Genomic DNA, 72,089 nt, shown 5'->3' on the forward strand with positions numbered 1-72,089 from the left:
AGAGGTTTTTTCATATGGTCTTGGAAGTTTGAAAACCTTTTAAATCCTTGCACAGCACTTGGTACAAGAGGGCTTTTAAAATGCAGATCATTATTGTCTGTGTTGAGCTCTGGGTATTGAATAGGGGTGTATTTACTCTTCAGAAAATTCTATTTATATTGCAATGATGCTTCAGGCCAATTTCTGTATAATTTCTGTGCATTTATCTTTGTTGATGATGGTTTATTTGAAGAAGTCTGTCTTTATATTGTCAGTGACTTAATGATGAGAATCAGAGCTTGAGGATTTGCAGAAGAAAGGAAGTGCTTGACAGGCACTACTGAAATTGTTTAGCCAATCTTTCATTTTAACAATAGGGAAATAAAATAACCCAAGTGCAGAAATAGATATTTCTGAAGCAGAGCATAATGCTCATCAGCATAGATAAACAGAGAGAGAATTGATGAGTTTTAAAACTGTGTCAAAAACTCCTGTTCAAAAGCTATGGTAAAAACAAGTGGAGCAGTCCTGCACCTCTTCTCTTCCAGGGTGAATTAAAAAGGGTTTATTGAAAAAGGAGTTTCGCCTGGAAATGGGAGTCTGAAGTGGCTTTTCTTTGCCTGTTCCCTGCTCTGCCAGCTCTGTTCCCTTTGGTTCAGGCTCCTGTGAATGAAGAGAATTTGCTGGCTGTGATGAATTTAGCTTCCAAACTGTGAACTGTGGGAGTCTCAGGAGACAGGAGTGTCACCTCTGCCAGATCAGAGCTCTCAGATGCTGGGATGAGGGCTGTGGCACTGAACTGAGCGTCATTCCTCTGGGGTGAGCCACAGCTTCAGGGGGAAGCCCCTGGTGACAATCCCAAAGGGGAGAAGCCCATCTGTGCCTTGGCGGTCCTGTCTGATTGCAACAAATATTTTGCCATTTGCGGGTATTTCCCTGCAGGGCCTAATGCTATGATCAGGCCTCCAAAGCTCCTCTCAGAGCTCCAGCAAAGGCATAAATAGGTGTTTAATATTAGTACAATAACCCATTCCTGTTGCCTTGGTTTGAAAGACAGGCATCTGCTAGGGAAGGCCAGAGTCTCCCTTGCCATGGAGAATGGAAACCCCCTCCCTCTGAATTACTGTAATTGTGAAATTGAGGGGCTCTCAGGCAAAGATATGGGAATAGAAATAACAGTTCTTTTCTAGCATGTATAATAAAGCAAATAAACAACAAAACCTATGGAATTAACAACAAACAGAACCAGGAACCCCATGAGAGCCCTTCATGAAGTTTTGCCCCGGGCTGTCCTTGTTTACAAACAAGCCTTTTTGGGGCTGCTCTGCCAGCTTAAAATGGCAAAGTCACGACTTGGCTATCCTTGACCTTCCTGCTTTCTAGGATATCTGCAAATGTGGACATTTCTCTGGTTGTGCTTCACAGCAGCTTTCCTGAAGTTAATAATTTAGTTGTAAATTGCGGAATCTGCAATAACTGAATATAACTGAATCACTGAATATCTGAATAACTGCAGAATCATTCCTGCTGAATTCTGGAGTGTTCCCCTTGAAGCTGTTAAGTGTAGTGGATATAATTCATGCCATTCCTAGTATGATATATGTGATATTGAATATTTGTTGGAGTATACACGTTTGTATTCGGAGTGCCCCAACCCTTGCAGGAGAAACCTGGTGTATGTTGAAACCCAATTTACAAGTAAAAGGATGTGGCTCTCTGGAGATGGCCATACTTGCCCAGCTTTCAAAAACTGCTAGAGATGATGTTTTATGTTATGGTAGACAGAAAGTTGAGTCCATAATAATATTAATTAAAATTAAAGCTTTGAGGACCTGACTTTCTCCCAGTATAAAAGAGTGTTCAGTGATAAAGTCCAGACACTTGCTAAGTTCTCCCAGTAGCTGTGATAGGAGAAATCAGCCAAAACCTGAAATGTGATTACAACGAGCAGCAAAACCTTTTGCAGCAAGAAAATTGGCATTTACATCTCTGACTTGAAGGATAACTTGGAAGGCACTAAAGGCCAGCTGTGATCCTGCAGATCTCCAGGATGAAGCTCATGATCTTCCACAACCTAGCTGAAGTTTGTCTGGCAACGTAAATATTGCCCACTTGAATCCTTATTGCCTGTATTCCAGATGCCATCCCAGTGCATCAGCCTGGCACAGAGAGTTTTGCCTGGCACAGAGAATTTTACCTGGCAGAATAAGTCAGCTCAGCTGTCAGTGGGAAGTGTTTTTCCTAGTGGGGTTACACACATGGTGGAAATGTACCCCTGGATTCTGGAAATGCCAACCCCAAATTGTAATAAATATTTCCAAGAACTTCTGTTGACTTGTAGAGTCCTGACCAATGAATCCTGTGAAGGTGCTGGCAGCTGGGTCCCCCAAATCAGTCACACAGTTCTACCACTTCCTCAAGCAATCCATCCTTACATAACATATTGATGTTCTTCACCAAGAAAGGCAGCTTTCAAAAAGCTTTTCTTGCTGTTTAAAACCAAAAATAACAGCTCTGCTAATTTGCTGAAGGTCAGTGTACAACAGCATGACATTGGATATGACACCACTGCTAATCTAATCAGAGGAAAACAGATGTGGGAAGCTCCCATGATTTCCTGCTTATTAGGATTAGATTTGTCCTGTGATTATGAGGTTTTTTTGCCTTCTGGAGAAATGGATGTTCACACAATACTCTTAAAGATGCATTTGAGAATTATTAAGAGCTGGTTTGTCAGAGTGTCTTCCCTATCTGCTGTTGGCATAAATTTATTAATGAGATAAATGTTATCCCTTTCAGAAGTAATTAGGACAACTAAGACAATCAGGACAACAAGAGGTTTTTATGTGTGTGTGCATGCTAGACAAGCATGAAAATTCTACAGATTCCATAATCTTTGCCATTTTTTCCTGAAGACAATTAACTAGGTTAAGCAAACTCTCCCTGTGAGGGACCAGGGAGGCCAGACCTTCAAACACTGCCTGGTTTTATTATTTAGTACTCAACATCAGTCATGTGTTTCTATTTCCAATGCCTTCTTTTTCACACTTGATTGGATTTATGTTGGAATATTTTCCAGGATGTGAGAAATAACTCTCACTTTTATAATTTTAAAAGGTTTAGTAAACTTTATCAAAGATACAACAAAAGCCTGAATAAGGAAAAAAACATCCACATAATAGGTATTACTTAATTGTGAGAGCCAACTAGTACATGACTCATCTATAAGAGAGGACTAAACTCCTCCTTAAGCCTCTCCACTTAGCAGAGCTGATATTTCTTGTAGTGCAAGACTGCAGAGCTCTGTTTAATTAGTACTCGTGGGGTGGTTACAAATCGTAAACCTCAGTTGCATCTTTGAACGGATTTAAAATCTTATTTTTCCTGTGAATTTATGTTGTGCAATCGCACATTCCTTCCCTAGAGCTGTACCAGGCAGGGTATTTATCCTCTCTTGGTGTCTAATCATTACCATCAACCTGTAAACAAGAGGCACGAAAGGTTTGTTAATTTTTAAACCCAAGTGCAGACTTGGTCAGGGGTGCAAAAGCTGCCAGGAGGAGTGGCCAGGTTAGCGTGGAGGCACATCAGGGGTTGTTATCAGAATCTCCAGGACTCCCATCTGGCCAGATGAACTCTCCAGGAGCAGATGTTTTACTGCCTTCTCCTAGTGCAGCCCAGCTGCTGCTCCAGCCTCGGCAGGGCTGGCTCCTTGGATTAACAGGGAAACCCAAGGTTGAAGGCAATGAGGTCTGAAAATAAACTCCAAACAGCAGCCTGGTGGAAATTAGGCAGGGTTGATTAAAAAGAGCAGAATGATCTCTGGTAGTGCTTAAATGCACCTGCTGCTGTGACACCATCCCAAACCTGTGTTCCTTTGATCCAACTTGCATCTGACCCATGTCCTTCCCTGGGAATAGAGGTGATGTGTGTGGGGTGGAGCCAGGAGGGAAGATTAATTTTAATTTATTTCTGTAGCCTAAATCCGCATTTTCTTTGCTGATCCCTTGTGATGCAACTCCAATATCCGTCAAACCTTCCCCTGATGGAAGGCTGGAACCAAAAGATGGAGCTGCTTAAAGTTGGACCCAAAAATGATGGAGCTGTTCAAGGTCTGTCAAGTTTGAAATAAAAAGGATGGAGCTGTTCAACATCTGCCAAGGTTGTGCCCATCAGGACAGAGCTGGTCAAGGTCTGCCTGGATGATCACAAGGGATCAGCAAAGAAAATGGGGATTTAGGCTATGGAAGTAACTACAGAAGGGCTGTGTTCACTGAAATGGCAGCACAAAACACTTTGTCAGCCTCTGACTCCTTTAATCAGATCAGGACAGGGCACAGATGGCAAAAAAATGCTGCAGTCCCTTCTCATTCCAGTTCTGGCTCTTATGGAAGAGGGCTACAGGGTCAGACCCATGCACTTTGCTAAGATTGAATCCTCAGCAGGAATTGCAACTGCTGCACTCCATTGGTTTTACTTTTGTTTAACAGACCACAAACAATTTGTTTATATAGACAGCTTTTCATCTTCCACAGTGAATCATCAGTGAGTTCTCCTGGGATCAGTCCCTGCTCTGGTTGCTGCTTTGCCTTTCATACCAGGCTTGGATGATTTAGATCATCAGTGTTTCCATATCAATTCTGAGGCAGCTGCTTTATGGCCTTTTCCTTACTAAAAATCTACATTATGGGTCTGGCAGATTAAGCTTTGCTTTGAAATACTTTGATGTAAAGTAGAAATGAGATGTTATGACCTATTTGCCAGAGAGAGGAGAACCCCAGTGCATCAATGCTCCGAGCACTCCTGCTTTAATGGGGATAATGATGAGCTCTCCCTCTGTGCTGAAAGAAAATGTGTGGGACAGGGCACTGTGTCCTACACACAGACTTGGAAATGACCAAATGGGCTGAGGTGATGCCCTGAAGGTGGCCAAGTGGCCATGAAAGCACAGCCAAGTGTTTTTAGCTAGGAACTGGAATTTTCAGCATCTGGGATGAGGCACAGCCCAGAGCTCCTGAGAAGGGCAGCCTGGGCTTTAGGAGTGGCTGGAACCAGAGAGAACTGCAGAAAAACCTTCTTTGACTTGCAGTTTCATTTTTAGTCCATATTATCCTACAGGGCGAGTGTGGCACAGGATATTCTGGTCAGAATTGCAGGCTGTGGTTCAAGGAGTTTGTCTTTAGTTTTAATTCTTAGATCTTTTAAATTAACTTTTTAGTTTCATATCTTGAGTTGGATGCACTAAGTGTGGTTACACCTTCAGTGGCTGAAAGTAACCATCTCTCTTCATATTTTCATCAATTTTTTAGGGAGGAACCTCTCTTTCTGAAGCCCAAATAATGTATGAATTTTGATGGATAGCATTTCCTCTGAAGTGTCACTGAACTCCTGGGGTGATTTCACTTTCTGAGCTGCAGAAATAACTCATATTAACAGCCCCTATGTTTGGTTTTAACCTTAGAGAGAAGGAGATGCTGCTGCTGTTTTGTTGTGAAAAATCCTGGAAATCATAGTGAGATTACTCCTTGAAATTGCACCAAATGTACTTAAATTAAGGCTTGGAAAAGACTGCTTTTTCCTGTCGAGGTGTTTATTTTAAAAAGTACTTTGGAGCAAATACTTCATTATCCTCTCACCTTGCACTTGGTGATTGCTTTTAGTAGGAGTCCACTTGGAGAAGCAGTTGCCTTTTCCCTTCATTATATATACATAGACCCAAAGAATTTTTTATACTCCAGTAAACATAATTTGTAGTTCATGATGTGTTATGAGTTTCTTGTTGTATGAATGTCTTAAAATGAATTTATAAATAATTTTTATGGTTCAGTGAGAAAAGCCATTAAGGTGTTTTAAATGTTTGGAAGTGCAGGAGTTGAAAGAGTGGCTTGATATATGGGGCGCAATGGGAGTTGGGAGCTCTGCAGGAATGCTGTAGAGGAAATCTAGAAGGCTTCAACTAAAAATTATTAAAATTACTACTGGTAGGTAGAGTACAGAAGAGAATTTAAAGGTGAAAGGAAATGAAAAACATTCAAGTAATAATATCACAGTGTTCACTCATTGTGATCTATTTAGATCAAGGTAAATGTTAGATTCATTTTAAATGTTTAAATAAATCTGTGAAAGTCTGCAAATAATTTGTCTGCTAAGGCACTGACCCTCCCCCACACCTTGGAACTGTTTAGTGTAAGAAATGCCACTTGTGACCCTGCAAAAATATGGTGGTAGGGCTCCAGGCTTGTCCTGAATTTCTTAATTATTCTGGAGAACAGAATGCATAAGAAAACAACTGCATTGTGTGACTCCTGGAATCCTGGAGATGAATTGCTGTCCATGGATTTCCCTTTTCTCCTCTAGCATGAAAAGCATGGTGCAGAATCCATGGGAATGAGTGGAAGTTGAGTGTGGCACCATCTCTGCTGAACTGTGGAAACTTTCTGCAATGAATTGCACCATCACTTCATTTGGAAGAACAACTGCTATCAGCTCTAAATGGCTCCCACATCCCAGGGTAAGGTCTCTTAACTATTTTTCTGTGTTACTTTTAATTAACTTGGAACAAGCATTTGTGCATAGAAATCTCAGTGCAAACGTGTACAAGCGTTTTTATACCTCCCTCCAGCTGCCACACTCCGCAGGCAGGGATTTCCCTTCTGGCTGTTCTTGCCAAATTTCCTGGGGTCAGCCAAGGGGGCATTGGACACATCATCCTCTTCAGGGATCTGAAACCTTTCTTGTCACTTTTTCAAACCCAGGACAAGATCCTTGGCTGTTGCAAATTGTGACAGTGTTGTTTCTCCTGGGGACTGATGAGTTTGCTCATCCAGAGGGACTACATAGATCTCCAGTACAGACAATATTCATTATGTCCAGGAACTTTTAGGTCCTTAGGACACATTAGGATTTCTGCAACATTTTAAAACATTTTTTTATTAAAGGCAGCATAAAGAAAAAGAAAATCTCTGACTGAATTTAGCAGTTTCTGTGCTTCAATAAATAAAGCAGGGCCAGACCAATTACTGCCCCACCTTCGATTGATCACATTAAACATTAAGAGTGAAGTTTTCATGGCTTAAAGGGAGAAAACTCTGATTTGAATTCAAATAAATCAGAAACATTAATGTGTTTGAGAAATGAGTTTAATGATGTATTTAAGAGCTATTAAATTAATGTTTCTCATTAGAGGCACAGCTTAATCATTCTTTGCAAGCAGAGGGAAGAAAGTAAAGCAATATCGTAAAAGATCAAATAGTGATTCAAAATTAATTAATCCAGCATTGTATAAATCAGGTAGCTTCAATAAAAATACTAGTTCAGTATTCAGTTCTTACAGGCAAAATTAAAAATAAAAAATGCCTTAATTAGTACCTTTTCATGCAATCCACCTGGCCTATTTATTTTTAATTGAACTACAGGGTGCTAGGCATACTGTGAAAGTGCTTATTGCAGTAGTAAACTTTTTAACATTTCCCCCTTGTTTTGTGGGAGAATATCTCAGAGCAATGGAGAAAATTGGTACCTTGCTGTGCTGGGAGCTGCTGTTGTGTTTCCTCTCTGGCTTCTGACCTGTTTCATGTTGTGCAAACAGCTCATGGCTCTTGCTACCACAGATTTGCTTTGATTGTGTCCAGATTCATCTTGCAATTTGTGCTTTGTGAACTTTTTAGAAGCACTGTTTGAGTGACAGCAGTGGAAGAGCTTGTGTTATTAACTTGAAAGATCTGTGAAGTTCAAACTGCCTGACCAGGCTTTTAATGAATGATTACTTTTATATTATGTTTGTGCCAATGTAGTTTTTTTTGCACTGAAGGTTTCTTGTAATCCTACAAGCAGGTGTGTTGTCCTGACTCAGGTTTACTCCTACTAGGAAAATGAAAGGAAAATCAGAGCAGAGGCTGAGGTCTTCCCCCAAACTTCACCATTTGCACTGGGTGATGTGGTGAGCAGAGCTATGAACTGGACCTGAACCACTGCTATTGCTTCAAACTGATATTTCTCATTGCTGCCAAGGAGAAGACCTAGATAAAGGAGCTCCTCTGTCTCCAAGCTGACCAAAATCAACAGATGTACTCAGATAAGCATATAAGTAAAGTCGAGTTTTCACCAGTTTAAAGATTGTGCAAAGAGTTTGAACTGTTTATTAATATAATTATTGTATTTTAATAGATAAGAATTACAAGCCTCTGTTGAGGGAAGGTACACAAAGAACCCTAAGGAGTACTGAAACAGTTTCCTTAAGAACCAACAAGTAAGATAAAACAAACAAAAATACATAGGGCAAAGATTGGTTTGGCTTCTGTGTTAGCCACTGAAAAGATTTTAGCCCTGCTGTGGGTACAACCCCATAGGCAGAGTAAAGTGAGAACAAGAAAGCCATACCGGATCTCTGTCATTCCTCAGTTGTCTCTTAACCCAAAGGGCAAGACCAAATGGGCCTCTGTAATCCCATTTTGTCCATTTCCAAATAAATTTTTTCCTGTTCCCACCGTCCTCGCCCACAGATGCTAGTATTTCTTTTTTTTTTTGAGAAGTAAGGGTAGATTTTCCGAATCAAAAACAAGAGTTAATTGTTCGAGCCGAATGACTTACAGAAAAGGAAAAGGGGGATTTGTTACAGATAAGTAATGTAATAGTTTGCTCTCACAATTAAGAGATTGATATTATATAGATAATATAATCGATATAGATAGATATTATATGGTAATATAGTGGCAAAACAACACCTGACCTCCAATTGAGATGTAAATATAATCTCCATCAATGGATGGCAGAGAAGGAGATTACTCACAAAACTTGAAGAGGGACTAAGGGCACAAAAAGCAGAGCATCCTTTTTGTAGATGAGCCATGTGGCTGGTGGTCGTGGGGGGCTCCCAGCACTGTAATTTTCCCTTATTTAGTCCTTTGTTGTAGTTTTGTTAAATTTTAATACACTTTTAAAGAGTTAGCAGTGGTTTCTCACACACACCCTCTGCTTGAAGTGACAGGGCTCAGCCATGGAGGCAGTAAAGTAAAATGTTGGTGTTCCAAATCACAGTAAATCATTGCAGATTTTGGGATTTAGCCTTTCAGCCTTTGAATTTAACATAAAGCAGAGGCTAGAGAGGAGTTCAGTGGGGTTTTAGCCATGGATGTGAGTGCAAGCACAGCAAGACACAGCATTAGGAGCAGCTGCAGATGCCAATTTTACAGAGTGACCCCATGAAATCACTTAATCCCCACTGGTTTTATACAAGAGCTGCTGTGTGGCTCTGGTTTTCTGCTTGGGGAAGCCAGGGGGTGGCAGCTCTGCAGCTCAGTGGCACAGCAGGGCCTTAGGATGTTGTAACAAAAGGAGGGGAAGGAAGTCCTACCTGCTTATCATTTATTCTAATCAGCCTTTCCTCTGATTTTCTGCATTACAATAGCACTGAGCAGTGTGATGTTGGCAGCAGAGAGGTGAAACCTTCTCTCAACACAGGCAAATATTTCTGGGCATCAGCAGCTCTGCAGCAAAGGTACACAGGTGAGGGGAGGAGCATCACAGTAGAGAGGGATGGGGAGGCTGGGTTTGGAATCCTCATTAACAAGTCAGGGAAGTGAAAATGGCATTGAATTTGCCAGCGAAATCCTTAATCCTGGAGCACAGCAAGCTTTTCTACATGCACTTCAGGTGTGTGGAATCCTCGTGTGAAGAATCCCATATAGAAAAGGCAAAAAGTCAGTGTTAAATATTTCTCCTTTGATGTGATGAAAGCAAAGCAAAAGAGCTGCTGGTGTCTCTGTTAACATTTTGGTTTGGTCTTAGTCAAATACATCAAAGTCATCAAATAGACAAGAGTGTGAAAGTCAGAGGGAAAAAAACAGCAACTCTGAGTGGGCCCTGATCAGCTCGGGGTAACTCAGTGCTGAAAGCTTGAGGCAGGGTAAGCTTGGCCCATTATTCTTGCCTTTTTTTACTTTACTATTCACAGGTCCACAAATGCCACTTAAGAGAGGCATTAAAATCCAGTTAAAATCCAGTTCAGCCCAGCAACTGCTGGGGGAGCACACAGATGAGCAGAGCCACTTGTGAGGTTAAAAATCGAGTGGATGTCTCTTTTTCCATTTGTGCAGGGAGCTGCTTCAAGTGCAGCTCATGGCAAAAAATAATCAAGCTCCTGAAGTGGCTCTTGGGTTAATTTGGCTGCTGCTGGTTCTGCCCATTGTGTTCTGTACCCACCTGGAGTCAAACATGCTGCAGCAATATTTGTTAAGTGCCTGGTTCCATTTCACCTCCAATTTAAATTTTATGGGGCAGTTAATTGTTAGTTAAAAGGCCTTTTGAAATGACTGAAAAGATCAGGTGAATTTTAAAATACTGGATGTTTAAAGCCTCATTGCTATTTTAATTGAAGTGAATTTTAATATCTGAAAGACATCTTTGTTAATATGTTAAATAAGTTTAATGCTATTAATTGATATGGAACAGAATAGCACTGAATTTATTATGTGGTTTAAAATACCAACTGGTGTTAAAGCTATTTCTGCTTTGCATTTCTATTAAATGCCAACTATAACTTGATATAGAGGCTGCTGGAGACCTGACTATTGATTAAATTACTTTCCAATGAGGGTTCACTGTCAGGCAGTGAACAGTCCTTTTAAAATGTGTAGGAAATCTCTGGTTTGGGAGCATCAGGGAAGGCTGAAATTCTGCTTTATCAAGTGGCAGTTCAAGAGCTGGTTTGGCTGAGAGATGAAATAAGGTTACTGATGAACATTAAAAATAACACTGTGAGAATAAAGGGTTTTAATTAACCTAGTGCTGATTTTTAAAGGTTTTTTTTATTTATTCTGCCCACCATGAAACATCCCAGCAGCTGTGTGTCCCTGGCTAAAAAAGGCTGGGACAGGAGATAAGGGGGGGGTAAGTGGAAGAGATCAGGGTTAGATGAGGATCTCAGCTGTGACCCCCTCTTTAAAATTAAGGGAATTTGCCTTCTGTTCTCTCTGCTTTTACCTTCTTGTTCATTTAAATACAAGTTTTTCAAGGAAAGTTATATAAAAATCTTGACAGCTCCTTATGGCAGCTCCATGTAATGAGAAGATCAATCGTTCTTCAGTTTTTTCCCATTTCCTGTGCTAGCTTCCGAGCCAGAGTTTGCTTTTTTCCCCCCAAGCAAATTGTTTCCTCCTCAGGCCTCTGCTATGGAAATTCACTTTGGGTAGTCTGAACATGCTGACAGTGACAAAAACCTGGTCAGAGTGTGGAGAAATGGGTGAATGTTCCCAGAATGTTCTCAGAAAGACTCTGGTCACTTGTTTCTGATGGGATTCAGGTGCAGAGCCAGGGACAAGGGATGTCTCTGCCTCTCTGGATCCAGAGGCAGATGAAAAAGCAGATTGTTCCCAAAACACTCAAGGGTGTTAAAAACCAAATTTTATTGACTCTTTTTTTCTAGACCCTAGGCTGGGGCCTAAGGTGGTTTGTTAGAACCAGTAAGGAAATCTGAGAAAGCTTCAGGGAGCAATTTTTTTTTTTTCCATAAAAACCAACAAAATTTTCACCTTTCCATCTTTCAAATGTGGTTTAAAATCCTCTTATTCACCTCTGTCCTGGCTTTGGAGGTGATGACATCCCTTGGGTGAGATACGTGGTACCCCCAACCACCCTCTCAGATCCCACCCTCCCTTTGCAGCTCTGGGACTATGTTGGGATTTAGGATCTCCCACAAATAAAATTTGTAGGAATGAGCCACAGAGTGGACATTGGTCAACCAAGCTCCCCTGGATCCCCAGGCTTGGAATGGTTTGCTTTGGGTGAAAGTTGTCCCTGCTGGAGTTCTGCTGGGGCTGTGTCACCCTGGGGTTGAGCTGAGCTTTGGGGGAACGTTTTGAGAAGATTCCCAACTCTGCACTGCAGAAATGTTGCCTCTCTTTGCCCCTGGGCTTCATTGGGCCTCCTGCCAGTTGTGAACCACATTCTAATTCCCATTTCAAGGTGCCAGAGCAGAAAGGCACATGAGGAATTTTTAAAGGTTCATTAAGTCACTGAACCTTTAATCCCAATGTGAGATTTCTTTGCTGGTGTAATTCGTGGAAGAAGCAGAGCCCAAAGGAAAGGACTCTAATAAACCCCTGAACTTCAGAGGGCATAACACACTGAAGGATATTTCTCTAAATTATTTAAGGACAGTCTTTGCTCTGCACTTCTAACATTCCTTAGGTGGGGATTTATCACTTTTTAATTCACTCAAATACCTCAAATATATTTGATTTGGGAGGAGAAAGCTGACAGGTAGGGAAGGCTTTGGTGCCTTTATGGAAATTTAAGTGATGCTACTGGAGCTCCCTTTCAGTAGAGGACTCAAGTGAGATCATTTATTGCAGCAGTTACATCCTGGTATAACCAAGATTTTAATGTGAATATATTCCATGGTGCAAGAGGAATTGGAATAAAACCTGTGTGGGCTGCCTCGCAGTGAAAACATCCAAAGTTAAAAATGTATTAATGCAGCCCTGTTAAAACCAAGTTTTAAGGGCATTATAGGTATGAAGGTGTTTTTTAAATAAACAAAATAAATGTAGGTATGGCCTGAAACAAAGCTTTCACTTGTGTATCTTTATGGACGGAAATATATCACTTGGCTTCTCAACTCGATGCTTAGAAATATAAATTATTTTTGATTCATTACTTCACATCTATGTAACAACATCAGTTTCTAGAGGCAGCAGAAGATTGTATCTAAACTTTGAGGGCCCGTTTTTGCATCAAATCCTGAGCAACTTCCAAGGAAATGGCTTGTCCCATGATAGTGAAGAATGAATTTAGTCTTAAAGCTGATGTTCTCAAACACGGAAGGAAATTAAGAAATAAGGAGCAGCTTCCCTGAGTTTCATGGCTGTCACTTTGCAGACAAACTTCTCTAAACTTTAAAAAAATGCAGAAAAACAGAAGTCTTTACTTTGGAACTTTTCATTAAAGCACATTTTATATTCTCATCCAGATTCAGAGTAGCCTTAGGTCAACTTGTTGCCTTCCATTTCTGCAGAATATTAAAGTGCACTGAACAAATAGTCTTTCTGGAGATTTAATACAGTTTAATAAATCCATTTTAGGCCCCGATGCAGATTAGTTTTATTGTGTTCATTTGTAAAAACAAAGGTTCCTGAGTGTGGGGGGAGGAATTTTCAGCAAATTTAGTTTCAGCAACACCAACATCATCTTTTTGTTGCTCTTCGGGGCTGTTTGACAAACTGGGGAACAATACAACGTGCAAGTTGCAGCAAATTAATCCGCCCATTATTTGTCAGGCAGTGTGGCCAGGCTGAAATCCCTTCTGCAGAGGATAACATTCAGCAGGGTTTAATCCTCTCCCATCTACCACCAAATGACTTTAGACTTGCATAAATTTTTGCATTATTTGACCAGCTCTTCCAGGGCTTGGAGTGTAATGCTTGGTCTGATAAGCCTCTTTTGTCCCATGCTGCTGGAAACTGCTTAGTATATTTTTATATGGGTTTTTCCCAACTATTTATTTCCAAGCACCACCAGCCTGCCTTTGCCTCATTGGTTTTTTTTGTTTGTTTGGGGTTGTTTTTTTTTTTTGTGTTTTTTTTTGGTGGGGTTTTTTTTGTTTTTTTGTTTTTTTTTTGGTTGTTTTTTTTTTTTTTTTGTTTGGTTTTTGTTTGTTTGTTTGGTTGGTTTTTTTGAGGTTTTTTGTGAATTTTTTTTTTTTTGAGGTGCAACGGCTTTTGTAAATGTTTGAATAACTTTATGGAGGGCTGGGTTAGTTGCAGGAATTAGGGAAGAAGGTTTCCAAATGAAGTTCAGGGCAATTTGGGTTAATTCTGGGTTAATGAAGTACAATAGCAGCATGCTTGGACCTGAAATGGGGAGACAGAAGAGATGTCACCCTGCCATTGTCCCAAATCCCATCAGTTTGCCAGCCCTGAACCAATTTGCATCTTTTCTCCATCCCAAAAATACTCTGCATGGAATTAATAGGTGCTTCCTGATTTGAAACTCAGTTGAATTAATAGGTGCTTGCTGTGTTTGTCATTTTACTGCTGCTCTGTGACTCTGCTCCGGGCCTGTAATGCACGTCACTGAAAGAAGGAAGGAATACTTAAAAATTTACAGGCACATTCTTCCTTTTTTCCCCCTCCACTTCATCCTGTCATTAAACTCATATAATAGCTCAGGTGAGAGGTGGCTCCTTCCCCAGAGAATTCAGGAAAAAGATGATGCCTCTACCTGCACAAGCCCACTTTGAAGAAGTTCATCTTTTAAGCAATTTCCACCTGCTGGAAATGTGGATCTTTGCTCTCTGAAGCAGGAGCAAGGCAGGAAAGCTGCAGTACAAGACAAGATGATGCCATCCCTTATTTTATCACCTTCTGGCAATGCTGCTCAGCCAACACTGCCCGAGGGCAGGCTGGCTTCGGGTGCAGAAAGTTCCTCATCCACCAGGGAGTTACTCACCTCACTTTAATGGAGTCACAATAAAGGGAAATTGGGCCCACTCAGCTCAGCCCCAAACAATTTTAATTCAAACTTTCCCATTGACTTCACAAGGAGTTGAGACTTTTGGGTATTGTGCTTGGTTTGGGATAGTTTTGAGTTTAATAAGGTGAACATTCAAGGAAAATACCTCATCTGGTCCTAAGTTTCCCTTTTGAGAATACTGCTGCAGGTTTATTTTTATTATTTTATAAAATAAAAAATTTATTTTAAATTCAAATTTATTTTGAATGGGAATTTAAAATAAAATCTTGACACTGCACCGCTGAGCATGCTTTTCCTGCATTTCTTCACTGATGGGGCCTTGAGAGAGGACAAATATGATGGGAGGTTCTATGAAAGCTGAAATAACCCTTCAAGTTTCCTGAGGCTTTGGAGGGAACTCAGTTTAAGTACTGCCTGCGTTATGTTTAAATTAAATTTAGGATCTGACAAGCAAGGCTGAAATGCATTTAACAGAAAGCACTGACAATTTCAAAGCTCTGGCTCAGGATCCTAGTTAATGGATGAATTTAAGCTGCCAACACCCTCCTCCAGGAGAGCATTACAGACACAGCCTTTTCTTTCCACGAAGCAAAAAGCATCACAGAGCTTTTTTCATCCTCGCCTCCCCCTCCCCCCTGCCCAAAAAGGGATGTTTGACTAAACTGAAATGATTCAGGCTGCTGAATGAGTGCTCTGGATTTTGCAGGGGCACACAATATCCTTTGCCCTTGTGGCAAGAGCCTCCGTGAATGATATACCTGCTGCTTCTGTATTTGAAATTGCTGGGATTAAAGGCTGAGAGGGATTCCTTTGGTGTTTTATCTGGATGTTTTCTATTTGAGTTCATTTCAACTGGGGGTCTATTCCACCCAGACCTTCTGCAAAGCGCATGGCTGTCAGAATCTGAGGTATTGATGATTCTGAGATTGTAAAAGTCTCTGTCTGTCAGCCCCCTGCCAAAGCAGAAGCCATAATTGGTCTGTGCTGGTTTCCAGGTTGTTTATTCTGTTGATCTCTCACATGTTCTGCTGCCCTGCCCAGCTCTGTCCTGCAGGGCAGCGTGTGGGGCTCTGCCCTCAGTGGGATGTGACAAACATTAAATACCAGAAACTCCCTGGGCTGCATTTACAAGAACGTGCCAATATCTGTCACCTCCGTTGGACAGTGTGTCCCCAGCCTGAACCAACAGAAAAATGCCAACACCACAGTGAGACATGGAGGGCATGAAGGAGGAGAAAAAGGACAAGGCACACCCAATTTCCTCCAGCTTGTCCCCTTTGGACCCCTCATCTAGAATCCTAAAATTTTATTTTTGCATCCGTGCCACACTTAATTATTACTGATATCAAACCCTCAGAGCTGGTAATTGATCCTGTAAGATTGAAAACTCTTTTCCATGGACAGAGATCACAGCCAGTGTCTCTGGGGGCTCTGTCCAGGGGGTTCCTGAGCCCTGCCAGGGTCCCAGGGCAGCCAGAGGGAAGCCCTGGATTCCCACACATGGCTGATTTTCTTATGGTCCCTCTGACTTTAATGAGAGGCATTTTTTCTAGGAGGCACCCATGGAAAAGCCAAAGGAAAGAGGCAAAGGAGCAAAGGAACCGTTAGTACGTGTGATGGTAGAGAAGAGCATTTGTGTTGACTTGATAAATGCCATCACTACAAGGGCGTGATAAAGCACCTAAAACCAGGATGTGTGAGACTCTGCCTAATCTCTAGTTTTATGTAATTGTACCATGACAAATTGAAGCACTAGACCTGATAAGGTTTTAATAAAAATGCAAATGCAGAAATCCTGCACTAGGAATGCTGGATGTTCATTCTTAAAAGTAAAAGAATCTACTTGTTGTGGCTGGGATGATGATGAATATGCATATGTTATTTTTGGGGCACTTTTTTCCCAAATATTGTGGAAATGTGGTTGTGGGGAAATTGCATTTGGACTTTGAAGGTTGTCCAGTCTCAAGAGGAACCAAGTTAAATGAAGGCTCCCTTTTCTGACCTGCAAAAATTTACAGTCCAGATATTTAATGTGGAATAAAGCATGGGAGAGACATCAGTGGGTTCAGGGGGATGAGAGGACTTGCTAAAGGAGCAGCAGGGCAGTGGCTAGGCTGAGGTTAGCTCACAGCCTGGTGTCTTTTCCCAGCTATCTCTAATGGCTTGTAAATCCCAGCATTTCAGCAGTGATTCCAGAGGTATCACATCCACCCAGCGCCTGACTTCAGCACAGACACTGAGTGAGTGACAACCTATTGCTCACTCGGGAAATAAAAACTCCCCTTTCCTCAGACCCTCATAATTTATAATAATGATAATAAATTATAATAAATATCCTCATATTTATAATAAATTCCTGAGACTCAGATCCCCATAAAACAAAGCTGTGGCCATGAGCATAGGGCTAAAAACCTGATTCCTGGAGTCCCCCAGACGTGCCAAGCCCAAAAGATGTTGTGCAAAAGTGCCAGAAGCTGAGGGTACACATGGGTTGTCCTCAGCCAGGGAAGAAAATGTGAGTTACAAGCTCAGCAAGGATGATGGGTTTGTGTCCTTGCTCTGGATGGAAGAGATGAAGAATTCCGCAGAATTTCAAACTCCCTCTGCCACAAATTCTATTGGAAATGCAGCATGTGGAAATGAAGTTTGATGGTTTGGAAGTGAGTGGGGTGACTTGGGAAGGAGACAATCCCATTGTTCTGGCAGAGGACAATGTTGGAATTATCCAGCTCGTCAGGGTTTAAATTAGCACCTTGTTTGATTAATGAAATATCCAATGATTAACTGTTCCTGCCCTCCCTCACTGCCCCTCAAAGCATGACAAGGTTTTGTGCTGCCACAAGAATTGTTCTCTCCACGGTTCCCCTGCAATTACTTGGCTTTAGAAATTATATAGATTATCTATATTAGATGAAGGTATGTAAATACACATACGTGCACTTTTCTCCTTCTGGGTTTCTCCCTTGTCCCTGATGCTGCATTTTATCAGTGATGGCTCACCACTGTCCTTGGAAGGACCCTTGATTTTGGAATTTTCCTTTTATTTCCTGTTGTCAGTATGACTGGTGCACTTGACTGCCCCTAGAAAACCTCTGGATTCCTGGCCAGGCCAGCTCTGGTATTCCTGCTGCTTGATCAGAACAAAATCCCATCTAACAAGTCAGGGATGAGGAGAGAATCTACATAGAGAAGAATTTAATGAGCGACAGTAGGAATCACTCTGCAAAATTGCAGTGCCTGTGTGATCCAGAGGAGAATTTGGCAGGCAGGAAAACCATTTATTTTGATCAGATGAAGACAACATTTCTGCAGAGACAGGAATTTCTGCATGGGTAATTAATAGATGATCCCCATCCTGAATAACTCAGTCCTGTTGTGGATGAGGACATTGCATCCCATTTCCAAGGGTCACAATGCAAGGTCCAGGCATTTTCTATTAACAGAAAAAATAAATCCCTGCTGCTGTTTATATTCCTTTGCCAAGTGTGGGGAAACAGAGCTAGGGAAGAGGCTGCTAAGATTATGTTTTAAATGATCAAGGTGAGTAGAAATCAAGAGTCTGGGAGATAGTTTGCATATTAAGCAAAATTAAAAAGCATGGAAAGCCAAAGCAACTGCATCAATAAATCATGAAACACTCAAGACTACTTTGTAGGTGCACAAAGCCCATTGCTGAATTCCCCCTGGAGATAATTTTGCTGTTCTGTGAATTAAATGAATCCTTTCACTTCATAATACATCCCCAGCCAGTGCAGTGCAAAAGTCTGATCATTAACAGAGCCTGGGTGGAGGAAGGAAATATAATAAGAGGAGAAGCCAGTTTCAGAATATTAGGAACTTCATCTGAAGTGGAGAAATATAAAGAAATTGGAAAACTTTGATAATCAAGTCTTTCCTTAACTTGAAGTAGGGATCCCTGTGAAATCTTGGTGCTCCAGATGAATTCCTAATTGATACTGCTCAGCTCAAAAGCATTTCCACACAAGGAATTTTATCTCTTTATTTTTGCAGCAGGAGAGGGACAGACTGGGACAGAATGGAACTTGCAATGGCCCCAGGATTCTGGATTTGCAGATTCTGTTTGGATACTGAAAAACAAATGGTTTGTTTGATTTTTATCTGCTTCTGGTTATTACATTTCTTCCTTCTGCTCTCTCACCTTCCCTTGCTTAAGACTATTCTGACGTTATCTACTCCAGGAATTACTGAAACAAGCACTGGATTTAGGTCACATGACTCTCTAATTCAGCAGCATTTTCAAAAATTCTTTTGCCTTTTTCGGTTTAAGGTTTTGAGGTCCACACTGGTTCATCTTCCATCCCACACAAGAGAAGCAAACATCCCATTTTAAAATAAACTTCAGATTTTCATTGTCTTTTCAAGTTGCTTTATGAGCTGGGGGTTGAAAAGAAAAAACAAAATCATATATTAGGAGAGTCATAAAAATACATTAATTAGCTGTTTTGCACCCAGGATACAGCGTTTAATGCATTTAAAACTAAACTATCCTGCCCAAACTCAATGTTTTGTGGAAATCTCTCAAGCATTCCTGTATATCCTTCACATATAAGTGGAGCACAAGGCGTTTACACTGAATTTCATAGAAAAAAATGGGAATGTAACTTTTTAAAAGGTGTTTGATTATGCCCAGCCTGAGATTATTGAAAAAAATCCATCTTTTTCAAAGCAGCATGTAGCTGATACTTCAGCAAAACCTTGCAGTATCTCAGGATGGGCATACAAAGATGCTAAGTCTTCTTTCAAACTCTGCCTGGCTTTTATTACATAAGAAAAGCCAATTTTTATTGTTTTAGGACTTAAAATTTCTGTTAATAGTCACACACCATCTGTGAGAGTGACGTCTGGTCTTTGAGGTGAATAAAGAACTAAGAGGGGTCAGACTGAGTCTGGTCCTCTGCCATCTTGTTTGAGGCTATTGTAATATATTTTGGAGATTAATTTATATTATGGAGAAGGGAAAGAGGGAAGGAAAGGCCACCTTGTACAAAGGATCTGCAGGAAGATGCAGCAAACCAAGGCAGCGAGGGAATAGCCATGATTGAGTGGAACAGTTGATCAAACATTTTAATTTCCAAGTTCCAGGAGGCCACAATAGATTTTGTTTAAGTTTCTACTGCTGTGATGTTCCTGTCAGCAAGAGAAATCAACTTCCTATGTCTCCATCTTCTATGAAGCTTTGTGTTTTGCCTACTGAGCCTTTGAGTTTTCTTATGAAAATCCAAACTCAGTATCCAGCATCTCTGGGAATCAGGTTTCAGTTCAGTTCTGGGTGGTGGAAACTTCAGGCAACACCCTAAGAATTTTCAGGATCACATCCCACTCCCACCAGGAAATATGAATATGTTATTTAATTTTCTCAGTTATTTCCCAATGTTAAGCTAATGGATATTTTGTGACTTTCCTATTTAGTCCTGAAAATACTTTGACTGTGGGGGTTGGTTTTGCTTCTCGTACTCCAAACACCAAGATTTTCCTCTTGATGTTGACAGGAGAGATTGAGTTATTTTCCTTCTGAATGGATTTTGTTGGCAGGATGGATTTAGGCTGTTGACAAAACACCCCCTGCGAGCGTGGTGGCCCAAAGCATTGATGGAATGTGTTTTATGGGCAGGACAGATTGAGATGGTGGTGACAAAAATGCAAACACCCCAATCCATTCCACTGATAAAACACCTTTATCGAGCGATCAAATCCATCCAGTTGACAAAGCCATTTTTGTTTGAAACTGAAAAGCATCTTTCTGAGAGGAAGGAATAAATTCCTGCAGGGAAGCAGCTCAGGGTATTGAGAAGCTGGGCTGGAGCCTCTCTGGCTGTGGAAAACAGAGATGTGGACCTCTGCAGTAATGGCATCAGAAATCACAGGAAAAACTATTTTTAATTGAAGTAGCCACATTTCCACAGCACGAAACAGCCCTGCACTAAAATGTACACAATTCAGGCTTTGTGAGTCCTCTGCATCTCAGAGCACCCTAACAGAGCTTCAAGAGAGACTTAGAAGTTGTTTTTAATATTGACCCTGCAAACTAATATCTCAATTTAAAAAAAGCAATTTATCAACATCTGTGGTGGGGTTTGGTATCTAAAAAAACATTTTGAGCAGAAATTGCTGCCTGTTGTTGGTTTATCCCCATGTCCAAAGGCAAGAAAGGCTTGGATCTCTTTCCTTTCTACCAGACCTGTCTCTTTTCAAGGAGTAACTCTTCCTTTCTCAGGCTGTCCCATTGGTTAGTTTAATTTAGCTCCAACTTTGTCCATTCTCTGCCTCAATCTCAATTTCTTTCTCCCTCCTCCAACTTCAGCTATCCTGTTCCAGGCTGAGAGACAGCAAAATTCAGAGCTGTCTCTTCAGTTTTTCACATTCCACAGGTTTTTTCCTCGATCATCCAAAGCAGGCATTCCCCTCCCCTGGCAGGGACAGTTTCTGAGGCACAGGAAGGGAATTTCTTGGCTCTCCTTGACATAAGAGCAGATCCAGCCTTTTGATCATATTGACATTTAAAGGAATCCAATATGCCATTTTCCACTCCATCAATGGCATTACTTCGTTCCTGTGTCAGAGGATGTGAGAATCAATACAGTGACACCACAAAGCAAGCATGTTGACATTTGATGTTCTTTCCTTTACAGTTTCTATTTAAAAATACCAGATTTGATTGGAGGACACGAGAGTAAAGTATTTCAAACTCCACTGTCACTACAGGACATGTGAAAGCACAACGTGAATCACTGCAATTTCAAAGGTGAAAAAGAGGGAGTTTATTTTCTGACTCCATCATTTATACTTTTCCAAAGGTGACAGTGGATTGCAGGGTGAACGTGCCACCTCTCCAATGACATTGGACAAACCACCAGTACATCAAATTTCTCTGCCTCTATGGAGGAATGCAAAACAATGGATTGTTACAGAAAGTTGTGTGACAAAATTCTCTAACAGAATGTAAACTCAGAAGGCTTTAGAAAATCTTAAGAATCAGGGCAACACTCCACCTTCCCCCCACCTTCTCTTTCTCCTCTGCCAGCACATGATATTAAATTTCTAGGTGGCCCAAGCTCTGTTTCTCTCCCTCTAGAAGAGGAGGGAACAAAGACATCTCACTTTTCTCCACCATTCTGTTATGTGCGGTAGAATAATTCACACCATTTCTAGTATGATAGATGTGATATTGAATATTTGTTGGAGTGTTCACATTTTAGGAGTCCCCCCACCCTTGCAGGCGAGACCTGGTGTATGTTGGAACCCAATTTAGGTAAAAGGATGTGGCTGGGCCAGGAGATGGGAGATGGGACATGGCTGGAGAGATACGGGGACCCCAGGAGCATAAACAACCCGAGATGGATCTCATGGAAATGGAAATCATGGAAATCCTCGGGCAGATCCATGTGAATGCAGCGTTCCCGTAAACTTCATCAAGGGATTCAACAACTCCGCACACTGAATTGTTCTTCCTCATCACCAAAAAAAGAAAATCTTATTAACCTATGGACTCTGAATAGAATAAAAGCCTGACTGCTGAAATCTTGGCCTCAGGTGGAATTTTTCCTATAAAAACCGCTGGTGCCAGGATGGAGGTGTGGGCATGGAGGAAAACCTCTGCTGAGGCTGACTCCTGGTGCCAACCCCGGGCTCGGCTCTGTTCTTCCCTTGTGTCTGTCTAGCTAGAATTTGAATGCAAAATAAATATTTTATGGTTTTCATTTTAATCTGGCTGGACAATAATAACAATTCTGTCCAGCCCAGTTCCAACACTTTCACTCTTGGCCTACCTCTCTTGGCTGCATGGCTTCCCCTCCCCTAGCCAGCCTTGAACTCTTTACTGACTAAATTTGAAAGAGAGAATTCCCCTGAGAGTTCTCTGCTTTTAACCCCCTGTATTCCCAGAGGGGTGCCCATGTCTTCAGTGGTCACACCAAGTGTTAATATTCAAATCTGACCACTGATAGGTTTGATTCCAACTTCTTGAAAAAACTCACGTCCTTATCAAACCAAAACAACCATGGGCTGCCTTTCAGCCATTGCTTGGTGCACGTGGCTCTATAACAAAAAATGGCAATAAATCCTTGTTAAGGATAGCAATAAAAAAAGCAGCAGTCACTTTTCCCTCTGCTGATGCACCCCATGCTCAGTGCCGAGGAGATAAAATGTGTGTATCTGTATCTATCAGGATAGGCTGGTGTGAACAATGAATACAGGTTTTTTTTTCAAAGATTTATTGTGAAAGAAAGTGAATCAGGATCAGGGAAAAGCAGCAGTGGTGAAACCACTGGGGAGATGTTTCTTTTGGGAACAACTGGATTATCTTTGAACAGAGCACTCAGTGTCCTGGAGGGGGAAACGGAGCAGGGAAAAACAGGGTACAGGAAGTAAACTCTGAAGGAAATTTTGCTGAGCTGAAGGATCAGGAATGATTTGTGACTGCTGGACATCAGCCAGTATTGCAGAGGGAACAGCAAGGTTCTGCCTGGACCTCCTTGCAATTCCCAGATGGCTTTTGGGGACAGATGCTCTTTCCTTGGAGAGGGTGGGGAGGCAGAAGGATGCAGCTGGGAAGTTTTTATCCCCAGCTCCAAGTCAGCTGGCAGATGAGGCAGAAAATGCTGCCAGCACTGGTGAAATACCAGCCACAACATCTCCCTGCCTACAACAACAGGACAACCCATCTCCCTGAGCTAGGAGGAATTAAAGGAATTACCCATTGGAATTACAGCAGAACACACACAGGAGCCTCGGGAAGCAGAAACCTGCAGGCTGGCAGTGATATTTATTCAAATCTACTTCACCACAACATGTGGTGTATAATCAAAGTAATTAAGGAAACGAGAGGTATAGTAATATGCAAGGGTGTTTTTTCTCTTTTTAAGCATATTTTAACAAAATTAATGTAGGGCATCTGTGATAATTATTTTTTTTCCCAGGTTTCAGCAGTAGCTCTGTTGATTAATCTAACCAGAAATACATTTCAGTTTCAATTTCACTGTTTGTTTTAGAAGGGAAAAGCTTTTCTGTCCCCAGAGCCTGGCCTGCTTGGTCAAATTGTCTATGGGCTGTTAACACTTCACAGAATTATGGAATGATTTGGGTTGGAAGGACCTTAAAGTTCAGGTAGTCATGGGCAGGGACACCCTCACTTCCAGTTGTAGTCACAGACCCAAGAGATGATGGATTTGTTGAGCTGTTTGGCTGTTATTTATATGGGTATGATTGAAACAATTCCTTTATTTCACTAATTTCCCCAAATTCCCCCTTCTCAGTGCTGCTGTGGGTCTCTAGCTGTGCTGGTAAAGTGGCAGGGAAAATATTCCTGCTTCCCCAGGAAACACAATTGTGTTTAATTCCTCTGGGTTTCAGATCCAGTACTTTTATTACCTGCTGTGCCTTGCAGAGCCTGCTCCAGGACTGGAGCAGAAAATGGAGCTGCTGGATATTCAGAATGAAAAACCAGGAGGGAAGTCTCCAAGGAGAGTTGCCACTGATGCCCAGGAAACTATTGGAGTTGCAGAGGGGATAAAAAGCTCACTTGGAGGATTATTATCACTCTTGATTGCACTGATGAAGATGGCAGGAGGCTGCATGCTGCTAAAACACAAAAAAAGCAGCTGCAGGGATGCCAAGTGCTCTGTCCCACCCTGTGTGACTGCCACTGCCATGGGCCAGTATCCAGGGGAAATGCAGTGCCTGTGAGTTATTTGGAAAACCACAGCAGCCAACGCATTACTTCATAAAATTTCTAATTTTTGTAGCTCAATAATTGCAGGGAGCAGTTCCCAAAATGCACAGACCAAAGCGAGCAGAGTGTCACAGCCAGAGAGGATCCTTTTTTTCCCATCTCTTGCAGACATCTGCAAACACTTGAGTTTGTAGGGACTGATCCAGGACAAGCTGGTGGTAATGGAAAGGTATCCATTATCTTTAGGAGCTGCTGGAATAACACCAGAGTTATTAAAACTTCCAGCCAGGGCCCTGTTGGCTGTTGGAAGTTAAAAGAAACTTGTTTGAGTGTCTTAAATATAAATTATCTGGGCTGGCTGTCACATGCTCAGTATTTCTACAGGTTCTGTCAGTCCCTTAGTAGCTAAAAAGGGGCCAAATATTGAACTGGACTCTCTGGCAGGGCTGTGAAATGCTCTGCTTTCAAACTGAGGAAATACCTGACATATTTTTGTATTTTTTTGTTCTCTAGGAAAGCATAATCTCCAGCATTTCAACCTAAGTGTGTAGAGCAGGAGTTTTTCCCACAAAATGAGGGAAGCTTTGGCCATCCAGGCTCTGATCCTGACTCTGGCCCTGCACTTGGCTAAGTCATAAAATCTAAACTGTACCTCTGTCTGCCAAGTGTGTATATTAATAATTCCCTATACAGGAGGAAGATTATAAAGCCTTTTATTATTTTAAGATCCTTGACTGCTAAATGTGATATTGAAAGGCTGGATGGGAAACGGAAATATATCAGACACTCCCTGATGTTTTCAAAAACCCCTTTGCAGAACATAACCTACAGGCTAGCTCACCATGAAATGTATTATTTAGTTAAATACTGCACTGCAAGATTGTGTTCCAGCTGAACAATGTTTCCTAGTGCTCCCTATCAGAGGAACAGGCTGCTGCAACTACTCCATAATTGTTCTACTAATGTACACTTTATTAAACTCCTGCTGTTTCCTTGACTGGTTTATCTACTAAAAATAGTCTGATTAATAAAACGGATGTCAGATGTATCCATCTTTATGTAATTCTCCCATGGAATTAGACAGTGCTAAACAGTAATTTGATTGGGGATTTTTTTTGTGGATTTTTTCCTTTTTTTTTTGGTTAGTATTAAGCAATGTCAACTATTCTCCGCAGCAGTGCTGGTGGACGGGTGAGAGGATTTGATAAATTTCTCTTCAATTCAGGTTTGCAGCCAGGAGAATCCAGGTGTTCACGGGATCTGTTGTGCCATGACAACCTGGAGCAGGTGAGGACACCAACAGCCCAGAGAGCCTGGATGAAGGCCTTTCCTTAGATTTTAACCTCACAAAATCTGAAAATAAACATGGCTGGGGACACCTCATTAAAATCTCATCTGCATCATGAATCACAGGATCACAGAATTCACAGAATCACAAGGTTGGGAGAAACCTTCAAGATCATCGAGTCCAACCCAGCCCCAACAGCTCAACTCAACCCTGGCACCCAGTGCCACATCCAGGCTTGTTAAACACACCCAGGGCTGCTTCCCAAGGAATTCTCCAAGCAAGACTCCTAAACAGGCCGAAGTCTGCCCTCGGGAAGTCCAGTGTAAAAGTTTGTCCAGTGTGACACCTGAGAGTTGCTGTGATGGGTTGGCTGTGGTCAGTACAGGTGTGTGACACTTGAGAGTTGTTATGATGGGCTTTGGTCACTGCAGGTGTGTGACACCTGAATGTTTCTGTGATGGGCTGTGGTCAGAGCTGGGTGTGACACCTGAGGGTTGTTATGATGGACTGTGGTCAGCGCAGTGTCTATACAGGTGTGTGACACCTGAGTGTTGCTGTGATGGGCTGTGGTCAGAGCTGGGTGTGACATCTGAGGGTTGTTATGATGAGTGTGGTCAGTGCAGTGTGAAGGTGTGTGACACCTGAGGGTTGCTGTGATGGGCTGTTCTCAGTGCAGTCTGTGTCTCAGGACACCCGAGGGTTGCTGTGATGGGCTGTGCTCAGTGCAGTCTGTGTCTCAGGACACCCGAGGGTTGCTGTGATGGGCTGTGCTCAGTGCAGTCTGTGTCTCAGGACACCTGAGGAAATGACAATTCACACAGCTGCTGTCCCCAGTTTAACTGGCAGCCTGGGAGGATGCAGCTCTTCAGTGAGAAGCCTGAGCTGCCTGGTTTCCCTGCCCTCCTGAACTTGTTTTTCTGCTACTGAACCACTTTGTCTCTCATTTCTGTGCCCTGGAACTGTTGGGTCACAGATATTTCAAAGTGATGAGCAGAAGCTGCTCGATCCCCAGCCCTATTTCCAGCACCTCAGTGTGACAAGCTGATTTAACTGTCCGGGTCAAAGAATTCTTTTCAGCTGGCTGCACCAACCATCCTGGGCACAGTTGTTACCTCGTGTCAAGGCTTCATCTTGCTGCTGCCTTTTGTTTGTTAGGCAGGGCTGGCAGGGAGGACGTGGCCCCACCAGGTTGTGACTAATGTGTGTCACATTTATTTGCTGTCACAAAGGGACACCGAGGTGCTCAAACTCTCCCAGTACAGTGCTGTTAATACAGCCAGGTGGGATGTGATGTGCCCAGGGGGAAAGGCTGCAGGAACAATCACTTCATGGAGCTGCTTCTGGAGAAGAGAGGACTGAGAAAATGCTCTGGAAGCTTAAAAAAGGAAAAGAAAAAAAAAGCAAAGAGCCAAATATAAATATTTATTAGAGGAGAGCAAAGATTTCTTCTGGACTTAAAATAATTGGCGCAGTGCAGCCAGGTATCAACCAAGATTCTGAATTGCAAATATGGATAGCACTGGCTTTACTGGCAGGAAAACCAGTATAAACCCAGTTACTATTGCTTCCATGGTACCTCAGTCTAAACAGCATTCCCTGGTTTCTGTACAAGCTTAATAATATCCCTGTTTATTAAAAATGGAAAAATATTGTGTTCTGCTGCCTTTTCCCGGAAAACTTAACATGCATTTAAAAATCCAGCACTCTCCAAATCTCTGGAATGCTTGTAGAGGCCTTTCTTAATATCTCAGTAACGGGCCCAGACCTGATGAAGAGATGCAGTTGCTGCTGTTTCTCTGTCACCAGGAGAATTAAGAGTGTTTCAGGCTTTCCTGGCTCATGAGCTGCTTCAGCTGGGAGGGGGTGGTGGCTGGATTTTGGGGTTTGCTTGGCATGCTCTGTGCAGTCCTGCTGCTTACAGGAACCCATGGGGAAAAAAGCAGGTCTTTACTGCACTGTTGCTCTGAGAATTATTTCCTTTTTAATTTGTGTCTTGTCCCTGGGTTTTCTGTAAAGAGGGGACTGAGCCAAGCCTCCCTCCACTTTTTTAGTTTTTCTCCTAGTAAAGAACTGTTGTTCCCATTCCCATCTCTTTGCCTGAGAGCCTTTTAATTTTGAAATTGTGGTAATTCGGAGGGAGGGGGTTTTACCTTTTCCATTTCACAGGAGGCTTTTGCCTTCCTTCACAGACTCCTGTCTTTTCAAACCAAGACAAGAGCCTTGGTGACACCAAGAGGATTTCCTGCTGCAATCTCTGTTGCTTGAGGGGAAGCAAAGGAATTGAGCAGGAAAGCCTTGGGATCCGTGGTGTGTATATCCCTGGAAACACCACCAATCTCCTTTAATGTTTCAGCTTGTTTGGATTGGTTTGTACAATCCACCTATTCCTAATTCTGAGGTCCCAAGGTGAAAATCTGACACAGTGGCAGCAGTTGGGTGTAGGTGGAAGACAGGTTGGAGGAAATCAGGAATTTTTCACCACTGCAGTGGCATAAACCCTATAAGCTTTACAATTGGTGTAACTCTGGGGAAACAGCTTAAGGCATTAGACAAATGTAGCAGCTATTTAATGAGTGAGATAAGAATCAGGCTATCATTTTATCTCTGTGTATGCATGGAATCTTGGAGCCTTCTGCAGCTATAAACCAGCAGCTCTGGCTATTAGCTTATTCCAGATATATTTTAAAAATCAGCCTGTGAAATGCAAGCCAATAAACTCCAAGTGGCTGTCAGTGGTGACTGAGTTATCTCCCAGGACGGGGGCATGGAGCAGGTGATGGATTTTCCAAGAAAACTCAGGCATTGTAATTCCATTACCGTGCCAAGCACTGTAATTGTTCAGGGCACTACAACCATGTCCCATTTCCCCTCTGTGCTTGTTCCCACATCCCAAAATTAATCCTGGTTGTGGCCAAAGTGCAGCTCTGGTGGCACCCTTGCAATTTTCCTGCCAGCGTGCCTCCAGTGGATAATCTATGGCTGGGATCCATCACTTATGTGCTGTTGTTTGGGTGACATATGGAAGCAATGCATCACTGAAGGACTGCTTTTGAAAAATATCCCAGAGGCTGCTGAGCTTTGTGAGAGGGGGAAAAGAATTAAAATCCTTTTTAAATGGGAGAAAGTTTAGTTATTTATAGGAGCTGGAAAGAAATGAGGGAAGGGGGGAGTGGGGTGAGAAAGGGGAATATGATATAGGGGTGTTTTGACTTTGAGAAGTACCTAAACCAGCAGGAGCTGCAGGTGTTTATGAAATCTGAAAATTAGGGAAGGGAATTTCCGTATTTCCATCATTGTGCCCTTCCCTCTGCTGGAACTGCTGGAAGAGTGATTAAAGCATTATTTGGAGCCAGGGGACTCAAAATCTCTACTTTCACTTGTCCTGTGTCAGCTCCTGCAGGAAGAACAGACACTTTGTCCTCTGACCTGCTCATGCCTTGTCCCATCAGAGCTCTGGGAGTGCTGCTGCCACGCACAAAAATATTGCCTGTGCTTGATTTTCCTCCATACTCATCTCCCTTCCTTTGCCTCTGCCCTCCTTTGTGTCCTTCCCTTCTCCCTTTTCTTATCCAACAGGACAGAAATGAATGGAGGATGAGCAAATCCTCACCTTGCACCAGCCACAGGAAGGATTTGTCCAGCATCCACCTCTTCCCAATATTTCTGGTGACATGGCAATTCTGCAGGGCTCCTGGAGGATGTCACTGTGAGAAGGAGCAGGTTTAGAAGCTTAAGTGGAAATTTTGGTGGCTGTTCCTTGTGGTTGAATTGTCCTGTAGGTATGAGGGGTGTTTAAGGGATAGCTCAGTTGAATACTAAATTCTCTGAGTGCAGGAACTCGAGTGACTGAGAAGGAACTCTTTAAATCCACAGCACTTATGTCACTCTGCATTACCTACAGGAGAAAATAAGGCTGGTTTTTTTTTGGTTTTTTGGGTTTTTTTGGGGTTTTTTTTGTTTGTTTGTTTGTTTGTTTTTTGTTTGTTTGTTTGTTTGTTTTTTTGGGTTTTTTTAAATGATTCAATACAAGATTCCAGTTTCTTTCTGTTGATTTTCCTTGCAGAAATTATTTCCATGAAAAAACTGGGATTTCCAGGGTATTTAGCATGTCCTTAAACTGGAGTCTGGTCACATATTTTCATCCTAGGCAACTGTTTTGTGAAAATTATCTTAACATGCTCCCAGTTTTGCAGGACTTTTTTTATAAGTCATTCAGGAAAGCTTTTTAAAAGGATGAGACACATATTTTGTGGATATGGAGTTAGGCTGGCTCAGGATAGGCTGGAGTTAACCAGGTTCATGTATGGGTGTAGCTGAAAAATCCCTCCTGTGAATTTTCCTTGTGAAAAATCCCTCTCCAACCTCCCTGTAAACCCATTTATGTGCCAGGACCTGCTTGGTCATGGTCTCAACCACCCAGACATCCACAGCACCTCTCACTGCTGTCCCTGGGTACTGAGGAGTGAAATGTTCTTCCCACCCTTCTTCAATGAACCCAGAGCGAGACTGGGGCATCCAAGAGTTAGGGAAAATAAATGTCTTTTTGGCATGGAAGGGAAGGAGGTTTTATCACAGGGAAATCTGAGCCAGCTCCTAAAAAATCAGCCCAAATTGGCATTGAACCTAGGCAGGATGTTTCAGTGAAATGTGAATTTTAATCTCAGTGAGAGAAGATAGTCAAAGGCTTAAGATTCAAAGAAAAAAAAAAAGGCAAACAAACTGTTACATAATAATTTCTTCTGCCGTCAAGAAAACACTGGGGTTTTTTAATGTCTGTGTTTGACTTTTGGAGAGAACTTGTGCATAATGAACGTTTTTGAAGGCACAGGACAAGTGGTTCTCGTTTCATGCAAGTTTCCGATGGTAATTAAGCACCTTTAAAGAACTGCTCACAATTAAAGTGTCAGAGCTTTCTTGAATAGTCTTAATTTCAGCAAGATTTTCATGCTGGATTCATGGGGAATATTAAAAGGCACTTCATCATCCCTGGAAATTTATGCACAGGATAGAAGGCCAGAATCAAAAGGGAAGATGAGGAACTGCAGTCATAGGAGCCAGAAGAAGAGATTGAACAACTTCTCAAGAGTTACCTCAAAAGCAGCAAAATATGCACATGTTAATAGAAGTTTGGATCATTATCTGCCTTTAGCTAATTTGGAGTTCAGTAACGACGTAACTAAAAGTGCAAAAACTCTGTAGGTATTTTATGGGAGCCAAACTTAGCGACAGAATATTTTAAAATGGTTTTTCTTTGTGCCAAGGCAAGTGTTCTCATTTGTTTTGGAGGTACCTCAGTGTCTGCTTTGTGTTTTTTTTTCTCTAGGTGTGGGATTTGTTTTTTATTTGGTGCTTTCCCTTTGTATTTTTAGTTCACTTCCTCCCTGAAATGTTAAACAGATGTTGATGTGAATGGTAGCCTGGTATATTAATTACTGCACATAATGAATCTCAGAAAATGTGATAAAGGCCTAATTGGTGTCAATAAAAGTAACACTGACAAATGCTTGTGTGTGTAATGTAGGCAATGTTCACACAAGCAGGAGAACAAACAACCCCCTCCCCTGGGGAATACCAACTCTGCCTTTGGATTTCCTCGGGAAGCAATGAATGCTAAATCAGCCAGGGAACAGCAGAAATGTCAGAACTCAAAAATGTCCCTCAGACATTTTTGGAGGTTCCGGGCCCAGGTCAGAAGCATTTGAGACCCTGGCAGGCAGCTGCAAACAGCTGTGATTTTGGGTTTGAGCCATGGAATGATTTACCAACCTTGCAGGAAGAACAAGAAGTCACAAAAGTTTAGATATTAGAGTAGAAGTAGTCACAAAGTAGAGGGAAGAATTTCTGAGTGCTGTACAGGGGGTTTTGGTTTTGTACATGGGGGTCAGAGGGTTTAATATGGATTTGGGATTTGGGCGTGCCCTGTCCTCCCTCTTTCTCCTTCCTCACCTCCATGTTCTTGGAGATGTTGGCACTCACAGATTGGTTTAGAGTAGAAAATCACCATTTAATATAGGTAATAGGCATTGGGGAAAACTGTGAACATGTAACACATAATGTACCATATAAAAGATAGAAAAGCACCATTTAACATAGGTAATAGCATTGGGGAAAACTGTAACCATGTAACACGCAATGTACCATATAAAAGATAGAAAATAACCATTTAATATAGGTAATAGGCATTGGGAGGAGGATCCAAGAGTGAGAAAATATGGGAAAACACAGCTTTGGGTTATTTTATAGATTTCCTCTTTCCTGCTCTCCAGATCCTCATTTGCTGACAGGTTCTATTTCCATTGCTTTGCCAAAAAGCCCTTTTTTTTTTTTTCCCCCAGATTTATCATCACCCAGCTACCTTGTGCTCATCAGTCCTGGGGTTTGCCAATAACTTAAACACAAATCATCAATGTTAATATAAAAATAAAGTTATCCCCCATCCCAACATAAATATCAGCAGTAATTAAATTGTCCCTAAAATTAGTCCAAATCTTACTCAAAGCTTGGTGGTTTGTTTATTTTCTTCCTTTTTTTCTACCTTTTTTTTCTCTATAATCTTTCCATTCCTCCCATTTCCCTGCCAGTGGGATTCAGCAGGGCTCAAGCAGATTTATTTTGGGTTCACCATTTCCCTCCTGTTTTTAGACAGATATTCATAGCCCTTTCATCCCCCACCTATGCCCTGACCTCTTCTAGAACCTGCCTTTAGCAATTCTCCATAATTACAGCTGTGCCTTGGGAGGCATCTGAACCACTCCAAAAGTTCAGAGCTGTGGTTGAAATTCTTGTTGCTTTCACTAATTCATCTCCAGGCAGGAATTGGCTGAGGAATGGAGACTGGGATCAGGTTAAAAATATAATTAAATAAATAAAATATCATTATTCCTTTATTATTTTGTTCTCAAGAAGTTTTCCAGAAGAAATATGTACTTAGGTAAGGACCTGTGTGTGGAGAATTCTTCTTTCAAATTTTTGTATTTATGCCTTTGCTCAATGACGGAGATAACGAATTTGCCAAAAAAAAGCATAATATCTCAAAACGCTTCTATAGCATCCTTACAAATGCACAAAATGCTCATTATTTGGGTCTATAACTTTGTCTGCAGCCTTTGGCTACAGAAATATTATTAATAAGTTCCGTGTTGTGCATCTGCAGATGTTACAAGCTCTCTTTTCATGGGGAGTTATATGGTCCACTAAATCCTCCCGCAAGCACTCTCTCCATCACAAAGGTATAAAATCAGAAAAGTTAGATAAATCCATGCAGGCAGCTGAAGGAATGTGGTTCTCTTAGGCAAGATCTTGGCTAGAACAGGCACATCCCCAGCAATAAATGTCCCCTCAACTTTCCAAACAGCCTGGGACGGGTCAATGCACGAGGCATTTATTCCTGCCAGGGCCACGAGTGCTGCAAAGAGAGATTCCAAAATCAAATCACTCAGATTGCCACTATCAAATATCATCTTTGATATAAAAATGTAAATTTCACAGGTATCTTTGTTACAATTTAATTACCAGAATGAGCACTTCTTCCAGGAGTGGGAGCTGCTCTCAGCACATTGAGAGGGAGGCAATTCAAAATTGCTGCTCTGGGGCTGCTGCAGCTTCTCTCTGTTTTTTAACAAGTGTTGGGAGTGCTGTTCCCACATGGACTCAGCCTAAAAATCTGCCTGGAACTGGAGTTTTCTCTCCTCAGGCTTAGCCTGGCTTGGTGACCTGCCTAGAACTGTAAATTATGGGCAGTGGTGGAATGTGAGAGGCAGGAAGAGTTTCAGGGGGAGCTCGGAGTTCTTTCCAGAATGCCTGAGAAGATTTTGTGGATTTGGGGCTCACCTCAGCTCTGTTGTAACCCTGAGCTGGCTGGAATTACCCTGAGTTGGCTGATGTTCTTTGGCTACCTCCACATCCAATCTGGAGGTTGTTGCACACAGCAAATATTTCAGAAAGCTGCTTGGATTTATTTCCAGAGCCCAAAACTTCATTAAAACTGCTAATCCTGGTCTTCACTCCACCTCTTTAATCTTGGGAACTATTCACCACTCACACATTTCTTCATTTGTATGGCCCAGGCAAGGAAATAATGAAGAATTGATTTTGAAATCAGGAAAGGTGTAAGCACTTAATAAATAAATAAAAATGTATTGAACCATGTCACGCAGGTGAGATTTGTCAGGGGTTAGCAATGTAACTGATTTGTAGCCTGGATTCTGTCGCTGCCTTTCCAGAGGCAACCACCTGATGACCAAAGTGATTGAGTCCTGCCAGTTATGCCTTGTACTGGTTGGGGGTTTTGTAGATCTTTTTATCATTTATATGCATTGTTTCATTAGCTTTTGTAGGTTTTTATTAGTATTTTTTTTAATATACATTATTTCATCCAATATGGGGCTTGCATTTTAGAACAAAAATACAAAAATGGTGCCTATTTGATATAAATTAATTGATTGATTAAATTACAGCAGCACTTTTTCTAGCTTTCCTTTTCTACTCCCCTGCAAGAGCCACGGGGTTGTTGTTTACAGGGTCAAAGTCACCTGTACTTACCCTTGATAATACATTTTTAAGATGGAGTGATTGAAAGTGTGGAGAGGTTTCTGGAGCTCAAATATTTGTCAGGTAGGGAGAAAAAAAATCCTTTATAATTTGTATTTGTGTTGCTCTGCCATATGCAGTAGATTATGCCCCTGAATGGTTTATGAAACGAAGCCAAACAAGTGGCAATAAAAGTGTGAAACACAGAAGGGCTTAAGTGGCACCTGGCAGGAGCTGAGTGACAAAGCAGAATAAATGTGTGACATGTCCTGTAAATTTGTGACACTCGGTCAGAATCCCTGAGAGTCACAAAGCACCTGGGGCATGATAAAGTTTAACAGCACCATTTCAATTCCACCCATTTGCTTTAGGACGTTTTATTAGGGGGATATTTCAGCAATAGGGTTTTGAGCTCTAAATTAACGATTTAAAGCACAGGGCTTCAGGAAGTATCAAAAGACTGACTCCCTTAGATGTGAAAGGTAGATTTAATCTCCCAGTATTTATAATTTTCCATTTTTTTGGCACAACTGCAACTGGTGCTGAAAGCTTCCCAATGAATAAGTGTCCCCTGGAAGCAAAGGAAAAGTTGTAAAATCCATGGCCCAGTTTGAGCCTTCTGTGAAATACTGAGCTGTGTGAAATGGTGAGAAACAAAACAGGGCACCAAGAAATAAAACAGAAATAGAGAAACAAAATAGAATCAGACAGAAAAATCCAAAGAGAGGGAGGTGTTTTTTTGCACTGTAGCAGAAGTGAAACCCCACTTTCAGATTTGTGCAATCGGAGGGTGATTGGTGATCAATGAAAGCAGCGATTGATCCGGTGATGAGCTGCCTGAAGAAAAGGCTCCTCAGCCATGGTGGATGCAGGTCCTGTGGCTGTTTAGAGGAGGGGACCAAGAACTGCCTGTGATTAATCAGCTCCTTTCTCCCAGAAAAACTGGAATCAGTTCCTGCAGCCCAGGAATGCACGGGAGGCCCCAGCAGGAAAAGCAGGGATTAGAGTGGCTGAGAAAATAGAAATCAAAAGGAAGGAGCTGCTTTAATTTTGGTGAGTAGGAAGTTGATTGATGTTGAGACAATAAAAGCACCCCTGCAGCCAGGGACTGAAATGCAGATATTGATGAAACAGCTGGTGAGGGAAGGGCAAAGTGGAGGTTGAAGCAAATTTTATTGCTGTGCAAGGGCTGCTCTGCAACAAAACTGCTGATTTTTGGAGGTCCCCCAAACCATAAGGAATTCACCCTGTGTGTCCTCACCACAACTGTACTGGCAGGTTCCACAGAGAAATGAGAGCACTGCATTAAATCTGCTGCTGATTTCTTCTGAGTGAATGTTGAATGCTTCTCCCGCTGTTGTTAGCTCAGCTCAGGTGGTGCTCTCCTCTGAGGCTGCTGTGGAGCATCAAACCACACTCCCTGTGCTGGGTTGCTTATTCTGGGGGCTTTAAATAATGCTGAGAAGGACTGGTTCTCATGGGTGTGTTTTTTATCCCGTTTGAAATGTCTGGAGTCCTCTTTCATCTGAAAATGTGTGTGAAGGCAGGCAGGAATCCCTTGAGAGAGACTTCACGTGGAGGGATCACAAATCTGACCCAACACTTGTTAGTGCTCTAGAGAGAGATTGTGCTTTGCTCCCTTTTAACAACATAGTCATTCTTCTTTGCACCTGGATCGATTATTCACATAATGTTAATAAAAATCTTCTTTAGATTAGAGTGAAAATAAGTAGCATGATGTACGAAGTGGCTGCATCACCAGGGCGGTGGAATGTTACAGAGACAGAATTTGGCTCAGTGCTGTTTGATCTGAGCACATGGAAGCTGGTTGGGTATTCCAGGCACGCAAACCTCCCTGCACAATTAAATACGTGTTTGTCCTTGTTCTGTTGGTGGAGCAGCCAAGTGAGGTTTAAATTCTTCCTGCCACGGCACCTTATTGCCAGTGCAAGCAAGCTCAAGGAACTGAAGGAATTGGCTGTAATTAACTTCATGGACCTGAGTCTTTTTAAGGGACTGTTCAGAGCTCTGTCCCAGTTCTCTCTCAGTGGGTGCTGACTCTGTGAGAAGAGTTGGGATGGAGATGAAACGTAAATTTGAAGGAATTTCAAGATTTTAGAGGAGCTAAGATTTTAGTTAGAGATAAGCCTTACTAGAGATAATTAAAATAAATGAGTAGTCCTTGATGAAGTTAAGAGTTAGTAGTTAACTAATAACTGGTTGCTTGTCAGCACAATGTTGAGTTAGCTGGGTTTATAATGAAGAATACACAAACTGACAAAGAGCTTTTAGGAACACCAGACAATTGTGGGGCTCCTGGCAGTGTCCCTGTGTTCAGGCACTGAGGGAGGAAGCAGCTGGGAAGCTGGGACCACGGTACTCAGGATGTTCAGGATGCTCACTGCTCTTTCATCACCCACCCTCGCCCTCCAGCCCTTCCCCAGGGCTGCTACAACCAGGTCTCACTGCTCAGCCCACTGGTGCATTTCTGCTGCATTTCAGGAGAAAGACTTCCAAATATTCCCCTCCAAGCTTTAATCTTACCATTTCTTTCACACTTTTATAACTTCTGTTAATCCCTTTGCCTCCTACTTACTTTATCCCACCAGATTTTGTGTATGCATTGGGAAAATAGTGCAATTTCTCCTGTGTGGATTTCGCTGGGAGTCACTGGCAGTGCACTTGCCCGCACTATGTTACCTCTCTTTTATTTATAGTTGTGATCAAATACTGCACAGGTACCTGTTAACTGAAAGGATATTTAAGCAAATAAATGTCAGCCTTGTTTAGGAAGAGAAATAGCACTGGAAAGATATTAGATTTGTTCAAACTCATGGACAATATGCAGGGAATCCTTGTGTGCTTTTCATCGTTTATGGAGCCTGTACACTTGGAATGCACCAAGGATAAGCAATATATTCTTTGTAAAGATTCTGTATTTCTAGGTCCTGGTGATTAAGTCGTGAATCATGTCACACGTGGGGCTATGCTGCATGTTAAGCACTCAGCAGTCATTGATTTCAAACAAGTGTCAGTAACTTATACTTAGGGATGGTGATGGGCAGGCAAATATCTGCTAATCTGTTTCCAAGCAAATAACCAGTTCTGAAAATTCCATCCCCAAAGAGATTTAATCATTACAGCTGATGTAATTTTCATTAGGGGGAGAGGCAGATCTGCAAGCTGTCAGCAGAGCTGAGCTGGTGCTTCTGAATGAGCTTCCCCGAGGACAGGATGTACAGGGAGGAGAAAAGGACAGCAGGAGCAGCTCCTCTCCACAGCTGATCTGGAAGAGTAGGAACAAACCATCTGCAGGGATTGCCAAAAGAAATGGAAATGAGGCATTAGCAAAAGAAACAAGTGTGGTCAGATTTGTTTATTATTGTTATTATTATTATTACTATTTAATTATTGAGAGAATTCAAATACATCTGGACTGTGTAAGGGGGGAAGGAGGTGATCAGGGTGGGACAAGGGGTGGGAAGGAGATCAGGACAGAGGGTGAGATCCCTGTGGAGGTAAAGTAGGGAAGGGGAGGAACAGAAAAGCTTCAGGATGGGAGGAAAATCCAAGCAGGAAAAAGCAACACTTTTTTTTGGCGGGGGGGGGGAAACTCCTAAGCCCAGGTTTCTTGTAAGAGAGATGAAAAGCAGGGGAAGGTTTGCAGAAGAGGAGCTGGGAAGTGTTATGGACAAATTCAATTGGGGAGGCCAATTATAGATAAATCAATTAACAAGAATTTATTAAGCAAGCGGTATTAAGCAAAAGGCTGCACTGGGTGGCTGAGGAGTCTCCTCTCCACCACGGCACACCCTCCCCCTTTGACCTTTTTGTTTTTCTAGTATTTTTTAATTTCTTTTTTTTTCTGGTTGAGGTATTTTCTCTCGATGCACTCTGTGCCTGTCCAATTAGTTGCTAGGGGGTCTTTTTTCTGCCCTTGGTGGTCATAGGGATGAAGGCTCCTCATCTTCCTTGCAGATTGTCCTTGGCCTAAAAGTTAACTTGTATATAATTAGTTACACAGTCTTCTATGCTAGTTGCATCTGCACAATTCTTAAACAGGATACTTGCTGGTTTGGGTTTTTTTGGGTTTCCCCCCCCCCCCCTTCTTCTCCTCCCACACCTTGAAATTCCCTCCTCAGTTCAAATTCTTATCTCCTTCAATGCTCGTTTTGATGAACAAAGACATTTTTATTTATTACAGGAAGGATCAGCTGCTCCATAAGTCCCTGAGGAGTTATTTACTGTGGGCTCCACAAGGAATCAGAGGAGGTTCATGAAGAGCTGAGCTAATCCACTGCTGGAGATGCACCTGAACTTCAAACCAGCTCAGGAATCCAAGTTTCGTTTTGCAAGAGGTCTCAAACCCCAAGCGCAGTTCTGCTTCTCCTTCCAGCTCTTTTCCCGTTCTGCTGCCCAGTTCTTGGTTTTTTGGGCTGCTCCTTCATCTTGTCCTGCCTTTAAGGCTGAGCACAGTGAATGCCTGGCTGTGTTTCCAGCCCCCAAAGCCATCCTGCTCGCCAGGGATGCCCCGGGGGATGTGCAGTGGGCTGTGCCCGTGTCTGGTGCATTGCCTGGAGATGGGGATTGCCATGGCAACTCGCACCTTTCCAAAGGCAGCATCAGAGCCTGAGCAAAAGGAGTTTTGCAGAAGTGAAATGGGAAAAAAAAAAAAAAAATCTGAGAGTCTGACATTTCAACATCAAAAACAGAACATCAAAATTTTCCTGGCCTGGGTTTCTCTTCCTTTGCTTTGAGAATAACCAAGTATTAAATGCTGAATAAGTGGGGTTTTCATAGTTCAAAGGCTAGTAAATAAAGAGTTTTTAAAGCAGGTTTGGAATTCATACAGGTCTTAACAGAAAAAGGATTTATTTGGGAACGGGCATTGCAAAATAGGAGTTGCTGACTCTTTCTGCTGCCAATTTAAAGGCAATCAGGTCACCAAATATTCATTGCCTCAGTTTCCCCAGCCATAAAATGGGCATGTGAAGCAGAGGAAAGGATGGACATGATGTGGGAAGCTTTAGGAAATGGGCCGGGGAAGAAAGAGCCGCTGCACAATGGAATTCAAGCCCTTTCTTGGAGGAGGGAACTCAGGATGAGGAATCATAGGCAGGGAAAGCCTTTGGATGGAAAAATCCCCAGCCCTGCTTCCAAAACTGCTCCCAAAACACTGGGATGAATCAGAGATGTAATGTACTGCCAAGGAAAGCCTGAATTTTCAAAAATTCTATGTGCTAGGCGGTTCTGAAAACTCTTTTATGAATAAGAATATAACTGAGCAAATTATCAAAATAGTTTATAAATATTTTATTCTATTTGGGTTCACGTTCTCCAGAAAAAAAAATTCTATGTGTTTTCCATACATGTTTTGAGAGCTTCAAATGGCATTTTAAAATATCAATAAGACACAGGCTTGAGGCAAAATTACTTTTTAACCACTTCTCGCTGTTGGAGATTTTTTTATTGTTAATCTGTGCTTTTATTTTTCAAATACAAATCCCTGTGGAGGATGCAACCAATTTTGTTGAAAGTTATACAAACATGAAACCAACGTGTCTGCGTGAAGATTTTCTGCGGAGGAAGATATCTTTGGTGCAGTGGTAGAGAAATTTTAAATTTTGTTTGTTTGTTTGTTTGGGGTTTTTTGTTGTGTAAAAGGGAAGGGAAGGGAAGGGAAGGGAAGGGAAGGGAAGGGAAGGGAAGGGAAGGGAAGGGAAGGGAAGGGAAGGGAAGGGAAGGGAAGGGAAGGGAAGGGAAGGGAAGGGAAGGGAAGGGAAGGGAAGGGAAGGGAAGGGAAGGGAAGGGAAGGGAAGGGAAGGGAAGGGAAGGGAAGGGAAGGGAAGGGAAGGGAAGGGAAGGGAAGGGAAGGGAAGGGAAGGGAAGGGAAGGCTGTCCCTGCCCAGAGCTGGGGTGGGACTGAATGGGATTTTAAATCCCTTCCAATCCAAACCATTCCATGATCCCGAGTGAACCCTGGATGTTTGAAGAAGTTTGCTGTGTACTGGCCCTTGCTTTCAATTCAAGAAATTCAAGCTACTGGTGAATGAGAAGAGTTTAGCCAATTCAGAAACCTTTTGTACTTAATTCCTGCGAATTGTGGTTTCTCAGCAAGGGTCATAGGTTGCCCTTTATTCAGTGATCAGGAGTCAGGAGCAAATTACTAAAAACGAGTTCAGCTCTGTTTTTATTGGCTGCCTTTAATAAAAATATTTTTAAAAATTTTAAAAAGTAAAAACACCTGTTAGGCATTCGAAAGACACGTTGAGAGAAAAATTGCAGCTTGTCAGACCCTGAATTTTTGCCTCCACTCTGCCCGTGTAAACTGTAATTATAAAATCAGCTGGGCCACAAAGACAAATATAATAAATGGATATTTTACAGTATGTAAACTATTATGGAATGACCTTTGGCTTTTAATTTCTCTGCCTGCTCTGGCAAGTTGACATGTGTGAGCAAACATATCGATTAATTATTTTCAATGATATAAGAAAAAGGGCCGAAGGGACAAATTTCAGATAATGGCATCAGCATTAGCCTGGAATGATGGCAACTTCCTTGGCAGGTGGAGAAGTAAAATTATTCTCCTCTGCCAAGCTGGACTGCATAAGGAATTAATTTTTATAAATATATTGATTCCCTATGGATTGCTTGTCAAGGAGATGCTCACATCAGCTTATCTGAATTAAAAGTGGGCATCAAAGGAGGAAACCCACATCAGTACTTCAGCTTGCACACCACAACCTGCATTAAGTGACGAGTCAGATTCATGGTTGTGTATTTTCCTTCCAGGAAGCTCCTTGCACCCAATGGATATTTCCTCTGGAATGTTTGAAAATCGGCTATTTAGGAACGAGTTGTTTCTGGCAGTCCTTGTCTGGCTGTTGGTGCCACATTCAGTGGGTATTTGGTTGTGGGTCCTGGCAGAGGGTTGCAGAAGTGAAAAGGGAATCCACTGAAATCCCATCATCCTTTCATTGGTGTGGGAACTGAACACAACACTGTTCCAGTTGGTGGAGCGTAAGAAGGATTCTCAGGTCACTGAGATGCACCAGCAGAGGTTGAAACACTTGCATCATTTTTTAACTGCATGATCTTGGGGAAAAAAACCCTTCAGAAACCACTTGTCTGTATTTTTGGTCTATCTGTGTTTGTGCAGCTCCTGGTGCAATGCAGCCACCAACTGAAAAAGGCTCCTGTGTCCAGGTAACAATTGAAAGGCAACATTATTAAATCATAAAATATTAACTGAAATATTCCAGTCATGCAAACATTTTAATCTAAAGAGAGTGAATATTCCCATTTTCCTCCAGGAGGAAGAAAAAGCCTGAATTTAAGAACAAAAATTTTTTCCCCCCTGAAACTCCAGACAGTAACAGAATTAACTCCTAAAGATAAAGATCTGAAGATCAAGATAAATGTTTTATTTCATTTCAGATGGCTGCTAATCATGAAACACAAAGCATTAGGCACCATCAGCAGGGCTTTGTGTTTCAGTGAAAAGACATCAGGAGGAACAGATTTACAGGATGTTCTTCAGTGATGCCACAAGAGTCATGCAGATGCTGCCTCTGACTTCTTGCCTCATTTCCTTTTCCAGCCTGTGACTTTTAAAGAAAAGCAAAGCAATTTGCCCTTTTTGGATCATCAGCAATGAAAGAGTGAGTTCTTCACCAGCAGTGAAAGCCAAGCTGCAGCAGTGCAGCTCGGAGTTGTAGCTGCTCACTGATGCCTGGTAAATTGGATAATGGTTTTCAGCTTCTTTTCATTGTTACAGCTGTTGGCTTCAATCTGGTTTGGTGGTTTGATTAAAATAACGTTATTTCTCTAACTTGGCAATTACCTGGTGACACAAATGAACTCGGTTTTTTTTGGTGTTTTTTTTTTTGTTTTGTTTTGTTTTGTTTTTTCTGAGGAGAGTCAAGGATCTGCTCAAGAGGAAATCACCAACAGGCACAGAAAACTGATACAGCAGGACAGCAAAATCAAATATAGGACTTGAAAAACTTCACACAGAAAATCAGTGGAGAAGGAAACCTGCAATGCTTTCTGCTTTTTTAACCCCTTCACCCAAACTCATCCCTTTTTCCAGGGAGGAAAATTTGCCATGGTGACACTGTCACCAGGCACCAGTTTAGAAATGCCACATCCCTAAATCTCCTGGAATTATTTGAGAATTTTAGAAAATGCTCTAAAGAGTGTGATGGCAGGCTGAGGTAAACTCCTGTGTGTTAATCTCTAGAAGAAACTAAAGAGCAATTCATAGAAGTGCAAACAACAATGAAAAACTCTTCTCCAGGGGCCATTATTTTGTCTTTGTGGAAGGCATCAGTTGCCTTTGTGTCAATGGAAATGGGCAGAGGAGGGGAAGTCAGGCAAAGAAAGAAATATTCTTCCCGTTTTATGGCCAAGGAGTTTTGGCAGAGGCACCTGACAGAACTTCCACAGCCTCATCTTGGAGCAGTCAGGATGGGAATTCAGATTTAGTTCCAATAAGCAGCTTTTATCACAAGATCGTTTTTCTTCCTTTTATAACTCGTAGCATCTGCATAAATAACCAATAAGCCTTTAAAAATGAATCCCTCTTCTTCTTCTTCTGTTCCATTTCCAGTTCTCAGCCTGGTTACACTGGCCAGTTTATTATCTCAGATGTTTACTTTACACTATAAATGGAATGACTTCTTTCCCTTCTTCATGTTTCGTGGTCATAATATCCTCCAGTGTTCCATTATCTCTCGGTACCTATGATAGATCAAAATCTTATGGACTCACTGTTTTGTAAGAAATTAAATTGGCTGTAATAGAAAACGTAAGTAGCTGTAATGGCTTTTTATAAGTAATGGGTAAATTGGATTTTCTGTAGTTGAAATGGATTTCTAAATAATTTACCATCCTATGTAAATTCGTGCAAGAATGCAAGGAGTGAGACTGGGAAAATCACAATCCAGTGTCATTCTGGAGAGATTGTGTATTTATAGGGACATTGTTCATTAATTTTTGAGAACAGACCTATTATTTATCAGGCACATTCTAGATTCCATGCTGGTCACACTGCAGTCACTTAAGGCCTCTAAAATCATGCTGGAAAAGGGGAAAATGTCAGGGAAATTTGGATCAAATGATGCCTTAAGCATCGATAGAGATAAAATCTCTTTTAAATTTATGCCAATTGTCAGGGAGAAAATAGGTTTACCTATAGTGAAAATTTGAGGAGCATTCTAAAATATTCCAAGCAGAAAGGTTTTGTTGGAGTTCTCATGTTTCAATTACAGTTTCAACATCAGTCTTTGTTGCTCTCATATTTCACCACAGCAGAAGTATTGATCAGAGCACAGAAAGTATTGGTGATTCATCTCCAGCTGCACTTTTGTGCCTCTGGTTTGTGTTTGTTTGATGACAAACAGTGTGACACCGAGCTGATGAGCTGGCTGATAAATACCTGCTCCTCTGCATGCTAAATGTCATAAACTCCATGCACAGCAGAATTTCTCTGTTCCTTCTTCTCTCACAAACAGTGCTTTGGCAGAATTTTTTGGCTCAGTTTGGTGAGACTCGTCCCTCTTTGCTTTACTCCTTGCCCATTCCATGCCTCTGCCCCGCTCTCTGATTTCAGCAGAGATGAAATTTTTATTTATGCCAGAAGATCTCTGTGTGCTCAAGGAGGGGACCTGTCAGACACATCCTGGCACCAGAGCTTTGGATGATGTTTAAATCATTCCGATGGTCAGTACTGCCCATGGGGAGTGCCAGCGACAGGGGCAGCTCAGCCCATCACTGCCCTCAGCTCAGCTGTCACACCCAACAGGGCCCCTCTGTCCTGGGAAATCCTTCAGCCCACAGCATTTCTGGGATGGGGTTGTGCTCACCCCACACAGAGAAGAACTTTTACAGGAACATCTGGGGACCTGAAATGCTGTCCTGGTAAGACCAGCATGGATTCCATTTCCCATCTGCTGGAGGTGGGGCAGGTTCCTTGTCTCTCCCAAGAACAATGTCTCCCTCGGGAGAGATCTTCTGTTCATGGCCATTAATGACTCCCTGCATGGCTGGGAAAGTTCCATCAGCCCGTGGGGAGATGCTCCGCCCAGAGGGAGGAGCCAAGCATTCCTAGCTGCAGAAAATCAACATTTTTGGGACACCAGGGCAGCCCTTGGCTGGATCCCCAGAGGAGCAGCTTCTTCCCCGCTGGATCCCCAGAGGAAGACCAGGCCCAGCTCCTCCATCCCCAGACTCCAGAGAAAACTCCACCCTTCTCCAGATCCCCGCTCCAGCAGCATTCCATCTGCCCCTCCAGAGGAGCAGCCACCATTTCACTGGACTGTTCCCAACACCCTGACTGCTCAGGGTGGCAGGGTTCTGACTCCAGCACTATTTGTGTTTGTACTAATTGCATTTTTTAAATTTATTTTTTTTCTATTAAAAGAACTGTTATTCCCATTCCCATCTCTTTGCCTGAGAACCTTTTGATTTTGAAATTGTGGTAATTTGGAGGGAGAGGGTTTTACCTTTTCCATTTCACAGGAGGCTTTTACCTTCCTTCACAGACTCCTGTCTTTTCAAACCAAGAGAAATACATACCCAAGGACAAAACCCCAAGCTAGGAAACCTCTGGGTTTTATTTGCATATCTTTGAATCAAGGGTGGTTTTTTTGCTGGCTTAACACAGACACCTTTTAATGCCAAAACTAAGTTGTACCAAATAAAGGAAGTAATTAATGCACTGAAAACAATCAATATTGAAAACCCCACTGCATGTAAAAAGTAACACAGACTATGGAGAAGAGTGAATTAGCAATAATTTTAAATGTGATTTTTTTTTAACCCCACTTCATTTACTTGCTGTGGTGTTGGTTGGTTCTGGGCTCATTAACTTATACACAAATCAGCATTTTGCTTCGTATACACTGTGTGTGTAATGAATATTCTAAACTGGTGTTTTATTAATGAACTACCTTAATTAGTGGGCAAAAAATACTCCAAACCTCCAAACACCTTTAAAATCGTGTGATTTCCAGGGCAGCATGAGAGAAGCAGAAGGTAACAGTGAATTTCTAATTCCCTTCAGAAAATAAAAATCCAAAGTAATGGCTGCAGCTATTTGTGTCGGCCATAAAAATTGATATAACATGTGGTAAACCTCCTATTGGGTATTATTACAAATGATTGATTCCTCTCTCCTCCTCCAGTTTAGATGGTGTAGTTCTTACTGTACAAACAACTCATGAAAAGTCAACATGTTTTACAACTAAATTATTTACAGCCACTCTGCAGAACATGGAATAATATTTTACGTTAAGTGACATTAATTAGGGTGGAAATATTCACATGGCGGAGGGCTGGGAGATGGCTGCTGCAAAGGAAATTCTTTTCCTTGCAGTCTAAATGCAAATCAGAAGCTTGGAGAGTCATGACCACATTGCTCTGGAGGGAGAAATAATTCCCATTAAGTGCCAGCTCTGAAATAACGCCAAGATTTGGGGAATGTGAGCCAAATTCAAGGCAGTGACAGTCTCAGGCATTGCTGTCTTTGAAGGTTTTAGTTGTGTTTGAGATTTGCTTTAATTACAGGTGAGATTTATCTCATAGGTTTGGGTTTTCTTCTCCTAAACCATGGTTATTCTCAAGTGTCTGGGTGGGATTGGAGTCACAGACCCGGGACTTTGAGGTCGATGCAGATATTGTGGTTTGAAAATGTGCAGTGGAACACTCAAGAGTTCCTGAACTCCTGCTGCTCAAAACTTCTGCCTAAAGTGTGTTTCTTCAGAAGGAACTGGCGATTGATTGTGCACCACCTTGTATCCACCATTCCAAAATGCAGTGTGAGGAAAGAAATCATCAAATCATGGAGTGGTTTGGGTGCCACTCCTGCCATGGGGCAGGGACAACCTCCACTATCCCAGGCTGCTTCCAGCCCCATCCAGCCTGGCCTTGGACACTTCAGGTATCCACGGGGAGAGCCACAGCTTCTCTGTGCCCTCCAAGCAGCTCAAAAACAGATTGGAATTTAAAAATCTCATGTATAAAATGAGACATAATGTGGGAATTCAGGGCTTCCCTCTGGCTGCCCTGGGACCCTGGCAGGGCTCAGGAACCCCCTGGACAGAGCCCCAGAGACACTGGCTGTGATCTCTGTCCATGGAAAAGAGTTTTCAATCTCACAGGATCAATTACCAGCTCTGAGAGTTTGATATCAGTAATAATTAAGTGTGGCACGGTTGCAAAAGTAAAATTTTAGGATTCTAGATGAGGGGTTCAAAGGGGACAAGATGGAGGAAATTGGGTGTGCCTTGTCCTTTTTCTCCTTCTCCATGCCCTCCATGTGTCACTGTGGTGTTGGCATTTTTCTGTTGGTTCAGGCTGGGGACACACTGTCCAACGTAGGTGACAGATATTGGCATGTTATTGTCAATCCAGCCCAGGGAGTTTCTGGTATTTAATGTTTGTAACATCCCACTGAGGGTTTTTTTCAGTTTTAGCCTTGCTGCAGGATGAAGATTTCTCAAAATCTATCCCATGGTGTCCAATCTCTGGGTCAAGGCCTCCTCACCTTAAATCATCACAATTCTGTCACCCCTCGAGGCTGCCCAGGCTTGTGTGAGAGAGGCTTGGACACGTGTATTCCATTTCTCTGTTGGACACACGGCCCAGAATGAACAGGCCACTTTTCTGCTAGGCTGGCTTAAAAACAGATATTTCATAAATATTTTTTGCTTTGAGTTGCAACCAGCCTGAACGATTCTGCTTTTGCAGTATGAATCTGCCGGGAGCTGTGTGCTGCAATGGGCTCTGTGTGTGTGGAACTTGGGTAAATAAATAGCTGGAATAAAAGGGTGCATGGCAGGGAAATAAAACCTGTTGACCTGACTTCTGGAACCTCTGTAAATGCTGTGCACCTCCATAAAAGGTGATTTCAGTGTCCTGAGCAGCAGTGCCTCAAGGCAGCTTTTCTGCTCTAGAAAACTTTGCATTAAGGCATATCCTGACCTGGATAAAAAGGAGTGGGAGATGGTTTTATACTTGCTGATGTATCACAGAACCTGCATAAAAAATTCTATATAGATGTAAAACAATAAATCATTAAAATTAATAGAAACTTAGAGGGGGAAATGAATGAAGGAGAAAGAGATCTGGGCCCTGCTCTGGGAACAAATTTGTGGCAGGAAGTCTTGCTGAGCTCCTCAATTTCACACCAGGTTCCCTAAAAACCCACCCGAAAAACCCACACCTAAAAATTCAAACTGGAGTTTGAGCTGCTGATAGAAAGGTTTGGACTCCAAAGTTCAGGGGCAAACTGTTTTTGGTTTTTTGTACCCTGATAAATGCTTTTGAAACAGTCGATAGCAGGCGTACATAAGATGTGCTCCAAAATTTGGAGAACTTAATTTTTACAAAACGTCACATTTCCGTGTTTGAAATACAAAAAAATCTGAACATAAACTTTACTTTTCTTTATATCTGGTGATTTGTTTTATATTGGAGTTCATTTTCTATCTAATCAAGCAGTATTATTCTCTGAATCACCACTTACAAAATCAGGAAAAAAAGGCTTTTTCCCGACTTGTTTTCACCCTCAACTTTTACCAAGTTCTAAGTATTTTGAACAAATAAACATAATTACCTCTAATGAAACTGATATGGCATTGCTGGAGAACAGACAAATTCCTTCACTGGAAATTGGGAAAAATCTCGCTGCCATATAATTTTCTTCCAGACATTGTGACTAATCTGGATGATTTACTTTGGGATTTCCTTCCTCTTTAAACCTCACTTAAAACCATAGACATAAATTAAGCTCTAATATCTTGAAAATAAACAGAAATTAGGGAAAAAACCCAAATATGGCTGCTGTTAATTGCAGTTAAATATCCTCCTACGTTGCCACTTCATGATTGGGATCTCCTAAATGAAATGTTCTAAATGAAATGTTCACACTCCGTGTAGGAGTAATTTATATTATGAATAATTGTATCAAATATCTGCAGATCTTAGGGTAATATTAAGGAACTGTTTTATTGCCTGACATACTACAGGTGCTTCTCTGCTCAGGTAATATGAGGGGTGTTTTGGAAAGCAGGGAAATGGGTTTTTTTTGGGATTATGGAAATGGTGGAAATTTAATTGAGACCATTTGTGCCAATTCTTCAGATCCTTCTGTGCTGCATGATTTGAGGCCAGTAGCAAAGAGAAAACAACTAATGTTTCATTTTAAGCCTTTAACTTGGAAATATTAAACATGAATATATTGGTTTTATATACTTGGAATATTTGCCAGGTACAAGGCAATTGGGTGCTTTAAGGTTTAAATTGTCTTTAATGAGCCGCTCCATCATTATGTTCATAAAAATATTTATAGAACACATAGATTATTTTTTATGTAATATTGCTCTGAGCAACCAAGACTGGTGGAGGTGTCCCTGCCCGTGGAATGGGATGAGTTTTAGGTCCTTTCCATCCCAAATCCTTCCAAGATTCTGGAATATGTCCTTTTTGCAAAGCTGCCATAAACCATCCATCACTACTGATGCCATTTCTGCCCTGCTAAGAATTCGCTTCCTGCCAAAAAAAGTTAATGTTAATTAACAGTCAATTAAAAAAAAACAAAACAAAACAAAACAAAATAAACCCCAACAAACAGCAGAAGACAGTGTTTAAATAATTGATGGAAAGAAAATTGAGGGGTTCTAAGCTTTGCACAGTTCCACAGATTAGTGAAAAGCCACTGCAGTGCAATATATCAGGATAAAAATCACATGCTCCCTTTCCATTGCTATAAATAACTTCACAAGATTTGAGGTGGTGAAGAATGTAATGGGAAAAAACCTTCTGGGCTTCTGTATTTTCCTGAAACGTGAAAATTAATCACACATAAGCATTTGACAACATGGGCTCCCTAATACAGGGCTAGGAACTTCACATGGCAGTGAAACTTTTATTAATTCTCAATGTGCAATTTGTGTTTGGTGACTTATTTACACATTTCCCTGCAATCCTTCATGCTAACATCAATAATAATACAGTTTTTTGGTGATTTTTAAATTTTTATTTTCTGATAATTTCTTTCAAGGTAAGAATTACGCTTCAAACCTCTCTGATTTTGTTTGGCTAGGTCAGATAATTTTTGATCTCCTGTTTGATAGGAGATCCTGTTTCTGTGCTGGTTTTTGATCTTTAGGTTTCATGAACTGCATGAAATCCAGAGGAAAGTGTCTGCATTTTTCATCCTCTGGAGCTTGTCTGCAATACAGGTAAAACCACCCTAATTCTGATCATACTCAATGAAAAACGATGGGTTGGTTTGAGGATCCAGGCACGAAATTTGCACTGGATTTAGGAGAGGTGCCCAGAGCTTTCCTAAGGTGTTTCTGTATAATATCAACAAACCAACAATACCCAGATTTTTTTAACATTTAAAACTCTTGGCTATGAATACTGCATTGAAATTCTCTCTCTATGTTTCTTAAAACCCCGTGTGGTTTCTCTGAGTTTCTTTTCTTTCTTTCTTGTAAGACAAAAGGATGTAGCCTTATTTTCTCCATGTCTTTGACATTTTTCTGCCCGCTATTCCTAAGTGGGCAGAAATATCCTCATGACATCACAGACCAATGAGTAATCAGAAATTTTAAGTATTTCTAAATCTGTGAGAACTGTTGGGGAAGCTCTGCCTGGAATGACGTGAAATATTCAGTTCAAAATCCAACATCAGAGTTTGCTGGCAGCAGAAACTTCTGATTTATTCCAAAAGGATGATTGCTAAATTATGAGGATGGAAATGAATGAAAGGAATCTTTGCTACATCAGTGTGTGAACAGCCTGGTTTGTGTGCAGGGGGAATGAGATGCTGGGGTCCCTTTCAGGTCTCTGTGCTCTCCCTGCCTGTGGCACCTTGGTGAATCCAACCAGGCTTGGCTTGCCAGGCAACGTCTTTGCCTGAACCTTTGGTAAAGTCTGAATTCCTGCCTCCTTCCTGTCTGAACTCAAAATGTCCCTCAGACATTTTTGGAGGTTCCGGGTCCAGGTCAGAAGCATTTGAGACCCTGGCAGGCAGCTGCAAACAGCTGTGATTTTGGGTTTGAGCCATGGAATGATTTACCAACCTTGCAGGAAGGACAAGGAGTCACAAAAGTTTAGATATTAGAGTAGAAGTAGTCACAAAGTAGAGGGAAGAATTTTTGAGTGCTGTACAGGGGGTTTTGGTTTTGTACATGGGGGTCAGAGGTTTTAAGATGGATTTGGGATTTGGGCCTGCCCTGTCCTCCCTCTTTCTCCTTCCTCACCTCCATGTTCTTGGTGATGTTGGCACCCACAGATTGGTTTAGATAGAAAAGCACCATTTAATATAGGTAATAGGCATTGGGAAAAACTGTAACCATGTAACACGTAATGTACATATAAAAGATAGAAAAGCACCATTTAATATAGGTAATAGGCATGGGGGAAAACTGTAACCATGTAACAGGTAATGTACCATATAAAAGACAGCAGCAGCCCTGGGTGGAGGGAGAAAAGAAGAAATTAGGGGACAGAGAGGATGTCAGGGTGTGTGTGTGCCTCTGCCTGAGCTCTGAGCAAACCACAGCAGCCCAAGGAGAAAATCTTTTAGATAACTTGCAATAAACTGCCTTGAGACCCAACAACAGAGACTGCTGAGCCTTTCTTTGGGAGCTCGGGTTGGAGGAGAGACTTTTCCAGCAGACGGAGCCACCCCTGACCCAGGACAAGCTCCAGCACCTTCCAGTATCCCGTCCACTTTGCAAACTGAGCATCTCCCATCCTGGACACTCCTTCTTCTCCTTGTGAACACAGATGGAGTGTTTCCTTGTTGTAAAATCATCACTTTTGGGGCCAAAAGCATGTTTAGATCTTCCCTTGATGTTTTGACAAAACCAATCAAAGCAGCATTTTATAGCATGGGAAGCAAGAAACAGGATGTCTCATTTTTCTCCTCTTTCTGCTAGCATGAAAATCTGTTCCTTAGCTTTCTGTCTCCTTTCTCCACTACTGACCTTCCTTTCACTGCCAATCTTGACAGCTCGTTAGAACCATGAGAGGCTTTACATGATCAGAGTGATAATTCCCAAACCACTCCGTGGCTGAAAGTAACTTCAGGAGCATTATTTATTCAAATTACAGGCATGAAGGACCACATGGGAAATATGGAAGAGTGCCTCCTGTAAATGACAGCTTAGGGAGAATTGCCAATAGCACGAGACAGCTGTATTCCAAAACTTAATCTAATTACTGGAGTGTGGTGAGAAATGTCACCCTGAATCAAAGTGATCCCATCCTCTGTGTTCATGGTGAGTTCTGACTTACATATGGCTGCTTTTGGGGTAACCTTTAAATCCAAATTTCAGCTTGAGGCTGATGTCAGGCCTTTGGAATCGGGGGAATTTGAGCATGAGGAGTTTCACCCTTGCTCGGAGCAGCTCAGCTGCACAAAGTTCAGATCAGCCCTCGCCTGGGACATTTGGGATGTGTGCTTGCATCCCTTGGTGTGTTCCCCTTTTTCAAACCCCATCTCTCAAAATGCTTTCCAGCTGCTCTTCAGGACTGTGAAGAGAGGGAAAGGACTCGCTGAGCTCTGCTCTGCCACCCCCATATGTTTCTTTCTGTTTTGCTGCACATGAACAGCCCTCTGATGACTTGAAATGTTGAGTTTCTGGAAGGCCCCTCGTTTTCAGCTGCTGGTGTGTGCCAACAAATCTGAATATTCAATCAGATGGAAAGCAGCAGCTCGAAAACATGCAATCTGCTCCAGGCTGGGATGCACAGCTGCCTGGGCTGGGATGCACATCCTTGGCTGCTGCTGAGGCTGTCTGGGAGAACAAAAGAGCACTTTTTGAAAGCTCAGAACACTTTTTGTTTGGGCTTTTTTTCCTTCTCTCACTTGTGAAGTGCTGAGTTGGCTGTGCTGAAGGCAGCAAGTTCTTGGTTTTCCATGAGAACAGATTGAACAAGATGTAGAAATGCTGGATTCGCTCACCCTCTTCAGCTAACGTGTTCCCAGCCCTTGGTACTGACAGCACCTTTCCTCTTGAGAAATACAAATAGAATTGACTTTCTGTAGCTGCTGGTTTCCCAGCACATTCAGGGAGTCCAGGACATGCTCAGCAGCTCAAGGGCTGATCTCAGAGACACCAACCAAGCAGGAATTGTGTTAGTGCAGAACACATGGGGGACCCATTTCTGCCAACAACAGGCAAAAGCTGCCAGGACCTGTGGAGGTAAAAGCTGCCAGGACCTGTGGCATGGGATGGGATATTTGGGAATCCGGGTGTGTTCCTGTATTCTCCCAATATTCCCTTCTGCACCTTTCAGAGCTCAAGTAATTTTTGAAACCCAAGAACATCCAGTGAAACCCCTCTCTAAGGAGAATCCCTCGTATGGATTCTTTTATAAACTTTATGAACTTTTTATAAAAGTTTTGGGATTAAATGTGCACAACACGTAGAGCAGTTTTTTGTTGTGTGGGCTTTTTTTGTTGTTTTGTTTGGGGCTTGTTTTGTTTTATTTTGTTTTTTCCATTTTTATTTTTTTTTAACTGAGTGCTACTTTAAAATTGTATAATTCAGTCCTTAGAGAACTTCCCAGGTCACAGCCAAGAATTATAATTTTTTTTTGGTAAGGGTTTAGGAAGTTAATTCCTTCATTTAAGGATGAGCAAATGTGGGCACTGCTGCTGTTTGAAGTGTCCAATATGCAAAATATCAGACCCAAATTATTAATCTCTAAGCACAACTAACTTTAAGTGCTTTAAGTGTCAGTCTGCAAAACTTGAGGAGAATAAATCCCTTGTCACCCCCTCAGTGTGGCAAGTTTTCCCCTTCAGTGGCCACTTTTAGTTATCCTAATTTTCCAGCAGAATTGAATTTATCTCCTAAGGAGATAACAATCTGCATTCAGCTTGGAACTTCTCTCCATGGAAAATCATGACCTCGATGCCTTTGCATGAGGGTGATAACCACACAGAGAACAAGAAAGGAAAGAGTGAATAAGTCTGGGATTTTGTATTTTATCAAGGAAATAACAATAACTCAGGAATTTTGTCTCCTAGCAAACTCAAACCATCCAGTCCCTGCATTCTTTGCTACATATCCGTGGGGTGTGTTAGAGAAATGTGAAGAAATTAGAAGGGAGCTGTAGACAGATAAAAATAAAAGGGCTTCACTCTTTTTTAGAGACTTTCCTACAAGTTGAAAACAAAACACACACACCCCCAAAAAACCCCTCCAAACAAACAAAAAACAGCCAAATTTCAATATTTCTTGAAATTGTAGAATTCCAGAATGGGTTGGGTTGGAAGGCACCTTGAAGATCATCTCATTTCAACACTGCCATGGCAGGGACACCTCCCACTGTCCTGGTGGCTCCAGCCTGGCCTTGGGCACTGCCAGGGACCCAGGGGCAGCCCCAGCTCCTCTGGAATTCCATCCCAGCCCCTCCCCACCCTCCCAGCCAGGAATTCCTTCCGGAATTTCTTATTTGTAGGTGTAACGCCTGAAACGCTTCTTCTGTTCCTTTATTTCCGATTGCTGCTTGCTTCAATTTGTGAGTTATTGATGAGAAATCGAGTTTGTTTGCCTCGATTCTAGCAGGGAACTGATTCAGTTTTGCAGCCTCTGGAGCAGAGCTGGCAGCAGTCTGATGAATGGATTTGCAGCTCAAGTGCCCCTGTGACTGGGATTTTAAACCGAAGCCCTTATTTTTTTAATTCAAGGTGGAGCACTTTGCCATTGCTCCGTGTGCAGCAGCTTTACATGCCTGTTTGCTCAAAGTATCTGTTTTTAATCATCTGTAATTATTAAAATGCTATGCTTTTTGATTGTGTATCTGCTCAGGAAGGCAAAGATGAAAGCCAACTGTGGCAAAGTTTTCCTTTCAGTTTATTCAGAAGGCCTCAGGAAACTAATGAGATTTATTCTGTGAATTAGTTTATAATTGTGCTTTAACTGCACTGTGGCATTTAATAATGTCAGAAGGATTTTGCTTTAGGCAAAGTGATTTCAGCCTCTGTAGAAAATTAATTACCACGTGTGTGTGTGAGCTAAGTGGTATTTTCAAGGTTAAGATGCTTCCTCATATTTTGAGGAGAAAAAAAATGCATTGAAGACACGGATGGAGCTCCCTGCTTCTCTGACAAGCAGTGTTAAGTCACCACAAGCCAGTTCCTCTTGTTATGTCATTTATTTTTCCAAATGCAGGCTTAATTCTTGTGTTCCCCAGTGGCCAATCCTCGTGAGCCTGGTTTGGGGAGCTCCAGAGGAGCTGTGAGAGCTGAGGGAGCTCCCCCAGCTGCAGCCCCACCAGTTGAATTTCAGGAATTTCAGTGATTTCTCCCCAGAATCTCTGTGCAAAAGCACTTGGGTCAGAGTCCATCATCCTACTCGTTGTGAGTATTTACAAATACTCAAAACAATCCGCTTTATCTGCATCCCCTCATGGGGCTGATCTCCAGAGGCTCCTTCCAATTCCAGCCATCCTCAGATTCTCTGTTGGATGGGTCAAATAGGGGATTAATCCATTCTTGTCCTTCCATTTCACCACAAAAAGTCACCTGTGGCAAGCACGTTTCTCTCCCTCTCAGGATTTTTCATAGAGGTGCACAGAGAGAAATGAAAGAAAACAATTTGTATTTCTGCTCCTTGTTTTTCCCATGTGGAATGTGTTTGGAGAATTGTTTACCTGGGGTGAATGCTTGGTTGGATTCTGGTGAGGATTGTTTGATTCTGATGGCAAATCCAACCCAATTCAATCCAATCCAATCCAACCCAATCCAATCCAATCCAATCCAATCCAATCCAATCCAATCCAATCCAATCCAACCCAATCCAATCCAACCCAACCCAACCCAATCCAACCCAACCCAATCCAATCCAACTCAACCCAATCCAACCCACCTGGGGCTGGACTCTCAGAGAGGGTCACAGGTTGAATTAGAGTTAGAGAAAGTCGTATGTAGTTTTAGTATCCTCCTTTGATATAGTATATTAATGTATTTTAGCATAGTTATAATAAAGAAATCATTCAGCCTTCTGAATTGAGTCAGACATCGCCATTTCTTCCCATTGGTTTTGCCTGCATTTACAATAGTCACCATTCAGTATCAGATGGGTTTGGTGGTGTTCAAGGGAGGAAGAAAGAAGGAGAGTTGGCTCGTGAGTGGTTTGGTCTGCTGAGGAAAAATAAATGGGAGCTATTTCATGTCAAACCACCAAATATTGGTCTTGGAATGAGTCAAATTGCCCCACTTTTCTTTGGTGCTGGAACTCCTCCACTGGCACTGTCCAAACCCCTCAGTTTCTCATTACCCATCCCCCCCACACACTTTAAAACAGATGATTTCTCCCCAGTTTTTAATCATTGGAAGTTTCATTATGGTAACAACTTCAGGGTGCTTCCAATTAACTCAACAATAACGGCAGCCTGGGCTAATAAATGTTCAACTGCAGTCCTGGGATTTATTAGCACAGGAAAATGGTTATTGCCTCATAAACAGGAAGCACCTCCAGGTGATTTAATGACTCCTGTTCCTCTTACCCTTCATAAATTGGATCCAATAAACAGCTGAGATGAGGGAGATATTAAAAGTATAAACCCCAACAAGAGCAAACTTTCCACTGCCAATTACTTAATGACAAAACTGGGTTAATAAATCTTGGCAAAGTCAGTTCACGATGTCACAGGATAGGCTGAAGTTGTCACTCAAGGAATTCAAACACTGTTGGATAATTTTTATTTTACTTTGTGAAGAGTTGAATAAATAATTTGACTGCGTGCTTTTGCCATGAACAGGATGTCCTGCATCTGTGTCCAAGGGCTGCACCTGCACACATACAAATGAGTTGGGTGTCGTTGAGGAGTTTTTATCCTCCTCAACGACACCCAACTTTTCATCCCAGAAAATGTGATGTGAAGGCTGTGGGCTCCTCATCTCCTCTGTAATTTTTCAAATGTTGGGTAGGGAGTTACAAAAAAGAAAAAAAAAAGGGAATAAACCAAGTTTACTGTGTTTTCTTTCAAATTCATTCTGATAAACTCCTCTTTGGTCATGCCTGAGAAGCAGCAGTCGGTGTGGCACAATCTCAGCTTTGTGATTATTTCAGCCTCTTTTCCCATTCCTTGTTTTCTCCTTTTCTGGGGCTTTCCTGTTGGGGTTTTCATTTTCCTGTGTTTCCTACAAAATAGGACTTTGTCATTTTGTAAATTGTGTGCCAAGGAGCATCACAGTATTGAAACCCAACCTTTTGCATGGTTCAAACTCTCCTTGTAAGGAAGTTTAGGACTCAATCCTAATCCACAGATAACTTCATGAACAGTTCTGCACTGGGTTTCAACATTAACCTGCTCTTATTTCAGAATAATGAATATTTTTTACAATCTCATTTGAGAGTCTGTTTCCCTTCTCTGTTTCCATGGGCATTTTAAGACCTTTCACGTTGTGTCATATTGCAAACCTAGGACTGAAGGCCACTTTTGGAAAAAAAAGCCAATTTTGAATATCCACTGTGGAGAAGTGTCTGAGATTTTCAGAAAATTCAGTTTTAAAATGGAACTTTGGATTCCAAGAGATTTAGAAGCCCCTGTGAATTCCTCCCTAATCATTTCTGTGCCTCAGCAAATCCAGACTTATTTCTGTCCATGAAGAATAGATGATACATTTCAGAAAGTATCATTAATATTGATGAGCTTTACATATGGCTAGTTAGCATTCAAAGTATTTCAATTTGTTAAACAGAAAGAGTTTCAGCCATTAATTATGTTCTGGCCATTCCATTTTCATCAAATTGAATAAATCAATGTGTTGGAACAGAATTATGTGTTTGGACCAAAATTATCTTTGCTGTTTCTAAGTGGAAGAAGGGCAAAAATGTCTTGCTCAGCATTTTTTCCTACATTTGCATGGCCTCTATTTCATAAATTTATTTTGTTTTCCTGAGGTTCTATACAAATATCTGTCCAAAAAGAATATGCATGGGTTTTTTGTGTTGGAAATATTATTCTTAAAGATGTGGAGCAGAGGCGGAGAGGGGCTCAGGTTTACAGAAGTATTTAACTTAGAGTCATCTGATGCCACCTCTGAGTAAATCAGTACTGCCCAGACTTTTTGTTTTAGCAATTAGAACATCAATAAATTAAGATTTTAATCAAAATCAACCAGTTTAGCTGCTTTTCAGTTATTAATGAACTACTGGTTGAATAACAGGTTAATATGGGCTGAAGTGATGGGTATTTAAGATATTGGAAGAAAGAGATACTCTGGCTCCTGGATCAGTCAAACCCTTCTAGAAAGGTTACACTAAATTAGCATTTTGTGATGCTTATTGCAGCTGTGGAGAAAATGATCCTTTCATTTTTTCATTTCCCTGAGGAGATGTCACTCTGGAGACTGTCCTGGCCTGTAAGATCAGCATGGATTCCATTTCCCATCTGCTGGAGGTGGGGCAGGTTCCTTGTCTCTCCCAAGAACAATGTCTCCCTCGGGAGAGATCTTCTGTTCATGGCCATTAATGACTCCCTGCATGGCTGGGAAAGTTCCATCAGCCCATGGGGAGATGCTCCGCCCAGAGGGAGGAGCCAAGCATTCCTACCTGCAGAAAATCAGCATTTTTGGGACACCAGGGCAGCCCTTTGCTGGATCCCCAGAGGAGCAGCTTCTTCCCCGCTGGATCCCCAGAGGAAGACCAGGCCCAGCTCCTCCATCCCCAGACTCCAGAGAAAACTCCACCCTTCTCCAGATCCCCGCTCCAGCAGCATTCCATCTGCCCCTCCAGAGGAGCAGCCACCATTTCACTGGACTGTTCCCAACACCCTGACTCCTCAGGGTGGCAGGGCTCTGACTCCAGCACTAGTTTTGTTTGTACTAATTACATTTTTTATTATTTTTATTTCGTTTTTCTCCTAGTAACAAACTGTTATTCCCATTCCCATATCTTAGCCTGAGAGCCGTTTAATTTGGAAATTGTGGTAATTCGGAGGGAGGGGGTTTTACCTTTTCCATTTCACAGGAGGCTTTTGCCTTCCTTCACAGACTCCTCTTTTTTCAAACTAAGATAGAGACTCAGGAAATTTCTCTAATGAGTCTCCCGAAGTTACAGCCAAAGTCCTTCTGAAGTGACAGCCACCAGCCAGGAGATGAAATCCAGCTCCTTTCCATCCCACACCTCGGGGTTTGCCTCCTGAGCCCCTCCTGCCTGGGGCAGAGGGAATCAGTCTCAGATTTTAGGCAAGTTTTTCTCCTCCCAGCTCAAAGGCATCATTGGAATCATTGGTGCTGGGAGCTCAAAGTTACTCTGACATCAAAAAAGCAGTGTACAATAGAGTGCTGATTGCTGGAGAGCACAAATGGGTTTCCCCTGCTCAATTATCCCAATACACTTCCATTGGCAGCTTCAGAATATTCTTTTTTTATTCCCTGTCTCCTGCCAGTTTCTGAGCTCTCTGTGTGAGTCTGTAGCCTGACAACAGCTCAACAGAAGAAAAGGAGCTAGAAAAGAAGTTTTATTGCTGTTCAGAAAGCAGAGGGATGGAAATAACTGGAAATCCTTGGTTGGAGCAGGGGGATGGATCTGATGGCTCTGGGAAGTCCCTGCCAGCCTTAGATATTCTGTGACTCTATAAAATAGAAAAGGATGAGATGGTCTTCCTGAAGGTAGAATTTGGACCAACAGATTTGTCAGTCTGTAAATGGAACATAAAATAAACTTCTTTTCTTCAGTTCTGGTATGCCAAGACAAGGAATATTCAAGGACATAAGAGAAGATCCATGATTTTATTTCTTTTTATCGTAAATATTCCTAAGTGATTTTTCCTATGTTTTTCCCTAACTGGGGATTCAAACACTGAATGTTTCCTTCTGAAGAGAATGAAGAATTGGAGAATTATCTTTAAGCAAGGATTTACAGAATGTGTAATAACTGCCTGGCATTTCCATGGAACCAGGCTGGGTTTAAGGGAGGCAGATTGTCCAATTCATCATCTTCCATGCAGCGTTGTTACTTTTAGCAGGGGACATTCATCACGAGGCTCAGGGAGTCTGAGCCCTGGATTCCTCACACGGACAGATGGTGTTTGAGATGCCTGATGGGAGCCTTGACTTTCTCCGAGTGCAGCAATGTCAGCAGAGGAGCAGATCCTTGGGTTGTTATCCCTTTTTTCTAGGGGTGGCTGTTTTGGGACACAGTCATTGCTTTCCTGAGACCCCCAAAAGCTTCAACACGTGGAGGTGGAGCCTGGAGGAAGGAAATCAGTACCAAACACCCTGTGCTGGCATGGGAAAGGCTGGGAAGGCTGGGAATGTTCAGCCTGGAGAAGAGAAGCTCTGGAGTGACCTAATTGCTCCTTCCAGGACCTGAAGGAACTGGCAAGAAAGATGGAGAGAGACTTGGGACAAGGAATGGAGGGACAGGACACGGAATGGTTTCAAACTGACAGAGTAGGGTTAGATGGGCTGTTGGGGAGGAATTCCTGGCTGTGAGGGTGGGGAGGGGCTGGGATAGAATTCCCAGAGCTGCTCCTGGATCCATGGAAGTGCCCAACCCAAGGTTGGGTGGGGCTTGGAGCAGCCTGGGATAGTGGGAGGTGTCCCTGCCCATGGCACGGGTTGGAACTGGATAATTTTAAGGTCCCTTCCCACCCAAACCGTTCTGGAATTCTATGATTTGATGAATTTCTGAGCTTGAGATGATGGCCCTGCTGAGCTGGGGAGCTCCTGGCCACTTTCAGCACTGGATTTGTGAGCATTTTTCCCTCCCTATTGTCATTGGGAAAGGGATCCTGAGGGGCTCCATTGCACGTTCCGAGCCAGGGCTGAGTTCCTGGTGTGATTGCACCACAAGCACTCTAACAACTTTAGATCTTTGTGCTTTGAATCCAGCCATGAACTTGCAAAGGTCCTTCAGATCTCAGCTTCTACTTTCGCAGAGGAAAATCCATGATTTTGAACCTTGAGGATGCCAAGCTCCTGCAGAAGCTTCCCAAGTAGGATCCTGCCCAAACAGCTGCCAGGTCTTCACAGCAGAAGACTTCCCACATCCTGGCACTTTTATTTTAACGTAGGAGCTGGAGCTGGGAGAAACTCAGCTTTCATCCTGGTGCGATAGCAATAGGAGAAAAGGAAATTATTGACCTCTCCATTTCCTAGCAGAGAAGCCCTGGGGATCCTTGGGATCATCCAGAACTCGAGGCTTCCTCCTCCACCACGGCTTAGGCAGGCAGGGAACAGAAAGGCCATGAGGAATTTTTCAGTGAGATGTTATTATCTGTGTGCTGCTTCAATATCTCAATATTTAGTGCAGGAATGGCTTTCATTCTTTATGTTACACAGAAATGTGATGTTTTCTTTAATATCTTGGCTGTGAAAACCTCTGGTAGCTGAACGTTTTTTTTAGGGGGTTGTTTTACTTAAGTTTAAATGCATTAAAATAATTCAGGAAAACGGAATGCAATTTCTGGGTACTTTACCATTATTATCAAGTACTTTTTCTTCCCCCTTATTCACATACACCATTAATTAGCCCTCAAATGGGGCTAATTAAGGGTTAACATCATGCGCTTTCTAAAGCCCTGGGAGGGCACATGCTGCTCCTGGAAGGAGAATCTATTACTGGGAATTTGTCAAGGTCTTTCATACAAGCACAAGCAATTAACATCAGTTGTTTAAGATCATTTTCACTCAAGCTCATTCTGGTATTCTTTTTCATTAATGAAAGTAGAAAGTTAATTTATTCTTTCTGGGTAAATGTTTTAGACAGATATCCTTTGTGTCAAATTAGGGTGGGCATGTGGGGACAGGAACTCAAACCTCAAAAAAGTTGAGTTATGCAGTATTTATGAACTTGTGGTTTGGTGTTTTGTTGGGTTTTGTTATTTTTTTTTTTTCTAAAAAGCTGTTATTTTAAATTTCCGAAAATTTTTCTTTTACCTTGGCTTGTTTGGATCACTTGGGTGTAACCGATTGGTGTTTGTGCATCAGGTTTTATGAAGATAGAAACCTTTGAGCAGAAATCATTTCAAATTACCCAGCAGAGGAGCAGAAGTTGTTGCCCATCCGTGACACCCAAGGAGAGCAGGGCTGTGCCTTTGCTCTGCCCTAGCTTTGATTGCCAATCCGCTCTGATTTGCTTTATCATTTTTAGATGTTCCTCACTCTCAGGTGTGCGCTGACATGGAATTGGACATTCATTATCCAGAAATAAAACTAAATGGAACTGCGTGGAAGCTGCTTCTCCCAAGGTGTTGAGTATTCAGGCTGAGGCACAAAGAGCAGCTTTTTTTATAATGCAGGTCACAATGGAAGCTCTTAATTTTCCATCTGAGATGCTCAGCTGCGTCCTGCTGTCTTAGTCATTAATGTAATAAATTAACTCCAGCTATAAATAAATCCCAAAGTTTAGCTCTTAATGAGGTCGTGGAGATGGAAACAAAGGAGATGAATGAGTCAGTGGGGCTGGGGCCACTGTGGAGTCACAGATACATCAGGAGTAAAAACATCTTCTGCCTCTGATCATTCAAGGACTGTAACTGTCTGCTCCAGTCTACTCACAGGGGAGCAGCTGTTAAGTACCTAATTGGTGTTAAAATTCCAGAGATTACCCAAAAAGAGAGACAAAAATTGGATTTGAGAGTCCCCCATGGGTATGGTTGAGAGATGCCTGCAGAAGAAACTAGTTTTAGCTGTTACTGTCTTGCTTTAACAGTGAACACACCCACCCTAAACAGAGGTTCCTCCTCAAAATCACATGCCAGACAGTCTTTGAAACCACTCTGGGAAGACAGAACAGCCCATGGAAAATAAAGCTTGTGCTGAGTCAGTTCTCTGTTGTGGGAAACTCCCCCTGTTATTCCCTTTATGTTCCCTAAGGCAAGAAGGATTTATTTTTTAGGACAACTCCAGCCCCCATCCATCCACCCCCTAATGAAACAAACCCTCTTCCCATTCAATTGTCTCTAACACACCTCCACCAAATCAGCAGAGGCTTCAGCAGGGCCTGGTCTCTTCCCTGCAGCCATGACTTTATGATTCCTTGTGGGTCTTGACAAGAAATTGAGAAATGGCCCATTTCCAATGGCCGTGGCTTCCTTGCACGTACCATTTTCAAGAACTCTGGTTTCTAAAATGAAATTACTTAAGCACTGGGGCTTCAGCATAATAACAGAACGTGGTTTTTGTCCCTGAAGTCTCCTTTGTTGGCTTGGGGACGTGAGTCTGAGGGCTCTGGGCGATGTTCCCTGCCCCCTGTTCCCGTTTTCCTCCTCGGGGAGCAGGACAGAGGTGACACACCAGAGGAGCTGTGCTGGAGAGTGGCTGCAGCACCACGAGCAAAGCCCTGGGTGCTGTGGGTGTGTGGGTGTGCGCAGATCTGGATGTCGCATTCATTATCTGCAGCTTAATTAGCTGTAACTGAAGCGACTTAAAATGTCTTATTGCTTGTCTGGAGTGCCAACAGATGCCATTTGCTTGTCCTCTCCTGACTTCCTCACCTCTGGGAGGTGCTGGGGCTGAAATGAGATCTGTGGGAATGGCAGGGAATTTTCACATCCCTTTCAATTGATGAAGAACAGGAGACCCTTTGACTAGGAGGACGTCAGAGCAGAGCTGGTTTTGCTCCTCCTCTTCAGAGATGCATTTAATGAGTGCTGATAAATGGGGTGACTTGTGGGGAACTCCTAAAAATGAAAAATAGAAACTATTTAGTACAATAGTAATATATTAAAAATAACTATGTAGTAACTAATAATGAATATATTAATGAAAAAGAGCCTTCAGCTGTGGCCTACAGTCACAAACTGGATGACTTTTCCACCTGCTTCCTCCTCCTGGTGACAAAATGGTTCATTTATTCTCCATGCAAAATAATAACCTTTCCTATCAGGAATATTATTTATTTATTCCTAATAATACAACCTTCCTGTGGATTCTATGTAGCTACATAGCTGGAATAATACACAACATTCCAGGTGTGTGTATGGTAGGGGGGTGACTGACCTTTGGAATTGTCCACCCAGCCAATGCAAAGTGTCTTTTCCCTCCCCAGGAGGTGTTCAAACACAGTTAAGGAGCTGATTCTCCATTGTTTTGCCCCTTCATTCCTCCTGCCCGGTGGTGATAAATTATGCAAGAGCCACTCACAGCATCTGAACCTCTCTCCTGTCTAATTTGCTGCGAGGAAAGCACGGCAGTCACACCCCGAGCACTGCTGGGAGCAGGGCTGCAGTGTGAGGGATTTGTTAATAGAGTCTCACTGACAATATCTGCCATGATAGAATTGATTGGAAAAGCACCAATGTTCCCAGTGCGGTCCAGCAGGTAAACACACAATAAATTAAAGAGTAAAACGAGGGGAATGGTTGCCTGAAGGGTAATAAATGGAGGTGATGTACAAAGCACTCCAACCCAAGGGCTGCTGCAGCTGGAACCATTCAAAAGGCACTTACCATATTACAGAGCCTCGACAGGATTTGGCTGCATGAGGCAGGAGAGCTCTGGGGAAAACCCAGGCACTGCAGCTGCTTTGTTTCAGCAGGTACTCCTCACTTCCTAAACAGATATTTAATCAGGGCCCCAGCAAGGGCTGGAAAAAAAAGGAGGCTGAGGGATGCTGCTGCTGCCTGGTGCTTTTGTAGAAGTAGCTGGAGAGTTTCTGATGCCCATCAGGCTGAAGGGAATGTCTGTACACATTTCTTAAATAATATTATTTATTTAATAATTCATTGAGTTCTTCCTGGTGTGCCCTTGGAGATGTTGGTGCCTGGAGGTCTTCAGTCTCCTCCTTGAGAGCAGCCTGGCAAGTGCTGTTGGTCTGAAAATTTTGTGTGGGATGGGAGAAGGCCCTTGGAAGTCTGAAAAAGCCTGGTGACGTTAGAAAATGAACATTCCAAGCCTTTTTTTGATGCATCCGTGATGCTTTTTGAGAAACTGCTGTAATAAAAGTGCCTAGTATTGGTGACCTGCAATGTGAGGCTGCCCCTGGATTTTGGTGCTGTAAACAACAATGTCTCAACATCCTTTTTATCCTGCCTTGTTGTGCCTAAAGATTACAGGAAATGCCTTTTAAAAGAGCAGAAATGTTCCAGGACTGTTCCTGATTTATCTTCACCTTATTTTACACCACTTTTTGCAATACTAAGAAGATGAGATGACTTTTAATGTGCCTATAATGGTATCAGAACAGACAAGAAAAAAATCAGGTTCTTCAGATCAGAAGGTTTATATCCTGATCCAAGCCTTTGGCTGCCGAGCAGACACCCAGGATTGCTCCCTGTGCTCTTATGCATGTTTTAGGATCAAAGATAATGTCCTGCTGGCCAGGAGCTCAGTTAGCTGGGACATCTGCCATCCCTCTTTTCTGTAAATATTGCCTTTCTGTTGGAAAACGTGGATCCTCTGAGAATATTCCCATTAGCCAAGGGATGAGGAATAACGCTTCCCTCCAACCCCCAGCAGAATTTCAGGAGCATTTCTGGAACTGTTTTGCAAAATTTTGCTGTGCAAAAGTGCTGCTGTCTTTCTATTTCTGAGTGTAACCCAACCTTTCTCCACTTCCACCCACCAAACCCCTGTCACTTGGGAAAATCTGCTTATGACAAATAGTGCTAATAACTTTTTTTGCCACCCAGACTAATTTGTGGTGGTGCTGGGCTTGGAGGTCAGACAGGGCTGCTATTTCAAAAACCTGTGGTGTGCTGAGTTAAAACTCCAATCCCTTCCCTTGATGAGATGGAAACTGTGTTTTAACCAACATCTCTGCCAGCCCTAGAGAGACTTTGTGCTCTGGTTTCTGTTTGTTTATATTTGAGAAGGATGCAGCACTCAAATGAACAATGATTATACACAACATATCCTTCCATTATGTGCTTTAAGTAAATTTCATCCTGTGCAATATTGGTTCCTTTTCCCAAATGGGTGAATTGCTGCGGAGATGAGGAGTTACAGGATTGTCGTGGTTTGACATAGTTTGGCTTTTAGTTAAGGAAAAATCCACCAGGTGTAGAAGTGATTCCCTCTCAGCTTCCTTGGAGCTGCCAGAAACAATCAGCTGGCTGGTTTTGAATATTGACACCCTGTTAAACCACTTAAGAAAGCTGAAGATGCTTCTGTGAAAGAAGATTTTAAAAGGAACAAACCCCAGGAAAATCTCTCCTGCTTCCAGCTGTTGAACAGGTAACTGGGAGCCCACAGGGCTGAGCCCTGCTCCATGCAGCCCGGCCGGGGCAGCTCAGCTGACTCTGCCACCGCCGAGCTCCAACCACAGCCCTGATGTTGTTTTTGCAGGGAAGGAGCCTGTGGCAAGCACATTTCTCTCCCTCTCAGATTTTTCATAGAGGTGCACAGAGAGAAATGAAAGATAAAACAATTTCTATTTCTGCTCCTTGTTTTTCCCATGTGGAATGTGTTTGGAGAATTGTTTACTGGGGTGAGTTCTTGGTTGGATTCTGGTGAGGATTGTTCGAGCCTGATGGCCAATCCAATCCAATCCAATCCAATCCAATCCAATCCAATGCAACCCAACCCAACCCACCTGGGGCTGGACTCTCATAGAGGCTCATGAGTTGTGTTAGAGTCAGAGATAGAGTCAGAGAAAGTAGTTTGTAGTTTTAATATCCTCCTTTTATATAGTATATTAATGTATTTTAGCATAGTTATAATAAAGAAATCATTCAGCCTTCTGAATTGAGTCAGACATTGCAATTTCTTCCCATTGGGCTCCCCTGCATTTACAATAGGAGCCAAGCCCCACTCTGCAAGAACTGTTTCTTGTGGAAAGGTCTCCATGGCATGGCAAGAGAAACTCCTCTCCCTAAGTGAATTGAAGAAAGATCATTTTAGAGGTGGTAAACTGACTGAAAATCCCAGGTTTTGTCTCTTTACATTGTCAGTGGAAAAAGGAAGAGGAGTTTGAGAAGGGAAAGTGGTCTGAACGTTTATTCTGCTTTCTCATTATTTTTCTTTTAGTTCTGTTAATAAAGCTTTCTTTGTACCCTTTAAAGTTTTGAGCCTGTTTTTGCCTTTCTCCTAATCCTTATCTCACAGAAGAAAATGAATAAATCTAGTGGGTGTAGTGGCATTTGGCCAGCACTCAGCCCACCACATTGAATTGGTGCATTGGTCAAGAAACCTGGAACTGGCAAACAAAAACCATTACAGAACGGATTCAGGTCTGATTCTGCAGTCCTCTCCTTGGGGAAGCCATGGGATTTCCTGGGAATTGACTGCAGCAGTGGCATTCATCAAAAAATGCTGCAGGAGACGGAGCCCTACAGCAAACTGCAGCTCAGTTCAGAGGGGATAGAGCCCCTGGATTTCTGCTTGGGAATTAATCATGTTTGGTACCATCACAGGGAAATCACTGTCTCTTTAAAATCCATCCTTTTAGAATCCATCCTTTTTTTTTTTTTTTTTCATCTGTACTCCATATTTTAGTCCTGCTCCTTCCTGTGCATACCAAAGTGTTACATTTAAAGGGCTGTTCAGAGACCTCCTTTGGACCATCTGGTTTTATGGACAAAGGACACCAAGTGTCCCTGCAGCACCCATTGCTGTGGAGCAGAGAGATGGATGTGATTCCATATGCAACAGCAGCTGCATAAATTACAGCCTGGGAAGAATAAGAATATGCTCAGCTCCAGCCTGCCTGTGCCTCTATTGCCTCAGTCCTAATCTAAAAGTATGTAAATAAGGATGCCAGGGAATTAAATCTGTGTCTGAGGTTGGGGTGAGAGTGGGGAGGGAGCAAGGTTGGAGTAGAAACAAAAAAAAAAATTGCAATAAAATCTGTAGAATTCCCTGTATTTGTGCCATGCTGGATGTCAAACAGCTCAGTGCTTATAATGTGGCAGGATATTTTATGACAGTCCCTTCTCACGAGGTGAATTAAAACAAGGATTAAAAAGTTCTTATAAATCAGATTTTATAGCTGCCTAAACCACCTGCAAACTGTTGGTCCTTGTTTTCAAAATGTGCCATCATTCTGGTGTCAGATTGATCCTGGTTTCATTAGCAGGGCTGGCATTGCCTGTGCTGGCAGAAGCTCCCAGCTGCATAAATTACCCCAAGTGTAATTGTGAGCAATGTCTTCATTTTGTCAGCAGCGTTCCAGAGTGCCAAGGATGCCCTCTGTGCACTATTTTTAATTGTCTCTGCTAGATGTGTTTTCAGCAGATTTCACCTCAATGAGAAATGGCAGAAAGACAGACCTGGGCCTGTGCTAGTGATGTGAAGTCCAAGAAGAACATTTACCAAGGGCCTTGCTGGTATTTGTGAACAGTTTGTAATTTGTGGGAATCCAGAGCTTCCCTCTGGCTGCCCTGGGACCCTGGCAGGGCTCAGGAACCCCCCTGGACAGAGCCCCAGAGACACTGGCTGTGATCTCTGCCCATGGAAAAGAGTTTTCAATCTTGCAGGGTGAATTACAAGCTCTGAGGGTTTGATATAAGTAATAATTAAGTGTGGCACGGGTGCAGAAGTAAAATTTTAGGATTCTAGATGAGGGGTTCAAAGGGGACAAGCTGGAGGAAATTGGGTGTGCCTTGTCCTTTTTCTCCTTCTTCATGCCCTCCATGTCTCACTGTGGTGTTGGCATTTTTCTGTTGGTTCAGGCTGGGGACACACTGTCCAATGGAGGTGACAGATATTGGCACGTTATATCTATTTTATGGATTTCTTCTGGTATCTTAGCACATTTGGAGTTTTTGGGTCAGTGAGTACCTTTGGATGAGGTGTGGGTAAACTTGTCTGGGAAATTAGAGTGGAATGTGGAATGTGCAGTCCTGCTCCTATTTACAGGTCTCAAAGGTATCAAAGAATTAACCTATGAAAATTCATGCATTTTTGGTATTTTCATATTAACTGCCTGAGCTGTTGCACTACAGAGTTTTGGCAAAAGTAAAACTGAAATTCAATGTACAGAGAGGGCATCAACCTTGTTCGTAGGGGTCAAATTTTCTATCATGCAGCATCATAAGGTTAAACCAATTTTTTCCATGGCATTCCTGTATAATCATTTACTTCAGTAGAATTAATTTTCCTCCCCCAAAAATTGGCTTGGATAAAGGTTCTATTTTCAACTTTTTTTTTTTTTTTTTTTTTTTTTTTACTTAAGTAGGTTTCTTGATCTAAAGGCACAAGCAGCATTTGTGCCTTGAGCAGAGGGCATCATCTGTGCTGCAGGTAATACCTGGTGTGAAATGTTCAGTTGTAGCAGCAAGCCAAGCTCTGCCAACCCTTCTTGGCACTAATTAAATACAGTCATTAACCAAATTTGATACAAATAATCTTACAACAAAGTGCCCCCCACGACAGGAATCGTGGCACTTCCAGTCCTGATCACTGATGTGTCACTGGAGAAGGAACCAGCTGAGGAGTTCATCCATGATAAACTGACAAAACTGAGTTAAAAACTCATTACTTGCTGACCTGGGATTTGGGGATTGGGGTCATGGCTCAGGGGGATTTCTGGAATATCAACATAATAAGATAAATATTCCCTGGAAGTAAATATTGGATTTCCAGCTCTAGCATGATGTGTTGAACTCAGCAGGACGTTTTCTGTTGACTTCCCTGTGCCCAGCCTCTTATGAGCATGTTTTATTCATTAACTCCAAAACTTTGTGAAGGAATAAGTGACAGCAATTATTAAACATTTGCTGCCTTCAATTTATCCCCTTAAATTCTGCTGGGGCTTTAATAGCTCAGGAAAAAGTTTTGCAAGGTGATAGAGCAGGACTCCATCTGTTCAGACAGATTAAAGGGAGCGGAGGGCAATTTTTAAAGGATGAACACTTAAGGCATTGTTATTGCTCTTGCTGAGCTTAATTATAGAGAATAAATCCACCTGCAGGACATATTGATTGCTCTGGGAATGCACACCTCTGCTCCAAGGCAAAGTCAAAGATGTTCCAGTTGGATGTGACCTGTCAAGGCAGGCAGAAAGCTGGGAATGGAGAACTGGCAAAGGGAAGGGAGAACTGGCAAAGGGAAGGGGTGGGTTTGTTCCACATCCTGCTCTGAGGGCCTTGGAAAGGTCACTCAGGGCCTTAGGGAGTAACTGGATGTACCCACCTCAAGGGCTTGGATGAACGAGGCCTCTAGGATGGTCTAATCCATCCCTCTCCTGAAAGCAGAGTCTAGAATAATTATAAAACGTAAATTTAAAGGAATTTGGAGATTTTAGAGGAGCTAAGATGTTAGTTAGAGATAAGCCTTACTAGAGTTAATTAAAATAAACAAATAGGCCCTGATGAAGTTAAGAGTTAGTAGTTAACTAATAATTGATTGCTTGTCAGCACAATGTTGAGTTAGCTGGGTTTGTAATGAAGAATACACAAACTGACAAAGAGCTTTTAGGAACATCAGACAATTGTGGCCTCCTCTGTTCTGAAACCAACTGAAGACAAGGAATGGGAGTTCTACCAAGAGTTCATTTGCCATATTTGCACTGAAAAGGTAGAAAGATCAGAACGAGGAAGACTTAATTGACTTCCTCATTTTGGGACCCCTCCCCATGGAAGGGACACTGACCCATTCCAAGGGACAAACCACGAATGCTGAATGGCTTTTGAAATGAGGAATGGGATGTACCAAAATGATGAATATGCATTTGTATTTTTTAAACATCACATCTAACAATTGTATTATTTATCATGTACTAGCTACACGGGTGCAGTTCTAGCAAGGTACAAGGTCTTCATGTTCTTAGTGTATTTATTTATCTTTTCAGGGCCTACTAAGCTTAATTTTCCTTTTAACCCTAAATCCCCATGATTTTAAACCCTTTTACCATCACCTTCACCTTTGCTCCCGAGCAGCCTCAGGGAGGGTGTGTGCCTCAGGAGAGGGGGGTGCTCTGTGTTCTGAGCTCTCTCCTCTGGTGACATTGTCAGAAGTCACTAAGCCACTTAGTTTTTCAGTGCATCCCATAAAATGCAAAGTGTGTTTGATGAGAAACCACTTACCCCATTCTTTACAGCATGCAGACAGAGTTATGAGCTTGGCCAGCAGCTTCCTTGATGAAAGAATAAAGTAGATTTTTTTTTTCCTTCCACGCTTCAAAATGGGCAGAATAAAAATTTTAATTACTTGTTTGTCTATAAATAATTCAGAGGCGCTATAGGTCATGCTCATACACATGCACACATGAGAGAGATGCAGATCTTGTGCCAGAAAATGGCTTCAGCCTCTCACAGGTAGTAAATTTTCCATGGATTTATGCCCAGCAGTAGCAGTGCCCAGGCACAGAGAAATTGTGTGTCAAGGTGATCAGCAAAGGGCAGCAAGAAGAGGCTGCTCCCTCCTGGGAAGGCACCTATGGACATGAGGCATGAAGGATTTATCAATATTAAAAATACCTTTTAGTGACATCAGCGTCTTTTTGGCCAAGAAAAATATCCTTTATTATTTTCTCAGACTGGCCAGACCCTGCACTCCTCCCTCCAGGTGCCTGCTCTGCTGCCAGGCTGCCTTGACTGAGGATTGTTTTTCTTTTCTCATGCATTATCTTCTGTGATGAGCTGAATGAGAAAGGATCTGCCATAAGAAAAAGATACCTGAAGTCATGTCCAAAAAAGAAATTGGGCTCTGGGGTGTGGAAGACCCCATTTATGTTGGATTGAATGTTCAGTTCAAGTCACTTAATGCTGCAAAATATTTCCATTTTCACTGCAGCTCTGGAGCTCTTGCCCCAGCAAGGACTGAGATCTGCCTGAGGGGCAGAGGCAGGGATGGGAGAGAGCTCAGAATGGATCATTGCTGCCTAAGTAAGCATAAAATATCCATGTATTTTCCCACAGCTCTGCTTTGGGAAAATAAAAACTGCCTGTTTCCCCCTATTTACTGCCGTGGACTCATGGTAATCACTGACTGCAAAGTCACTCATAATGATAGTAAAAGGGTTTTAAAATCATGGGGATTTAGGGTTAAAAGGAAAATTAAGCTTAGTAGGCTCTGAAAAAAAGTAAAAAATACCCTGGGAACATGAAGGCCTTTTACCTTGCTAGAAATGCACCTGTGTAGCTAGTACAGGATAAATGATATAATTGTTAGATGTGACGAATTTTTAGTAATTAAATATAATTACTGTTTAATTGTAAGAATAATCATGAGAAACTGTGGTCAGGGCCTAAGAAAGATCATGAGAAACTCATGTCAATGTATCCAATAGAACAATATAAGTTTAATAATTAATATGTAAGTTATATAAGAATAGAATACAAAATACATTCAGCTCGAAAGCCGTGTCGGAGTCAGATTTGGGTCTGTACCTCGACTCCCAGAGCTCTCAATAAAAGCACCTGCATGGAATCATATCCTGTGATTATTTGTGTTCCTGAATGCTGACAACTGTGCCTGAAATGCAGCTTCTCAAGCTTTAAAATGCTGTCATTTTTGTCTGGCGTTTTGTGGGCACAGAAATATTGATGCAGTTGACCACAAGTGCTAAAAGAGAGAAAAATCCATTTTGTAGTCAGAGCTGAGTGGGTGAATTCACAAGTTGAAGATGCCCCATTCGGGTGCCTCCTTTTAAAAAGGAATAGATTTGTAAATGTTAATGTACGTGTAACTTTTAAGGAGAGAAATTACATGTCGGTTTTGTAAAAGTCTTTTTATTCATGGTGCTGCTTAATTAAGGTGATTTTTTTCATTACAAGGATAAAAAATCCCTTTACAAAGAGGCTGAAGATTATTAGATGAAGCTCATCCTGTACGGATGGAAGGATATTGAGGAAGAATCACTGTTTTAGAGGCCTGAATTTCCCATTTCCTGCCTCTGTCCAGAGTGGCATTCTCATTTTCCTGTAGCCCTGACAGGTAGGAGGTGCCTTTCTGCTTAAAATGCATTTCTTTACGTTCACAAAAAAGGATTTCTTTAATTTTTGAAGTGCGGTGTTTCTGCTTTTCCAATGCTGGGCCGATGACAATTCCTGTCAAACTTCCAGAGGGAGCAGAATGAATCCAAGCGTTTTCCATTACATATGAAACCTGTATTGACTCTGAAGCTGGAAATCCTAATCAAGTAGAGTGCATTATCAAGTCTGATAAATCTTAACAGACCTTCTAATCAATAAAGCCTGCAGCGTGTGCCAGAGCACACAGCCAGTTCAGGAAATACGATTTTCGGGAAAGGCACAGAATTCCTGCAC

General features: G+C 42.1%; 1 long non-coding RNA gene across 1 annotated transcript; it reads left to right on the top strand.

Annotated features, from left to right (window-relative positions):
• Positions 1-34,240: 34,240 nt before the first annotated feature.
• On the top strand, positions 34,241-44,399 carry LOC144247734 (uncharacterized). Its single transcript, XR_014949857.1, has 2 exons — positions 34,241-39,559; positions 41,116-44,399. It is a non-coding gene; the product is annotated as an uncharacterized LOC144247734 (long non-coding RNA).
• The last annotated feature ends 27,690 nt before the right edge of the window (positions 44,400-72,089 follow it).

This window comes from Lonchura striata, chromosome 22 (assembly GCF_050655825.1).
Source record: "Lonchura striata isolate lonStrDom1 chromosome 22, ASM5065582v1, whole genome shotgun sequence".
In the NCBI taxonomy this organism is placed as follows: domain Eukaryota; kingdom Metazoa; phylum Chordata; class Aves; order Passeriformes; family Estrildidae; genus Lonchura; species Lonchura striata.